Source organism: Callionymus lyra, chromosome 7, assembly GCF_982586985.1.
Source record: "Callionymus lyra chromosome 7, fCalLyr1.hap1.1, whole genome shotgun sequence".
In the NCBI taxonomy this organism is placed as follows: Eukaryota; Metazoa; Chordata; class Actinopteri; order Syngnathiformes; family Callionymidae; genus Callionymus; species Callionymus lyra.
The window spans coordinates 17,997,141-18,069,229 of record NC_141824.1 but is presented as its reverse complement, the minus strand read 5'-3'; positions in this window follow the sequence as shown (position 1 = coordinate 18,069,229).

Below are 72,089 nucleotides of genomic sequence, written 5' to 3'. Positions count from 1 at the left end.
AGATAGATGGATAGATAGATAGATAGATAGATAGATAGATGGATGGATAATTTTCACTTTAATTTCATTGTAACGCTTCTATTTTCAAGGGGTGGTAAGTTAAGTTAACCACTGTCTTACTAACCCAAAATGGCTGCAAAAAATGAATCAAACAATTATGGTTTCGGTTAACGTTCCTGCTTGAGACCTTGGCTCCTGCAAGTTCTGGAGTGATGTCAGCATTATTGCCTCCGCTGCTGCCAGACTGAGATAAGAGAGATGTGTCGAGAGAGTTTTTCTATTTTCCGATGCTGACCATCACGATAACCAGGAGGACTTCAAACGCTTCAACCATACGTTTCATTTCTTGAGCAAACGTTTGATGTAGCAAAGAACAGAAGGAACTATTTTTTTGCCGTCTTGAGTGGTAAATAACTGCTCTGGTTGTCGGTCGTGTCTGATGATGGTCCGTTGTCCGGAGTGTTTGCACCGTCCTCAGATCAAGCCTCTCTCCTTAGCAGCGCATTAACAGACATTGTGTTGGACGTCAGTCAAGGCCTTTCAAAGATGCGCTCGGGCTTTTCATCTCCGGGGGCTCTCGAGGTCACGGATGCTTCTGAAAACATCACTCCAAACTTCTACCTTTCTGCGTAAAACCTCGATTTCAGGTGACGTCCTGAAAAGACCTCAGACGGAGGTTCTACTCTTAGCCTCTCCCGGATGACTGACCTCGTCGCTTTATCTTAAAAGATATAGATTTGAGGAGCAACGAAGACGAGGAAGTTTGGAATCTTAGGAACTTCTAAACTGCTCATGAGGCTAAATATTTTCCAGCTGTACGTGGGTGAGTCTCACCAGACTTCCGAGGGCCCGTCGGTTGAGCCGGGGGTCCCCCTTTAAAAAAGCTTCTGGTTGCAGTAAATCAAGACACTCAGCATCGCCGACGATCAAAAAGATGTGCTGCAGGTAGATTCTCTCCGCGGTACTCATTCAGCGCTTTCTTAATCCCGCACTGGTGGTTTTATCCGGTGATTAGCGCGGCACGTAAAAACAGCCGACTGGAGTCGCTGTAAATTGGCTGTCGTGTCTGAGCCGTTGTCTTATCTCCGACTTACTGTAAAGCCGCGCACGAGTCAGTGTCGTCACACCAAGGGTGAGAAAGTGGGTGAAGAAAAGTTCATGCTTGGTTTCCAAAACTGAAGAAATGCGAACGAACAAGGTGGTTTCAAACTATCACACATGGAGCCTGATAGTTCAAAAACTGTCAAAGTCAGGGGCCAATTAAAATGATCGAGGAAACATTTGACTTTATGGAGAATAAAAGTTCAAACTGAATTTACTCTCTTGGATATTTTAAAGTTTGTATAAAACTCTCTTTTCATTGGAATATTTACATTAATAATAATCTTAAGCCCCGCCCACTGAAAATCCTTTTTTTTGGAGATCTTGTTTATCATAACCACACCCACTCTGCTGTGATTGGTCAAGCATAGATTATTGTCACCACGCATCATCAATCCTGGAAGGCTCTAGCTCGAAAGGTACTCGTTGTATAAACAAAGCAGGGCGTGATTAAAGCTGGCCGGAGGAGGAGTGAAGACATTATTACGTCATAATGGACTCCGCTCTCGTAACCTCTCGTTCGCCAAGATTGCTGACGGGGGATAACTTTATAAAGTAATAAGTTTAGGAGAGGAAGACTTCAACATTTGAAACATGTGAGTGAGTCAGGAGTGTTTTCACATTAGTTGACCTTAAATACAACAGTATACGTTTAAATTGGGCACAACATATTAAACAAACAATAATTATTTAGTCAAATAGGTCGACAATTCATGTGTATATAAAGCATAGAAAAAACTGAAAAACAGTTTGTCTTTCAGAATAATTTACTTGCTAAACCAGGTTTTTACCTTATGTTTTAAGCAAGATATATTTAATTAATCATAATTCTGAGCTGTGTCTGATCCCACAATAAGACTCTCCACTAACTTTAGACCACTCAGACCGATTTTTTTTACCTACTTGGTAAGAATATACTTGGGATACAATTGGACGTTGTTTCATAACAATGTCGGTTGCGACATGTGAGCAACACATAAGAACTCTTTTGGGCCTTGAACCCACAACCTATGGTCGCCTTTATATTTCTATATTATATTTTCTTTATAAGTCCAACATGCGGGTCCATCGTGCCACAGAGCCAAGATGAAGCATCAAATTCCAAATATTTCTGGTATCACAGGTTGAGTTGCAGCTCTCCTAGACCCCGCACTCCTGTGTGGCTGATGATGTCACTGATGGGTCCTAGAGATCCGTCTCCTGTGAAGTCTGTGTCTCTGATGATGAATCCTGGGCTGCCTCTGCTACCGCTACATTAGCATCTGATCAAAGTTTGCTCTCTTTCATCCTCTCGTCCTCAAAGTTAGCGGCTGGTGATCATGGATTCAGGATATTTATAGTTTCACAAACTCATTTGCAAGTTTGGTGTCTCTGTAGATCTGAACGGCCGCCTGATGCGCCTCAAATCCACGTCACACACACTCTGTCTGGTTTCATCACGTCTTTAATTGAGTCAAGATTGTTAACTGTGCGTGTGTGTCTCTGTGTGTGTGTGTGTTCACATGTGTGTATGTCTGTGTGTGCACACTTGTGTGTGTCTGTGTGTGCACAAGTGTGCGTCTGTGTGTACATGTGTTTGTGTGTGTGTGCATTTTGCGTGTATCTTTGTGTGCACTAGTGTGTTTCTGTGTGTGTGCAGGCATGTGTATGCATGTGTGTTTGTGTGTGTGCATTTTGTGTGTATATTTGTGTACACTAGTGTGGTTCTGTGTGCATCTGTGTGTGTGTGTGTGTGTGTGTGTGTAGGCTTGTTTGTGTGTCTCTTTATCTCTCTGTCCACACATGTTTATCGGTGTACTCGTTTGTGTCCCTGTATCTGAGTGTGTCTGTGTGTGTGCACGTGTGTGTGTGTGTTTTAGCGCTTGTGTGTGTCACTGAATCTAAGTGTTTGGCCACATGTGTGTGTGTGTGTGTTTGTGTGAAGGCTTGTTTGTGTGTCTCTTTATCTCTGTGTCCGCACATGTATATCTTTTCACTGGTATGTGTCCCTGTATCTGAGTGTGTCTGTGTGTGTGTGCATGTGTGTATGTGTTTAATCGCTTGTGTGTGTCACTGAATCCAAGTGTTTGGCCACATGTGTGTCTATCTGTATGCACACATGTGTGTGTATCTGGTCACTTGCATATGTTGAAGTAAAGTAAAGATGTGGGTATTTGTTTGTGAATAATGTCAATTTGTGAGTCAGTCATACCAACAAATTGTGTTATAGTAATTGCGTTTATTACTGTGTGCATTAAAGATAGCATTAGCATGAGATTATTTGTGTATTTTTTTTAGATTTCTTCTATTTTCATGTCCATTAGTCTTTCGTGTGAGTCCTTGTGTTTTCCATCCATGGTTTGGCTCGTAAACTTGACTTAACGTAAGAACAACGCGACACATGTGTTAAACCTGAGGAACATGAGCCCCGGGTCGTGGACCTAAGTCAGCGCCGGAGCTCAACAATGCAGCTCACAGGCGCCGAGACGAGCCGGACTAACGCACCCGTCACGGTAATGGTTACTGACAGGACATGCAGCTGCTAATGATCTTCTCTTAATCACGCTTAATCACGCAATAATGATTCTGAGGTGAGAGATGAAGCGCTCGCTCCCGCTTTGCCCGTGAAGAAGTCGGGGTTTCACTCGACTGGTCAGGGCGTCAACAAAGCCGGTATAAAAGGGGGGGAGGATGGGGCAAGTTTCCTCTCTCAACTGTGGACCCACTTTTACAAGACGGTTGAGGGGATAAAACATAACAGCAACACTACAAATCTTTAGTTCTCAAGATTTTATTACATTTTTATTTTCCCGTCTTGTTAAAAACAAGTAAAATGGGCCCAAGCTTACATGAAAAGTTCTCACTATTGAGAATCATAAAGCATTGTCCCAATTTATATAAAATATTTTATTAATGTCTGGCATTTTAATGTGTCCAGCTTTATTACTTTTACTGGTGAATGTCACTCTGAGCATCATTTGTTCCAAACTGAAATGTGGCCAATATTTCACTTAATTTGAATGTTATTCTTATCTTGTTAATAAGCTATTGTTCAACTCAAAGTTGACATAAAACGAGTTGCTTCTGACCTCTCAGTGGTTCCCCCGATAGACGAAAAGTAAAGTAATCAGCTTTATTATTTACAATTATTATACATGTTTTAAGGTTGTAAAAACTCCTAACCACACAATTTTATACACTTTTCTCAGACGTGCATTACATTTTCTCACAGTTCTCTCTTATTTAAAAACACTCTCAGAAGTACAATTTTAGTAAATAAAACCAAAGATCCAAACCGGTTTTCAAGCACAAACATTTTAAATAAATGTAATTTTAATAATCAATCTATGATGTTTTTAACACAAGACATTATTACCAGTAACTCACGCGTATTTCCTCTAACCGTGCTTTGTTCTGTAACATCTTTTTCCTCTGAAGGCCTTTGTGCAGCTGTTTCTTTACGAGTGCAGAACATAGTTATAGTTAGTTGTTGGCGCTGTTTTAGCTGCTGAACATTTATGTAAATCTATCCGAACGCATTCTGTACTCCCTTAGCCAATCAGGAGGCCGAACACAATGCACAATGTTCTGGTTAACATAAGACATGATATTAATGTTTATCCACTTAAGTGTGTCCAGGTTTTTATTATTTTTAACATTACATTAAGTCACTTAGGACGTTTTCCTTTTCATGGGTATTATTTTCTTTAATTAGTGACATATATCGTGTTATACTGGATTAAATTTCTTGCGATATATGGAATATCGTATATCGGGAAAATGTCATACCGTGGGCCAAACGTTTTTTTTTATTTTCACTGTGATTTTTTTTCATGTTGCACGAATTCAAAGCAAATTCCTTATCGGTGGAACCCTGCATTGATAAAGGCAATACAAAGAATTCTGATCCTGAAAATTCGCCACAGCATCGAATAATAAGTTACATGTATCGTCCCATTCCTAAGTCCTAAGTGACCTATTCAAAGTCATTACTAACCCATGAGTCACTACATTAGAGTCAGAAACAGAAGGAAATCAATTGTGAAAAGTGACACTCACTCCATTCATTATCACAATTATCATGGAACTGGAATGACTCGAAATCAAAGTAGATATTTTAAGTCAATCATTTTTAAAGACAGGAAGTGATGTTTAAGGGTCAGTCTTAAGAGGAGTCGGACAGAAAAGGACTGAACGAGTCACAGCAGAGGACGTCCATAGGACTCATAGATGCTTAGAAGGGTGGACTGATGGGATCGTCCATAAATCAGTGTGTATCTTTAGCGTAGTACTTACTTACTTACTCTAGTGAGACTAAAGATTCAAGTGTGTTTCCTCCCACACCAGAAAAATCTTAAAGTCGGAAGAAAAAGTGTTTTTCGAGCCTCAAAAGGGGGTTCACAGATCCAAGACTGTGCATTCCAAGCCCGCCGTCTTTGACGAATGCTTCGGAGGCGTTTGGCGATGTCCACTCTCCGCGGTATCGCGAGCTCGCCAGCGAACCGTGGCCTTTACTAATTGTAAACTCAATGAAGCATTCTCAACAGATGCCGGTGGAACGGCTCCATTAGGCCTTTCTGTCGGCTGTCACCCGCTCATCACGGCCGGCGAAAGTCAGACCGTCATTATCCAACCACATCTTCCCACCCGCCAATTTAAATCTTATTAAACGCGCATTATAAATGGAGATGGACGGTCGTGGTCCAGTGGAGCCACAAAGAGTTTGAAGGGAGGTCGCCCCGCATTTACGGAGACTTCTAAAAATGAGCATAAAGTATTCATCACTCACAGCTTAGCGCTAATGAGAGTGTTTACCTCAATAAAAAGTGATTAGTAGAGATTTGGAATCCGATAATTACGACGACCTCCTCGGTGCCACGAGGCAGATCTAAGCTTCCAGACTTCATTTTTCTATCCGAGGCACTTGTTTCCGACGGAATACCGAACTTAAAATATTGGACATGTGACAGTTAAAACGGAAAATTGATCGTAGTTTAACGAGTGAGTCATTTGTGAATCCGGAGACACAAAGTGAAGTCGCACTTAATGGATCGTTGAGTACCACTACTCTGGTTGTGTTACAAAATTTAAATAACAAAATGAACGGATAAAACTGGTGAGTCTTGCAGAATGTTAACGTAATTAGACGGGAAGTTGGTGGGACTTACAAACATTCAAGTGTCAGAAGTTGGGACTGTTTCTAATTATCACAAGCTATTGATGAGTCTAGTTAATAGACAGGAAGTAAAGAATGTTAATTGACAGGAAGTAAATAAATGTTAATAGACAGGAAGTGGGAAAAAAAAGTCTTAATGTGTCTGCAATATTTGAGTTGATATAATCCATGGCTGATTTAAATCACAAGACAGGAAGAAGATTGGATTTCGGTCAGTGTATTTTACAGAATGTGTGTCCATTATGCTCACAACCGTAGACAGGAAGTGGATCAGATTCATGGAGTCTCAACCCTAATTCATCTTTGTGTGTCTCAAAAATTTGAGTTGTTATACAGGATGATTTTATTGAATCATCACAACAGAGTTCCTGCATATTAGTTTCTCAAAGACTTGAGTCTCAAGACAGGAAGTAGATTGGATTTAGATCAGTGTGTCCATTATACTTACACCTGTAGACAGGAAGTGGATCAGATTCATGGAGTCTCAACCCTAATGTATTGTTGTGTGTCTCAAAAATTTGAGTTGTTATACAGGATGTTTTATTGAATCATCACAACAGAGTTCCTGCATATTAGTGTATCAAGGACTAGAGTCAAAAGACAGGAAGTAGATTGGATTTACAGAATGTGTGTCCATAAGACTCAAGATTATAGAAGGTAGTTCATCAGAGTCGTGTCATCTCAGCTTTCAGATCAGCGAGTCATTACGATTTTTGACAGAAAGTGTGCATGACTCGGGTGATCAAATATGTCGTAAGACTCACTCCATTATACATACTGTCGACAGGAAGTGGATCAGATTCGTGATCTCTCAACGCTTATTCATTTTTGTGTGTCTCAAAGTTTTCAGTTGCTGTACGGAATCAACTCTTGACTCATCTCTAGTCGCCTTAAAACTCTTCACTGGCTTCCAGTTTCTTTCAGGATCAACTTTAAAATTCTGGTTCTTACTTTCAGATCTATTCATGGTCAGACTCCTCCTTACATCACTGATCTGATCCAGCCTTACACCCCAGCTCGGGCTCTGAGGTCTGTGGATCAGAATCTACTTATGGTTCCACGCACACGGTTCAGGACCAGAGGAGAGAAATCCTTCCAGGCTGTTGCTCCTAAGCTTTGGAACGATCTTCCTCTCTCTCTGTGTTTGATGATCTACTGACTCCTTTAAGAAACACCTTAAGACGTTTCTATTTGTTCAGGCTTTTCCTTGAATTTCTGGAACTCCTGTGTTGTTCTCAGTATTATCTTGATCTTTAAAGTATATATTTTATTGAATATTGTTTTGATTGTTTGAACGCTTTGTGACCCTGGTCTGGAAAAGCGCTATATAAATAAATATTACTTACTTACTTACTTATGACTCGCGTCACTGAGACAGGAAGTGGTGTAGACTTATCGTTATGTGACTCAAGTATACAAACAGGAAGTCGGTCACATCTCGATGAGTCGGCAAGTTTTGAGTTGTGCGAGAGAAAGTTTCAACTCTTCGGAGATGTTACACTTGAATCTCAGCAACGATCCGAACGATCCCGGACTAATGACTCGTTAGGCCGTGACTCATGTACAACTGGTTCCATCTGAACCAGGTAGTAGTGACGAAGTGAGCGTGTGCAGTAAGCAGTTCTGCGGGTCACTTTTTTTTTTTTTGGTTTTGAAGTGCAGCGACATCAAAGCCAGGAAACTGCACACGCCGCATCATGGAGCGGCTTTTGGAACGAGCGTTGCTGAGGTCGACTCCCGGACCACCGACTCTTATCTCGGCACAGCTTTATACATAAATAGGAGGATTAATTATTCACTCCTGAAACGTAGAGAGGAGGAAGCTGCAGCGCGTTGATAAATCTACTGTCGCTGTAACCTGCCTAGCAGTCCTAAAAGTCTGCCGCGGTTTAACCGAGCAAAACAGGAAACGCAGACTTTTCTCCCACTTTTTATGAACTTAATTAAAATAATGAGTCTCAACTGGAAAGTGATGAACGTTTGGACTGTAAATGATTTATTGCTACACATAAATAATAAGCAGCTCGTGCCTCTCCAGTCGAGCAAAACAAATCGAAACTCAGATAATTAACTGATATCTGTGTGAAGCTTCCTGAGAGTCTCTCCTCACGGGCTCCTGTCACAAGCTCCTGTGGATCCCAGGAACAAACTTCAAATCTGTCCTGAAGTGGAGAAGAAAATGACAAGAAACAGCTCACGATATAACTTTGCTATTTACTGAACACACATTTACAACTTGCTAAAAAGGCGTACAAGTCATTATACACTCTGACCACGTTGACCATTTTTTACCGTCATCGTGTCATACTTGATGACTCGGTTTGTTTAGCAAATTGAAAATGTATTTGTCAGATCGTTTTTTTTTTCTTTTTTAACAATTTCTATTTAAAAAAAAAAAAATGTATAGCAACTTAAAATGTGCATCATATATTGTTACATTTTAAGTGTCATGTAAGTGTTTGGAGCCACATTTCACGTTTTTTTTTTTCTTTTTTAGCAAACTGAAAGCATCCATTGTTGTTTTCTTCAGAAAATTGTTAATATGTATCGTAAGTTGGAAGTTTTTAAGAAAATGGTGAGTGTATCACTGCTTTTTATTTTATTTTTTGCAAATTGTAAATTTATATTACAAATGGTTTGGTTTTGCTTTCAGTAAATTGTAAATGTAAGGTAAGGTAAGGTAAGGTAAAACTTTATTGATCCCCCAGGAGGTCTCCTTCGGGAAATTGTTTTTTTTCCAATAGCCAGCAATTTTTGATAAACAATAAAAAATAATAAATAAAAAATATCACACATTTTTTTTTCTCAGAAAAATGTTAATTTGTATCACACTTTGTTATTTCAGTATATTGTGAATGTGTATCACAAAATATAATTTTTTCAGTAAATTGCAAATGTGTATAACAAATATTTTTTCTCAATAAATTGTAAACGTGTATCACATTTAAATTTTTTTTTATATATTATATATATATATATATATTAAATTATATATGTGTATCACATTTTTCTTTGAGTAAATTGTGAATCTGTGTCACAAATTGTTTTCTTTGATAAATTGTAAACGTGTATTACGACTGTTTTTTTCAGTAAATTGTAAATTTGTATCACAATTTTTTTCAGAAAATTGTAAATGTTTATCACAAGTTGTCTCTTCAGTAAATTGTAAATGTGTGTCATAAATTGTTTATTCAGTAAATTGCAAATGTGTATCACAATTATTTTTCAGTAAATTGTAAATGTTTATTACAAATTGTTTTTTGTTTTTTTTAATAAATTGTAAATGTGAATTACAAATGTTTATTTTAGTAAATTGTAAATGTGGATCACAAACAATATTTTTTTCAGTAATACAACAGTTGTTTTTTTACAAAATGTCCTTTCCAGTAAATGTGTATCACATTTTTTTGTAGTAAATTGTAAATGTGTATCACAAATATTCATTTTCAGTAAATTGTAAATGTGTGATTTATAGTAAATTGTCAATATAAATCTCTTTTCTTTTTTTTTTACAGTAAATTGTAAAAATGTATCACCACAATGTTTTTTTATATTTTTATTTGAAAATGTGTATCATGGATTGTTTCTTCAGCAAACAGTGAATCTGTATCACAGATTGAGTGTGTATTGTTTGTATGGATCTATAGTAAAAAAGATTGAAGTGCATTCATTCAGAGAGCAACCTGAGAACGTGGCTTCACAGGATTACAATCAGACATTAAAAGTAAAGGCACGATTGTGACAAGGTACTTGGAACAGTTCCCTTGAGTGTGTAACGACAACAGCTGCTCCTCAGGGATATTACGTGAGAATAGTTCTGAATATTCATCACGCTCTGACGCACACACACACAAACACACAATGCCCCTCTGATGAAAGGAAGCTCATTATTTTCCTGTTGCGTTGCAGCTCTTTGCAGAAATAACCACCAAACCATCAGCAGAATCATCAGTCCTCAGCTCAAATAATCGTCCTCATGGCAACGTTTCATTTCCTTTCCCCCAGTTTTCCCAGAGAGCTCTTTGACTGCATTAATGCACCAAAAACCATCTCCTGTGATGCCACAGCCTCCGTTCTTTAAGTGCCCTTGAAATAAGTCTTGAAATAGAAGATTAAACTCGACCATATTGTGAAAAGTGAACTGAACCATATTTGACCTGCATTATGGGATGTGGACCCGTGTTCTGTAAATAGTGGCAAATATTGTGATCATCAATTTGCTCTCAAGTGCAAATAAAAGATCAGAAAAGATTAAAGTGCAGTGAGTTATAAAAATGTGTCCATTTAAGTCCGGCCGTAGAAACTGGAAGAGTTTTAAGGATCGGAGAAATGTGAGTTCTTCTACTAGAGCGAGTCAGAATTCTCGCTGCAGTACTTGATTTTCTTGAACTCCTGTGTTGTTCTTGTGTTATCTTGACCTGTTAAGTATATATTATATTAAGTATTGTTTTGATTGTTTAAGCGCTTTGTGACCCTGGTCTGGAAAAGCGCTCTATAAATATAAATTACTTACTTACTTACTTACAGGAACCAAATTTCACTCTAGTCAACTGCAAGCTCGAATAGACAAAAGGTGAAATGAACAACAATTTGACACTAAAGATGTGACAAGAGTGTGACAATAGTCTTTTATTCAGTGCGACACATCCCGAGCTGAGGATGCCAAGTGTATAACTCAGTGATTCCCAACCACTGTGACGATTCATCAGGTTTGCCGCGGAATAATTCACAACAATTAATTTGTTCTGTGGATGTGCAATACAAGAGTGATTTAACATAGTTGGGGATTTTTTTTCTTCCAGTAAATGTATAACAAAATGTCTTTTCCAGTAAATGTGTATCACAATTTTTTATAGTAAATGTGTATCACAAATAGTAATTTTTCAGTAAATTGTAAATGTGTGTCAAAAATATATTTTTTAATAGTACATTTTATAGTAAATTATAAATATAATTCACCTGTTTTTTACTATAAGATTTATGTTTACGTGTTCTGATTTTTGACACCAACTGAAATTGGCAGCTATTGATACCGTCTTCATAAGTGGGACGTTTAAAATACGGTAATTGTCAGATGTACAATGGTGCAATTCTCTGAGTGCACTGGTTTATAGTACACATGAAGACAGTGCACTTACTTGGGCAGTGTGTAAATTATTCGATAGTACTGTCTTAAATCAAACACTGCCGCTACACACTTACCAGAAATGACTCGACAGCTTCTTCTTCTACTACTTTTTAACGCTGATCGCAACCAGAAGTTGGAACTCTATCGCTGGCGCTTTTCTCCATTCGAAACAAGTTATTAAGGTGTGTTTCATTGTGTTATTATTGTTATTACTGTTGTTTTATGGTAAAATGAGTATTTTCTCGAGACATTTACGCCGTTATCTTCTCCGAAGACGTAGCTTCAGTTTAGCGACGGTTGAGGGTGGAAAGTGTCCATAGATCCACACTCAATTTTATGGCCATTTGAGTGCTCATTGCGCACTACATTTCTGCACACTGCTCATTGGGACCCACTTGTGCCCTTAAAATATTAATTTTAAGGGCAGAAGTGCGCAATTTGGGACACACCCTTGAGCTTCCATTTTTTTTCTTCTACATCATTTTAATTCGGTCATTTATGCTTGAAAAGTATTTTTTCTGGGGCGCACGGTAGCGGGGTGGTTAGCACGATCGCCTCACTACAAAAGTTGCAGGTTCACTTCCAGGTCAGGAGTTTGTTCTCCCTGTGTTGCGCGGGTTTACTCCGGCACAATTGCCGTAGATATGAGTGTGTGTGTTAGTCGTTGTGTGTTTTAGTGTGCCCAGCGACAGACTGGCGTCCCGTCCAGGGTGTCCCCCGCCATCTGCCTGAAGACACTGGGAAAGGCTACAGCCGAACAAGGAGCACAGAAAATGAATGAAAGTATTTGTGAGTATATTATGACAAAGTGAAATTTCAGTTAATGCTGCACCATTTTCAGATTAGACGGTCACTAGTCCATCCCAGATATTTAAGTCGTGCAACTTGGACTAGTCTCTTTTCCGTCAACAAAGGCAGAGAAAATGAACCTAAAGTAACAAGGTTTTAGACTGAGGGAGGAAACCAGAGTGAATTCGACTCAAGCACGGAAGAAAATCCACACAAAAAGAAAATGATTTTACTCCAAAAATTTCTTAAAATTGGATTTTTCTCAACAATCTTTTACCTGCGACCTCGCACTACTCCACCGTACTGGCTTCGACAAAACCCGATTAGAAACTCAAGATTTGGTCCCACCCCCAAGTTCAGAGGACAAACTCAAGTAAGAGGTTTGAAATCACAAATCTGAACCCCCAGCGGTGTATTTTTTTTTTTCTTCTTCTTTGATCAACTAAAAGTTGTTTTTCTGCTGACACACTTCAACAAACTCTTCCGTCGTTTCCCGTGTGGTTGAAGAACATCTGAAGTGATGTTTCATGAATATTTTCAGGTCCAGCAGCTAAGATAAGAAGCTTTACAAGCAGAATCTTCACATAAACATCTGCTCCTCGCGAGGTCGTCGCTCCGCACCCGACGGTTCCTCGCGTCAACTGCTGCTTTTTTTTCTTTTTTTTTTATCAAATACCGACATCGATCTAATGTTTCTCGACATTTTATTTTGAATCTGTTTTACTTTGCCGTCTGTGCCAAGTGGACCTCGACGCTCCAGCCTGGCGGGTTGATTCGAAGTAATTTGGTTCCACCTGGGGAGACGCGCTCGGGAGCTGAATCAATATTAATCGAGTGTCGACGGGTGAAGCATGTCTTCGGCCGGAGGATGATATTTTTAGGGAGGTTGAAGTGCTCCGATCACGCCGGTCGTGGTCGCGGGCGTCGTAATTGATGACGGTAAAGAGGCTTTCTCTTCCTATCTCTCTCCTGACCAACAGCCTCGCAGATGTCGCTCCATCACTCTGGGAATTCACTTCTTTTTATCGTCTCGAGGCTCTTATTGATAACGCGAGATGGATCGAGCGGACGGGAGGCACGTCGCCGGGTCCTCCAGGCTCATTTTAGACCTCAGATGATAGAATATTGATCTCATGTGACAGCTTGATTAAAAGTTACTGAGGACTTGAATATGTTACGGCGAACAAGGACACTTTTTCAGGCTGACAGATTTAAAATTGCAGATTCTGAAACTTTGCTCGGTCATTCCACGAGTCACAACCACTTCCTGTCCTGACACAAATGGACTTAATCAGACTCGTGGGATTCATTGAATTAACGCAGAAGTTTCTCTGCGATGAAGACGGCTGATAAAACCATCATCAGCTTATTTTTGCCAACGGCTACAATGCTAGTTTCTAATAAGTCTGTAGCTAACCAGCTGCTACTCTGTGTCACTTTCACTTCCCTTCACGTACTTTGATGCTGTTTAATGAATTTCAATAAAGTTTTCTTTATTAGAAACCAAGGTATTGTTTTTGATTGTTAAATCTTAGTGACCCTGGTCTAGAAATGCTTTAAAAATAACTATTACTTACTTACTTACTAAGCCAACACTGATGCTGGCATTAAGTAAGTAAGTAAGTTATTAAATTAAATTAAATTACTATTTGTAAAGCGCCTCTCTCAGTCCAGGGTCACAAAGCGCTTTAACAATTGAAAAAGATACACTTAACACTTTACACTTAAAAGGCCAAGACAACATAGAAACAAACACAGAAGTTGTAGAAAATTTAAAAAAAAAGCACAAATAAAAAGTTCTTCAAATATTTCTTAAAACTGGATCAGATCACTGATGTAAGGAGGAGCCTGACCATGAATAGCTCTGAAAGTAAAAATAGGAGTAGTTGTAGTAGTAGGTAAAATTGATCTTGAAGGAAACTGGCGGTCTGTGAAGAGTTTCAAGGGGAAATGTGAGTTCTTCTACTAGAGCGGGTCAGAATTCTCACTGCATAGTTATGTATAATCTGCAGGCGAGACAGATCCTTCTTGTTTAGACATGAAAATAAATTGTTACAATAGTCCAGACGAGAAGACACAAACACATGGATTATAAGCTCCAGATCGTTGTGAGACACCATTTTAGAGATTTTTCTCATTGGTGGACACAGTTTCTGGTCAGTTTTCTGCAGTGTTGAACTAGAGACATGTCTTTGTCAAATACAACACCCAGGTTTCTCAGGCTCAGTTTGACAGACTGACCTAAGTCACCCAATTACTTACTCAACCCCGGAACCTTATCATCATGCGCACTAAAAAATTAACCAGCTGTAATTCATACCACTAGGTGGTAATAAACTATATCTGTACGACTTGACTGTATTTATTGGGAGGCAGGTTTATGGAAAAACAGGTTAACCCCTTCATGACCACATTTTAAAACTGCTTTATTTTAAGTTGATGTCTGTACATTTTAAATTTTAAAGTTTTAAAGCTTTTATTATACATATCTCCTTTTTTTGTCTCGATAGCCCTATACAACAGATCACATACTATAATGGGGCCCCTGTTCTAGATGGAAGTCCATGTGAACTTTTTTAGCATCATCTGATGGATAAACATGTTGCAAAAAGTGTCATTTCTCCCATGTGTAATTTCACATATTCCAACAGCACACATCACCCGACCAAATTCCCATTTAGCGTGCGCTAACATGTTGTCAGAGCTGGAAGCCGTTGATTGATGGGTTGATCGATCGTCGGCTCGCCCGGGATGTGGACAGGTGAGGCTAAAAAACCTTCCCTGCGGATCAGCTCCCATCATTTATTCAGCAGCGCCGGATCGGGGGGCCGCCGCCACAGAAATGTGTCCGATAAACACAATTAATGAAGCCATCTCCGCAAGATTAGGCGGACACGCCGGTACATTCCCTCAATCTGGAAACCTGGCGAATGGTATCGCGCTGGAAGAGCGCTGGGAGGGTAAACACTTTTCCTCTCGCCCGGGAGGTGAAAACGGTTTCGCAGCGTTTGTTTCAAGATGACTCATTCAGCACATAAAGTGGTGCAGGACAGTTGAAATTGCTCGTTGAGACTGCAATCACAGAGACGTGTGCGCGAGGTGAGCTGCAGTCGCCTGTTCACACTGTTGCCGGGAGATAAGAACAATATCCTTTTTTTTTCTCACCCACAATAGCTGGCAAGTTTTGTTTTTGCTGCAAGATTTGTCCGTTCCTCTTGTGTCTGAAGTAAATTTCCCTTGGCAGGATTCACAAACCTGATGTGTGGTTGCCGAACAAAACTCTGCTGGAGTTTGTTTTCACAGACTTGTGTGCGTGTGTGTGTGTGTGTGTGTTTGTGTGTGTGAGAGACGAGCGAATAAAGGGAAGTCAGTGAAAAAATAAATCAGAGCTGACATTGTCGGGAAACAAAGAAAAACTTCTGTGAGTGTTTGCGAAGATGTTTGAACACACAGACTGGTACACTTAAATGTGACCAACAAGACTTGTGACTCATGGGTTTGATGTCTCAAAAAGAAATACCCAGAATGACTAATTAAACTAGATCTATATGATGGGTCACAGCTCAGGTTTTAGGTAAACATTTTTAAATATGAAATATAAGTCAAGACTCAAGGATTTGTTCAACATTTGAGTTAAGTCAGGGTTTCATTTATTTGGACTCATTGACTGCAAATCATTTATTAGGAATCAAAAAAAGTGAGTAAAATCCAGGTTTTATTTATTTTGCCTTGTACTTTGTTGTCAGTCAGTTGGTCTTTTAGTATAAATCCTTAACTTTGCAACAAATCATTGAGTAATTCATTTTGACTCATTGTCTACGAGTTGAATCAGTGATTCATTTCTCTTAACTCATTAGAAAATGAACAAGTCAGTGAATCATTATTGGTATTTGTATTACTGTATAATCTAATAACATTGAATCACGTGAATCATCAATTGTGCTGTAGAATTTGTAAATTATTTTATTGTCCAGTGACTCTTGGGTTAATGTACTGATGGCGGAGCGCATGGATGCTGCGATAGTTTTGGGAGACAACATTTGAGGTAGTTTGGATTGTTATGACTGACAAGTGAGATGGAAATACTTGGTCAGCACGGACTCCTATTGGAGACTAGCCTAGACGCTGCAACAGTCAAAAGAAGCCAACGAGAGCTGGATCGATGCTGGGCTAAAAGAGTGTAGAGACTATTGTGAGTTTGCTTTAACCAAGCCGAACTGGTACCCAGCCGTACAACCAAGAGGAAGGTAAATCGTTCCGGGTGTACAGAGATGAAGCTAGCTCTAGTAAGAGCTGCGTACTTCATGTACTTCAAATAAAGACTGGTGGGTAAATGTCACATTGGCCTATAAACACTGCACTCAGTAGCTCCTTATTGTGATTGTAATGTCAGCCTTTTTACCTGCTGAGGGAATTGACCAAGGTGATTGTAGTAGCTGTTTACATAGCCATCAGCGTTTAGCGCAAATGCTAATCATAAGGCTAACGTGACACTTAGAGAGCAGCGGACTTTCAAACAAACACCAAGATACCTCTGTTGTGGTTAAACCATTGGTGACCTTTAAAACTAAAGGGAGTAAAGTGCTGGATTTGGTGTGCAAAGAATCTCCGCTGTCCTGCCTCAGCGGCTCATACCATATTTCTGTTATGCTGTGCTCTCTGAGAGACCCCTGTTGAAGAGCCGCAGACAAGCAAATAAACAAGTCGTGATCTGTCCAGAGGGTTCAACCCCAGCCCTGCAGAGCCGTTTCTCCGAAGACTGACAGGGAGGTTTTTAAATAGAAGTCTCCCAGGGTGGTCAGACTGATGCATGCTGAGGCGGTAAGTAGGTACGCTGCGAAAGTGCAAGAGGATGTCAGTTTATGGCAGACCTTCGCTGCAAATGGCAACTATAAACGATTGACGGTAAGGGAGGTCTGCTTACCGTCGAGAGCTCGAGATGCAGCCTTCATGGCAGGAGACAGGACAGCTTTACATTTATAAAAGTGATCGAAACATACTAAGGCAGTGAAACTTCAGGAACACTTCTGTGACTAACTGATATCTTACCATAAGCTTGGGCAGGCCGTTGTCCAAAGATGTTTTAAAGTTCCACCATTGTTTCTTTGGCTATCCAATCAGCTTTAACCTGTCTGAATGACTGCCGACCATTGCACTGAAGGCCTTTGCGATGAGGTTTTTTGATGCCTCCTTCCAGCGCTAAACCCCCTCTAATGCCCTAACCGTAACTTTTTCTCCTCCTTACATCAGTGATCTGATCCAGCCTTACACCCCAGCTCGGGCTCTGAGGTCTGTGGATCAGAATCTACTGATGGTTCCACGCCAGGACCAGAGGAGAGAAATCCTTCCAGGCTGTTGCTCCTAAACTTTGGAACGATCTTCCTCTCTCTTTGCGCTTGATGGATCTACTGATTCCTTTAAGAAACATCTTAAGACGTTTTTATTTCTTCAGGCTTTTCCTCGATTTTCTGGAACTCCTGTTGTGTTATCAGTTTTATCTTGACCTTTAAAGTTTATACTTTATTGAATATTGTTTTGATTGTTTAAGCGCTTTGTGACCCTGGTCTGGAAAAGCGCTATTTAAAGAAAAATTACCTACTTACTTACATAAGAGATCCAGCATCCCCTACCTTGCACTCAATAAACACATGTTTGTTTCATTTCGTTGTCCTCCGCTTATCTGGGTTCGGGTCGCGAGCTTAAGAAAGGAGGCACCGGACTTTCCTCGCCCCAGCTACATCGTCCAGCTCTTCTTTGGGGAACCCCAAGGTGTTCCAAGACCAGCTTGGAGACATCCTGAGGTCTGCCCCGTGGTCTCCTACCGGTGGTACATGCCCTGAACATCACACAAGGGAGGGGTCCTGGAGGCATCCTGATCAGGTACCAAAGCCACCTCGACTCACCACGGTTCTACTTCGAAGCCTCTCGCCGGTGGCCTTGCTTCTCACCCTATATCAAAGGGAGAGCCCAGCCAAGTGTGGTCCGTGACGTACTGCATGTCAAAGAGGGTCATCAGAGTTTTTCAAGAACTCTTCGAGAGCCGCTTCAATATTGAAGGGAACTCGTAATCGTCGGGGACTCATCACAGCCGCTCCATAAACTCCGAAAACTGTTGCCACCAGGGAAAGGTTTCCGGAGCATTAAACGTGGAACCACCAGACTGAGCTATAGCTTCATCCCACAAGCTGTCAGAATGTTGAACTGCTGACCCGGAAGAAAAGCGCAAATTCTGAACTTTTTGAAAAGTATTCTTAACTCCCTGTATTACAGTTTTTTATCTGAGTAGTGAATCAACATGCATAAGGTCACATGTTATTCACCTAATAACCAAGGCTGCTGTTATATAAAGTCAAATTGTTTATTGATTTATGATTGTTTTATTACATTAATTCTCTTTATGTTCAAATTTACCAACTGCAATCTTTTACAGCAAAAAACAACAATTATTGATTATAATTTATATGTTTTTAAATAATTTAAAATGTGATAAAAGGACAATAAAATAATTCTTGCTTAATCATAAACTGTGTTAAGTATATTGAGTTATATATATATTATATATTTTTCACCTAAATGTCGAGTAAAAACACTACATTCTAAAATTCCTAATCCATGGATCCCGTTCTTTACATGGGCGATATTACCGAGATTCTAAAAATCGTATTTGTCAGTATGAAAAATATCGAGTTAAGGATAAACACTGTGCTGCGTTCAAGGACCCACTTTAACTGTAGTATATAATTGAAGCTTCACCAAATGAGACACGTGCTAAAATAATTTCACCCTTTTGTTTCTCGTCGACAGCTGCTCAACGGCTCCACAGAACAGACGGATGAATCACCGTCGAGTCGTCTCTCACCTGTTTTTCTTCAGCGGGAGTCGTTCGCACGATCCATCTCCACGTCTTCGTCGCGACTCCTATTGTTGTGCCGTATATATAGTCGGCTCTGTGACCTTTCACTGCGTCGTATCTTCAAGGTTGCGCGACTCGTGAGGAGGAGACGAGTTTGTGAGTTACTGTACGTGACAATAACTTTGGAAACTATGATTAAATAATGATGAGTGACTGATGTTTTCACGAACTGCACACTAGTAATGACTCATGGTTACTGGACGGATCCTAATACGCAAACCAGAACTACCAAGTTAGTCGGTTAATTATTGATGGATGGATGGATGGATGGATGGATGGATGGATGGATGGATGGATGGATGGATGGATGGATGGATGGATGGATGGATGGATGGATGGATGGATGGATGGATGGACGGATAGATGGATGGACGGATAGATGGCTGGATGGATGGAGGGATGGATGGATGGATGGAGGGAGGGAGGGAGGGAGGGAGGGAGGGAGGGAGGGAGGGAGGGAGGGATGGATGGACGGACGGACGGACGGAGGGAGGGAGGGAGGGAGGGAGGGAGGGATGGATGGATGGATGGATGGATGGATGGATGGATGGATGGATGGATGGATGGATGGATGGATGGACGGACGGACGGACGGACGGACGGAGGGATGGATGGATGGATGGATGGATGGATGGATGGATGGATGGATGGATGGAGGGAGGGAAGGATGGATGGATGGATGGATGGATGGATGGATGGATGGATGGATGGATGGATGGATGGATGGATGGATGGATGGATGGATGGATGGATGGATGGACGGATGGATGGATGGATAGATTTACTTTATTAATCTCTCTGAGTTCAAATACAACCACTTTTAAAGAGTTAATACTTGATGTGAAGTGACTCACCAGTGACTCGATGAATTCCGTCGTCTATATCTTAATTGAAATGATTGAATCCGTGAAGTAACCCATGAGTCACAGATGTGTGTATCTACTTTTGCACCGACTCGCTGTCGTTGAGATCTCTGTAAGCACAAAAGATAAACATTTATTAATTATTTATTTAGTTGTTTCCAATGAGTTCATGTATATTCAAGAATAGCCGTGTGATACGATAAAGGGGCAATGACACGATATATTGCGATACTGTAGTAACAAGGATATATTTGCAGTATTGTCAAGTACTTGACTCTGGTTGTTGCAGAATTTACAGACAACATGACTCTTAAAACAATTTTTTGTTTGTTTTGAAAACCAAAATATGTCCAAATTTCAGCTTTAAAACCTGCTTGAATCGACTGTATCCTCTCGTCCTCAGGCATCGCCGGGATATCACAGGACTTCATTGTGGCGGCGGGAAGTTTAATTGCAACACTATAATGAACAAACTGTGTGAATATTTTAATGTTAAATGAAAAATAATAACAATAATAATAATCAATATGTTTATTATATTATTTTAAATATACTTTATGGTTCAGTAAACCATCAAAGAAAGTATATTAAAATAAGATATAAAAGCCAAACAAACAAAAAAAAGTTTTTTTAAATAAGAAATCAATACAGTGCTGTCGATAAGGTGGAAAAAATAAAGCGATATAATATCGATGTATGGAAGTTTTTAATACACTAGTCATGACTCAAAAATGTACTCTGGACCTGCAGAACTCAACAGGAAGTGAGGAAGAATTGATCAATTAATTAAGATTACTTAAGAAAGTCAGTCACTTTAAAAAAAAACATGACTCAAGAAACAAACATATCTTTAAATTAACCTCTGAGAAACCAAACGGTGAGTCAAACAAATGAACTGACGGATCAATTCTCTGGTTCATTTGTGTCCTTGAGCTCCGCAGGACGTGACAGGATCTCGTGACTCTTCATTGAGGCGTTTCAAAGTAACGAGTCTTCATATCTTCCTGCACACGAGCTCACGGCTCGTATTAATTACAGACTCGCTGCTAATTGTTAATCTCGGGGACGTCCCGAGGTAAGGAAGCCGCCACAGTGATCGGTGTAATTAAATTGTGATTTGATTCCATGGCAAACGTGGAACAGACTGGATCCAGGAGCCACTGCTGAGGGGGAGGATGAATGGATGAGGCGACTGCCGTTTGCCAGGAAGTGCTGGAGTCACACGTGTCACTGGCTGATACCAGAGCTGCTGCTGCTGCTGCTGCTGCTGCTGCTCGTGACAGAACTTCAGCCTCCGACGCTCTGACTCCTTCAAAAGGATTCTTTAATAGTGTTTGATGTTTTCATTCTCACGAGCAAGAAAACAAAGATAGAAGGAAAAAGATTGGACATGAATCTGTACAGTTACTTATGCAATAAACAATGAGTCACTGATTATTTACTTGAATATGTACATTAACTCATTAAACCATGAGTCAATTGTTAGCTCACCACAAGGATTGTATTTTCTACTGACGAACACTCACACACAGCCACAAACACACACAATAAAAAAAAGCACAGACTCACACACAACCATACATCAACAATTACAAAGTCACACGCAGACACACACACAAACAATAACAAACTCACTCACATAGAGACACACACACCAACAATAATAAACATACTCATTTAGAAACACACACACCAACAATAACAAACACACTCATTTAGAAACACACACACCAACAATAACAAACTCACTCACATAGAGACACACACGCCAACAATAACAAACACACTCATATAGAGAGACACACACAACAACAATAACAAACAAACTCATGTAGAGACACACACACCAACAATAACAAACACACTCATTTAGAGACACACACGCCAACAATAACAAACACACTTATTTAGAAACACACACACCAACAATAATAAACATACTCATTTAGAAACACACACACCAACAATAACAAACACACTCATTTAGAAACACACACACCAACAATAATAAACATACTCATTTAGAAACACACACACCAACAATAACAAACACACTCATTTAGAAACACACACACCAACAATAACAAACTCACTCACATAGAGACACACACGCCAACAATAACAAACACACTCATATAGAGAGACACACACAACAACAATAACAAACAAACTCATGTAGAGACACACACACCAACAATAACAAACACACTCATTTAGAGACACACACGCCAACAATAACAAACACACTTATTTAGAAACACACACACCAACAATAATAAACACACTCATTTAGAAACACACACACCAACAATAATAAACATACTCATTTAGAAACACACACACCAACAATAACAAACACACTCATTTAGAAACACACACACCAACAATAACAAACTCACTCACATAGAGACACACACGCCAACAATAACAAACACACTCATATAGAGAGACACACACAACAACAATAACAAACAAACTCATGTAGAGACACACACACCAACAATAACAAACACACTCATATAGAGACACACACACCAACAATAACAAACACACTCATTTAGAGACACACACGCCAACAATAACAAACACACTCATATAGAGACACACACACACCAACAATAACAAACAAACTCATTTAGAAACACACACACCAACAATAACAAACACACTCATTTAGAAACACACACACCAACAATAATAAACATACTCATTTAGAAACACACACACCAACAATAACAAACACACTCATTTAGAAACACACACACCAACAATAACAAACTCACTCACATAGAGACACACACGCCAACAATAACAAACACACTCATATAGAGAGACACACACAACAACAATAACAAACAAACTCATGTAGAGACACACACACCAACAATAACAAACACACTCATATAGAGACACACACACCAACAATAACAAACACACTCATTTAGAGACACACACGCCAACAATAACAAACACACTCATATAGAGACACACACACACCAACAATAACAAACAAACTCGTTTAGAGACACACACACCAACAATAACAAACACACTCATTTAGAGACACACACGCCAACAATAACAAACACACTCATATAGAGACACACACACACCAACAATAACAAACAAACTCATATAGAGACACACACGCCAACAATAACAAACACACTCATTTAGAGACACACACGCCAACAATAACAAACACACTCATATAGAGACACACACACGCAAACAATAACAAACATACTCATGTAGAGACACACACCAACAATAACAAACATACTCATTTAGAGACACACACACCAACAGTAACAAACACACTCATATAGAGACACAAACAAACAATAATGAACACACTCACAAAGAGACACAAACACCAACAATAACAAACACCCTCATTTAGAAACACACACACCAACAATAACAAACACTATTGTTTACAGTCATATAAACCAACAATAACAATCACACTCATATAGAAACACACACACCAACATTAACAAACACACTCATATAGAGAGACACACACAACAACAATAACAAACACACTCATATAGAAACACACACACCAACAATAACAAACACACTTACAAAGAGACACAAACTATAACAAACACACTTGTATAGACACACACACACAAACTATAACAAACACACTAACATAGAGACACACACACCAACTAATACAAACACACTCACATAGAGACACACACACCAACAATAACAAACACACTTGTATAGAGACCCACACACAAACTATAACAAACACACTCATATAGAGACACACACACCAACAAATACAAAGTCACTCACATAGAGACACACACACAAACTATAACAAACACACTCATATGGAGACACACACACCAACAATAACAAACACACTCACAAAGAGACACATAAATCAACAATAACAAATACACTCACACACAGACACACACATCAACAATAACACTGGAATTTGCACAATCTTTCCAAACAGGAAGTAGCCTTGTGTCTTTGAATAAGCCTCTCAAGCCTCTCCTGGATCAAGTTGTATTCGTTGCTAAAATAACTATTTCTAGTGATAGTTTGTCGAACCTTGTCAGCCACTGCGGGAGAAAACTGGTAGTTCGAGGCTCTCGCAGGACAAACCTGTTTCTCCGGCTCGAACCCTGATCGCCGCCGACAGATTTGTTCTGACTGAAGTGGCGAATAAACCGATTTCTCTCCTCTTCAGTCAGAAAGTCAGCACTTTGTTGAGCCAAGACTTCATCTTCAGCGCCGGCATCTCTGAAGACAGCAAATCATTCGACAGCCCAATTCCATGAGTCACTCTGAGATTACAGTGGCGGACGTGAGCGGAGGCGCGAGAATCTTTGCTAGTTTGAGGCGGTGGAGACTTTTGTGGCACGTTGTGTACAACACTTTTTCAGAAGTGAAGTGTTGACAACATCGATATTCGTTCGTCTGTGTCTAACTCTTTTTTTTAATCTGTGTTTCTTGTTCTATGTCGAGTTTCTATTCGTCTCAATCTGTGTGTGGATTTCATGTTGTTGAATGTTTTTTGTTTGTCTTTAGTTTTGTATGTTTTTGAGTGTTTATTTGTGTTCTTGTTGGTCTGTGTGCTTGCATGGGTGTGTCTTTCTGTCTGTATTTTTGTGTGATTTTCTGTGTTTTGTTTGTCCATGGTTTAGTATGAGTGTGGGTTTGTGTTTATTGGTGTTTTTATTGGTTTCTGTTTATGTATGTGTATATTTGTGTGTGTGTGTGTGTGTTGATTATGTTTTTGTGTGTATGAGTCTGTACGTTTTGTTTCTCTCTAGTTGAGTATTTGTGTGGGTTTATGTGTGTGTGTTTACTTGTGTTATTTTGTTCTGTGTTGTCATACATGTGTGAATATGTATGTTAATGTGTGTGTTGATTCTTTTATGGAAGGGCTTTTGTTTGTGTGTGATTCTGTATGTTTTGTTTCTCTAGTTGTGTATGTCTTTGTAATTGTTTGTGTGTTTATTTGTCTTTTCTTTCGTATGTGTGCGTGCATGTGTTTTATTCCTCCGTGCACGTATTTAAATGTCACGGTTTGTGCGTCTTTGTTTCAGAATGTGATCTGTGTAATCTGTGTAATTTTTTGCAATTATATGTGCGTTTTTTCCTATTGTTTGTTATTGTTGATGTGTGTTTCTCTATATGAGTGCGTTTGTTATTGTTGGTGTGTGTGTCTCTATGTGAGTGAGTTTGTAATTATTGTTGTGTGTGTCTATATGAGTGTGTTTGTTATTGTTGGTTTGTTTGTCTCTATATGAGTGTGTTTGTTATTGTCGGTGTGTGTGTCTCTATGTGAGTGTTTGTTATTGTTGGTGTGTGTGTCTCTATGTGAGTGTGTTTGTTATTGTTGGTGTGTGTGTCTCTATGTGAGTGTGTTTGTTATTATTGTTGTGTGTGTCTATATGAGTGCGTTTGTTATTGTTGGTGTGTGTGTCTCTATGTGAGTGTGTTTGTTATTATTGTTGTGTGTGTCTATATGAGTGCGTTTGTTATTGTTGGTGTGTGTGTCTCTATGTGAGTGCGTTTGTTATTATTGTTGTGTGTGTCTATATGAGTGCGTTTGTTATTGTTGGTGTGTGTGTCTCTATGTGAGTGTGTTTGTTATTATTGTTGTGTGTGTCAATATGAGTGCGTTTGTTATTGTTGTTGTGTGTGTCTCTATGTGAGTGTGTTTGTTATTATTGTTGTGTGTGTCTATATGAGTGCGTTTGTTATTGTTGGTGTGTGTGTCTCTATGTGAGTGCGTTTGTTATTATTGTTGTGTGTGTCTATATGAGTGTGTTCGTTATTGTTGGTGTGTGTGTCTCTATGTGAGTGTGTTTGTTATTGTTGGTGTGTGTGTCTCTATGTGAGTGTGTTTGTTATTGTTGGTGTGTGTGTCTCTATGTGAGTGTGTTTGTTATTATTGTTGTGTGTGTCTATATGAGTGCGTTTGTTATTGTTGGTGTGTGTGTCTCTATGTGAGTGTGTTTGTTATTATTGTTGTGTGTGTCTATATGAGTGCGTTTGTTATTGTTGGTGTGTGTGTCTCTATGTGAGTGCGTTTGTTATTATTGTTGTGTGTGTCTATATGAGTGCGTTTGTTATTGTTGGTGTGTGTGTCTCTATGTGAGTGCGTTTGTTATTATTGTTGTGTGTGTCTATATGAGTGCGTTTGTTATTGTTGTTGTGTGTGTGCCTCTATTTTGTTTGCATGCATAAATGCGTCTTTTGTTTGACGGTGTCTTTGAATACTTCTTGATTTCTCTCTATTTGTGTGTGTGCGTATGTTTGTGTATCCATGGGTGTGTGTATTTATTTGTGTGGGTTTGTCTCGGTTAATTTGCATGCATGTGTAAGTCGGCCTTTTTCTGTGTCTAATAATGTGTTTTTTAATAGACGTTTATTTTTCTCTATTTGTGTGTTTTTTGTGGTGTGTGTTGCGAACAAGAGAGTGCAGGCTGGGTGGACACAGACGAGGTCAAGAGTTGAAGAGGTCAGTGACTATGAAGACGTGAAATGAATCTTCATCACTTCCTCTTCAGCAGAATCGTGAGCCGTGACTCACTCTTCGCATCCCGGAGACAAACCAGTAATTTTGCTCGTGAAGAGTTTGTTCAACGACTCTCCGGACCTCGTGGTCGCCGCGGTGATGAGAGGAAGACGTGTTAATCACCGGGAGAGTAAAACACATTCATAAACAAACTCATTAAACCTGCGTCTCCATTAATCCTGACACAGTGGAAGCTGCAAAGTTTGATAATTATTACCTTTGACTCCAGCATCATTTAATTAACCCGACAATTTTAATTATTTACGACACAGTAATGGAGACATGAGTCATACTAGCGTAATGGAGGCTCTGACTCTCGTCCAGGACTCACTCTGGAGCGAAGAGCCACGAAGAGCTGGACTCATTGTTGGTGTGTGTGTGTGAGTATGTTTGTTATTGTTGGTGTGTGTGTGTGATTATGTTTGTTATTGTTGGTGTGTGTGTGTATGTTTGTTATTGTTGGTGTGTGTGAGTATGTTTGTTATTGTTGGTGTGTGTGTGTGATTATGTTTGTTATTGTTGGTGTGTGTGTGTATGTTTGTTATTGTTGGTGTGTGTGAGTATGTTTGTTATTGTTGGTGTGTGTGTGTGATTATGTTTGTTATTGTTGGTGTGTGTGTGTATGTTTGTTATTGTTGGTGTGTGTGTGTGATTATGTTTGTTATTGTTGGTGTGTGTGTGTGATTATGTTTGTTATTGTTGGTGTGTGTGTGTATGTTTGTTATTGTTGGTGTGTGTGTGTATGTTTGTTATTGTTGGTGTGTGTGTGATTATGTTTGTTATTGTTGGTGTGTGTGTGTATGTTTGTTATTGTTGGTGTGTGTGTGTATGTTTGTTATTGTTGGTGTGTGTGTGTATGTTTGTTGTTGTTGGTGTGTGTGTGTGAGTATGTTTGTTATTGTTGGTGTGTGTGTGTGATTATGTTTGTTATTGTTGGTGTGTGTGTGTATGTTTGTTATTGTTGGTGTGTGTGTGTGAGTATGTTTGTTATTGTTGGTGTGTGTGTGTGTATGTTTGTTATTGTTGGTGTGTGTGTGTGATTATGTTTGTTATTTTTGTTGTGTGTGATTATGTTTGTTATTGTTGGTGTGTGTGTGTGATTATGTTTGTTATTGTTGGTGTGTGTGTGTGATTATGTTTGTTATTGTTGGTGTGTGTGTGAGAGTATGTTTGTTATTGTTGGTGTGTGTGTGTATGTTTGTTATTGTTGGTGTGTGTGTGTGATTATGTTTGTTATTGTTGGTGTGTGTGTGTGTATGTTTGTTATTGTTGGTGTGTGTGAGTATGTTTGTTATTGTTGGTGTGTGTGTGTATGTTTGTTATTGTTGGTGTGTGTGTGTGATTATGTTTGTTATTGTTGGTGTGTGTGTGTGTATGTTTGTTATTGTTGGTGTGTGTGTGTGATTATGTTTGTTATTGTTGGTGTGTGTGTGTATGTTTGTTATTGTTGGTGTGTGTGTGTATGTTTGTTATTGTTGGTGTGTGTGTATGTTTGTTATTGTTGGTGTGTGTGTGTACGTTTGTTATTGTTGGTGTGTGTGTGTATGTTTGTTATTGTTGGTGTGTGTGTGTGATTATGTTTGTTATTGTTGGTGTGTGTGAGTATGTTTGTTATTGTTGGTGTGTGTGAGTATGTTTGTTATTGTTGGTGTGTGTGTGTGTATGTTTGTTATTGTTGGTGTGTGTGTATGTTTGTTATTGTTGGTGTGTGTGATTATGTTTGTTATTGTTGGAGTGTGTATGTATGTTCGTTATTGTTTGTGTGTGTTTACGATTACGTTTATTATTGTTGGTGTGTGTGTGTATGTTTGTTATTGTTGGTATGTGTGATTATGTTTGTTATTGTTGGTGTGTGTGTGTATGTTCGTTATTGTTTGTGTGTGTTTACGATTACGTTTATTATTGTTGGTGTGTGTGTGTATGTTTGTTATTGTTTGTGTGTGTGTGCGAGTATGTTTGTCATTGTTGGTGTGTGTGTGTGAGTATGTATGTTATTTTTGGTGTCTTTGTGGGGGTATGTTTGTTCTGCTTCATTGGTGCTCCGCCCTCCAACGGCTTCGCTATGGGTTTACCCCGAGGCACCGCCTCGTCTCTGAGAAAGCTTAATGAACTCGCCACCCAGCAGGGGGCAGTACCTTCCTATAAAGGCGGGCAGCACCCGCCGCACTTTCTCCTTTTTCAACTCAGCGAGAAAGCTCCTGACAGTGGAATGTAATGATGGCGAATGAATATTGAAGTGAACCATGTGTGCACGAAGACTCCCTGAAGAGGAGACACACATGTCTGCTTCGTTTTGCCTAGAGGCCCAAATCACACGGGATGATTATGTGGCCTTCCGAGCGCTTCCCACGGCTTTTGACAGTGTTGGGAAGCGTTCGAGGCTTGTCGACCCACGCCGCCTCAGATCATGATTATGATCAACACAGGACTGCCGTGTTGTTTAAAATAACAACACGGCAGTCCTGTGAGCTGCACTCGACAAGCTCACGTTCCAACGTGTTGGGCCCTGATGAGTCGAGCTGAGTCGTCCATCGGTCATGAACAGATGTCGACGAGGAGGACGACTGGCTCGCTGCATGGAGTCGACCATGGGGTATGCGAGAGCGATCAGGTGAGTATCTCTTGCAGGTCTCATGGCCCTCCTGCAGCACTGGACGGGTTCACTTGAGAGGTATTAGTGTGCATGTGTTTCCGCCTGTGAGTGTGACGTATTCACAGGCGTCATTAGAGACTTTCGCCGCTAATGCTAAGCTAACATGCTCCGCCGTTCATAGACGGCGAGAGTTTCCTCTCAGAACACAGTTCGGAGGAGGTTTTTAAACCCCTTCGTCCGGGTCATACCGAGACTGTAATAACGGAGTCTGTCCACACGAATGAAGGGCAGACTCAACCATGTGCTTTGTTTCCAGATAAGCAAATGTCCACGAGACCGGCTTGATCAGCTGTGTTTACTTCACTTCCGTGTTGACATGCGCTGACGGGGTTTGACCGCCGATGAGCGTTGTCAAAAAAATCCCGGCGCCATGGATGACGTCACGTTTGGCGGAGAAACGTCATGGATGACGTCACGTTGGCGGAGAAACGTCATGGATGACGTCACGTTTGGCGGAGAAACGCCATGGAACGGACGCACCATTGAGAGGAATGGCCCGGCAGGAGGCGGCGCAGCTCCGCCATCACCTGCATGGGCGTGATGACGAGGCGCGACGAGGATACGCGGAGAAGATCCCGTTCGTCGGCCTGATAAGCAAATGTCCACGAGACCGGCTTGATCAGCTGTGTTTACTTCCGTGTTGACATGCGCTGACGGGGTTTGACCGCCGATGAGCGTTGTCAAGAAAATCCCGGCGCCATGGATGACGTCACGTTTGGCGGAGAAACGTCATGGATGACGTCACGTTTGGCGTGATGACGATGCGCGACGGGGATACGCGGAGACGGAGATCCCGTTCGTCGGCATCATCATCTGGTGCTGGGGGGAAGCGTCACCAGAGACCAGCCACCCCAGCAGCACCAACAACATCGGCAACAGCGGCGGCGTGCGACGAGTGAGCGTCGCCAAGATCCGCAGCGCGAGCCGGGGAGCCAGCAGCCGCAGCAGAGTCGACGGCCGAGGGCTCCTCCCCCTCCCTATTCATTCAAGGGAATGTGTCGGGAATAAAACAAGAGAACGTATGACGTTTCTGTGGTTCGTTCTGAGAGAGATGTTGGTAGCGTGCATGTGTTTCCGCCTGTGAGTGTGACGTATTCACAGGCGTCATTAGAAACTTTCGCCGCTAATGCTAAGCTAACATGCTCCGCCGGTCATAGACGGCGTGATTTTCCTCTCATAACACAGTCCGAAGGAGGTTTTAAACCCCTTCGTCCGGGTCATACCGAGACTGCAATAACGGAGTCTGTCCACACGAATGAGGGGCAGACTCCAACCACATGTGTTTTGTTTACAGACGAGCAGAGGTCCGCGAGACCGGCTGAATCAGCTGTGTTTACTTCCGCGTCGACCAGCGCTCGTGCCCGACAGAGCGTGACAGCTGATGAGGTGAGTGGAACTTGTCCGGACATGTCTATGTTAACCGGAGGTTGTTCCTTTCCCCACAGCGCTGTCTACAAACACTGGCACCGTGGAGGACGTCACGTTTGGCGGCGGAGAAGCGCCATGGAACTGACGCAACCTGGTGTTTTTACGCGCGAGTTTTTTCGCCGTTCTGAGACCAGGCGAGGGCGAGGAACTTCCGTCCCGTCTGGTCGATCAACTGGAGAGGTGCGTGGCGGTCGGATCTCACGAGTGACGAACAGATCGGGACCGCCAGCGGGGCTGGAGAATGTACGGGACCGGGTGAGTGATGCGGTGCCGACGCGCGCGCGACCTAACTCACTTCAGCTCCGGGTTAATTCTCCAGCGCTTTCCTCCACATCGCGGGTTTTGTCAGCTCCGGTGACACTAAGAAGTGCTCAGGGAGTTGGGAAGACTTCCGGGGGGGGAAGGAAACACGCACGACGCGCATCTGAGGTGTCTCACGCGCACTTGCGCGCTTCTCCCACAGAGCCGGCTTTTATGTATGAGAGTGGGGGTTCTAGTGAATCCAACTCGAGTACATGCTCTGTGGATTCAAGAGATAGAGACGCGGCTTGTGTGATGCCCTTTCGTCTACGGCCCGTCCATGGGGGGCGGGCCGGAGGACTACCCAAGGTTCGTCAGGGCTGCGGTTCTGACAGAACATTATTCGGCTTGGAGTCGCCTGGTTTTACTTCTAGGACCCACTTGGCTGGGGGGAGTAATCAGGCGGGGCTATGCGCTACAGTTTGCCCGTCAACCCCCGCGTTTTTCAGGGATTCTCTGGACGCGTATGGTGGAGCAGGAGAAACTATCCTGTCTGAGAAACGAGGTGTCTACTCTGCTGCAGAAGGAGGTCGTAGAACTGGTCCCTGCAGCCGAGATGATGTCAGGGTTTTACTCCCGGTACTTCCTCGTGGCGAAGAAGACCGGGGGTTGGAGGCCCATTCTGGACCTCAGCTATTTGAACAAGTTCATAGCTACCCGCCCGTTTCGCATGTTGACGGTCAAGAAACTGCTTTCAGGTGTATGTCCAGGAGATTGGATGACATCTATCAACCTGACCGACGCGTACTTTCACATACCGATAGTCAAGAGACATCGAAAGTACTTGCGTTTCGCCCTCGAGGGTCGGGTGTTTCAGTACACTCGACTTCCGTTCGGCTACTCTCTGGCACCCAGGACCTTCACCAAGTGTGTGGAAGCGGCAGTGGAGCCTTTGAGAGTGAGTGGGGTAAGGATCTTGACCTATCTGGACGACTGGTTGATCCTTGCCAGGTCAGAGGCAGAAAGTTACGCTCACACACAGAAGGTGTTGAGCCATATTGCCACCCTGGGGTTCACAGTGAACCTCAGCAAGAGCGCTCTGACTCCAGCTCAACAGTTAGTTTACCTGGGGGTACTGTTGAACTCGGAGGAAGGATACGCGCGCCTCCCGGACGTGCGTATCCAGCCCATTCTCCGACTGACAACACAGTTGCTGGAAGCTCGGTGTCACGTGACAACAGCAGGCACTGTTATGTCCCTCCTGGGGCTCATGGCGGCAGCCCACACGGTTGTTCGGCTGGGCTTGCTGCACATGAGGGAGCTTCAGAGATGGTTTGGTCGTCTCAAGCTAGACCTCAAGCGGGAAAGAGGTTGGAAAGTGCGCCTTCCCGCTCGGGTTTTGCAGGACATCCAGTTCTGGAACTCTCACGCCAACCTCAGGCGGAGAGTTCCATTGGGTTGCGTCCTTCGTTACACTCAAGTGTTCACAGACGCTTCCCTGACAGGTTGGGGAGGCACCTCGGGTCAGGCCTATGCCAGTGGGGTCTGGAGCAGTCCGGTGCTCAGACACATAAACTGGCTAGAGCTGAAGGCAATTCACAATGTCCTGCTTCACCTCTCTCCCCAACTGTCACAGTCCAACGTCCTAGTATTTTCAGACAGCTCCACCGCCGTGGCGTACGTAAATCGCCAAGGTGGAGTCAGATCCCCAGCCCTTCTGTGTGTGGCAAGGAAGATTTGGCTGTGGGCGGACTGTCACCTGCTTTCGCTCAGAGCCCAGCACGTCCCGGGCGAGCTGAATGCAGTAGCGGACAGACTGTCGAGGGGGGCCGTCCAGGACGAATGGGGTCTGTCCGAGGCAGTGGCAAGCGAGATCTGGTCTCGATTCGGTCACCCGGTTGCAGACCTCTTCGCCAGCAAGGAGAACTTCAAATGCCCTCTTTGGTTCTCCCTCAGGGCTTCGGACCGCCCCCCACTAGGCGTGGACGCTTTAGCCCATTCGAGGTGGCCGGTCGGTCTGCTGTTCGCCTTCCCTCCTCCGCGGCTCCTTCTCCCCCTGATTCGGAGGACGAGGCGGGGGGGGCTGAGGTTAATTCTAGTGGCACCAGACTCCCCGGGGGCGCTCTGGTTCCCAGAGCTGGTGCGCATGGCGGTCGGGGCCCCGTGGGCCATCCCTTGGGGCCCCGCTGCCCTGTGTCAGGCGGGGGGGGACACTGACAGCGCCCCCGGTGCTGGGCCGGCCTCTCAAGGTGTGGCTCCTGCACGGGACGAGCTGATCGGGACCCTGGACCCGGACGTTCTCCACACGCTGGAGAACGCCCGGGCCCCATCAACACGTAGGCTTATGCCTCAAAGTGGGGGATATTCTCCCGCTGGTGTTCAGACAGGTCCTTGGACCCCAGCTCTTGTTTGGTCTCCGCTATCCTGTCTTTCCTGCAACATTTGCTGGATAACGGGCGGACTGTGGCGACACTGAGAGTGTTCGCATCAGCCATAGCGACGAGGCATGTCGGTTTTGAGGGTGCTTCGGTTCGCGCCCACCCTTTGGTGGCGCGTTTCCTGCGGGGTGCCTGCAGGCTTCGACCTCCTGCAAGGCCTTCCAGCCCTCAGTGGGATCTCCAGTTGGTACTGGACTCTCTCACAGGGCCGACCTTCGAGCCTCTTGACCAAGTCCCATTGGATATCTTGTCTTTCAAGGTATCGCTCCTTCTGGCACTAACAACCACGAAGAGAGCAAGTGAGCTTTGTGCCCTCTCCATTAGCCCTGAGTGTCTTTCCTTTGGCGTCGAGGAGTCTTCGGTGTCTTTGCGTCCTAACCCAGCGTTCCGCCCGAAGATTCTGAGTTCCTTGTTCCGGGCGATGACCTTCACGCTGCGGGCCTTTCACCCGCCGCCTCACTCGGACCCGGGTCAGGAGCGTCTCCACCTGTTGTGTCCAGTGAGGGCGTTGGCCTGTTACTTGCGGCGGGTGGCCGAGTTTAGGCGCTCTGATGCCCTTTTTGTCTGCCACGGTAGATGCCGGCGGGGAGAGGCTCTCTCCCCCCAGAGGTTCTCTCATTGGGTGAGATCGGCCATTATCCGTGCCTACCGAGCAGCGGGTGGATCCGCTCCTAGCGGTCTGAGGGCACATTCCACCCGTGGCGTGGCAGCCTCAGTGGCTCTTTTGCGGGGTGTGGCAGCAGAGGATATCTGCTCTGCTGCCTCTTGGGCGTCCACGTCTACCTTCGCTAAGGCCTATCTCCTCGACGTAATGGCGGGATCAGTAGCTCATACTGTCTTGAGCGCTGTTGTGCCCCCCTCAGGGCCCACGGCTCAAGTGGGATTGGACCCTGGGCCGGCGGGGCCCTAGTGATGCTGCTCCAGGAGCGGCGTCCAGCTGGGGGTACATTTATCCCGTCAGGCTTCGCCTTTTGGGTAAACCCATAGCGAAGCCGTTGGAGGGCGGAGCACCAATGAAGCAGAACCCCTGAGTTATCTATTATAACCTCAGGTTCTGCGAGTTGGTGCGAAGCCCTCCAACCTCGTCGCCCAGCGGCCGCCCTTCTCGCTGAGTTTTCAGTTGGAGAAAGTGCGGCGGGTGCTGCCCGCCTTTATAGGAAGGTACTGCCCCCTGCTGGGTGGCGAGTTCATTAAGCTTTCTCAGAGACGAGGCGGTGCCTCGGGGTAAACCCATAGCGAAGCCGTTGGAGGGCTTCGCACCAACTCGCAGAACCTGAGGTTATAATAGATAACTCAGGGGTTATTGTTGGTGTGTGTGTTTGTTATTGTTGGTGTATGTGAGTATGTTTGTTATTGTTGGTGTGTGTGTGTGTGAGTATGTTTGTTCTGCTTCATTGGTGCTCCGCCCTCCAACGGCTTCGCTATGGGTTTACCCCGAGGCACCGCCTCGTCTCTGAGAAAGCTTAATGAACTCGCCACCCAGCAGGGGGCAGTACCTTCCTATAAAGGCGGGCAGCACCCGCCGCACTTTCTCCATTTTCAACTCAGCGAGAAAGCTCCTGGTTACAGCATGGCGGACGTAAGCATGAGCGTGGACGTAGACGTGTCTGTGTGTTTAACGTGTGACACCCCCCTGGGGAGGGGGGACACACATGTGCTCTGCTTCGTTTGTCTAGGCCCAGATCACGCGGTTGCGGATTGTGGGGCCTGCCGTATGCTTCCCGAGGAGGTCCGGAAGAGACGGGGAGCATACGAGGCCCGTCGGCGCACGCCGCGTCCTCCAGCCAGGTCGTGGGCCGACTACGACGAGGAGGACGACCGGCGGTGTTATGAGGCGGATCCGAGCACCCTGTTCGGTTCCGAGCCGGGGGACGTCGAAGCGGTCGGGGGAGCCGGGCCGGCTCCTCGCTACCCGCTTGACGCCCTGCCGCGCATATTCACCGCCGCGGCGAACCGCATGGAGGTCGAGCTCCCCCCCGTGCCTCCACTCGCGCCACCACCGTTTACATGCGGAGTGAAGGTCGGGCGGAACGAAGCGCGCAGGCCTGCTGTTCCGGGGGTTATTTGTCCTAAGCTGGACGAAATCTGGGGCTACGCGCGGCGAGGGTCTGCCTCTCCCATGGCTTCAGGGCCTCCCGTAGGATCCTACGGACCCTATTGCCGTGTGGACGGGGTGGACTGGCGGCGCGGTGTCCCGGAACCCTCGGATGCGGTACGTGCCGCCCTCGACCCGGGGGCTCGACTGTGGCCAGGCCGCCCTGTAGCTCTGCCTAGAGCTGAAGACAGGTTGACGGCAATGTTGTTCAACCGATCCTACAAGGGGGGGACGCAGGTGGTCTCCCTCGCGAACAACATGGCTCTCCTGTGCGGTGCGCTCGACAGGCTCACCGTGGACCGAGACGACCTTGGACCTTCGGAGTTGGAGGAAGTCAAGGACTCGGTGGCTGCGCTCCTCCGGATGTCGCAGGCGTACGCGATCCTGGGAGGAGGTCTACGCGACGCTGGACAGCTGGGCCACCGGCACCTGTGGCTAGACCTGGCCACAGCGCTGCCGGAGAGAGACCGGAGGCTCCTCCTGGACGGACCAATTACGGAGGATTCGCTGTTCGGTCCGGAGCTCCGGAACGTCGTGGCCCGGCAGGAGGCAGCGCAGCAGGAGTCGGCGCAGCTCCGCCATCACCTGCATGGGCGTGAGGACGAGGCGCGACGGGGGTCCGGCGCTCGGAGACGGAGAGCCCGTTCGTCGGCCCCATCAGCTGGTGCGGGGGGGAAGCGTCACCAGAGCCAGCCGCCCCAGCAGCACCAGCAGCAACGGCAACAGCCGCGGCAGGCGACGAGCGAGCGTCGCCGGGTTCCGCAGCAGGAGCCGAGGAGCCAGCAGCGGAGCCAGCAGCCGCAGCGGAGCCAGCGGAGGAGGGACCCGCAGCGGCGAGGACGCAGGGGCGTCGAGGCTTCGTCTCGGGGGAGCCCTCCTCCCCCTTACTCTTTCAAAGGGCTTTACGTAAATAAAAACAAAAGAACGTATGACGTTTCTGTGGTTCGTTATGAGAGAGAGGTTGGTAGCGTGCATGTGTTTCCGCCTGTGAGTGTGACGTATTCACAGGCGTCATTAGAAACTTTCGCCGCTAATGCTAAGCTAACATGCTCCGCCGGTCATAGACGGCGTGATTTTCCTCTAATAACACAGTCCGAAGGAGGTTTTAAACCCCTTCGTCCGGGTCATACCGAGACTGCAATAACGGAGTCTGTCCACACGAATGAGGGGCAGACTCCAACCACATGTGTTTTGTTTACAGACGAGCAGAGGTCCGCGAGACCGGCTGAATCAGCTGTGTTTACTTCCGCGTCGACCAGCGCTCGTGCCCGACAGAGCGTGACAGCTGATGAGGTGAGTGGAACTTGTCCGGACATGTCTATGTTAACCGGAGGTTGTTCCTTCCCCCACAGCGCTGTCTACAAACACTGGCACCGTGGAGGACGTCACGTTTGGCGGCGGAGAAGCGCCATGGAACTGACGCAACCTGGTGTTTTTACGCGCGAGTTTTTTCGCCGTTCTGAGACCAGGCGAGGGCGAGGAACTTCCGTCCCGTCTGGTCGATCAACTGGAGAGGTGCGTGGCGGTCGGATCTCACGAGTGACGAACAGGTCGGGACCGCCAGCGGGGCTGGAGAATGTACGGGACCGGGTGAGTGATGCGGTGCCGACGCGCGCGCGACCTAACTCACTTCAGCTCCGGGTTAATTCTCCAGCGCTTTCCTCCACATCGCGGGTTTTGTCAGCTCCGGTGACACTAAGAAGTGCTCAGGGAGTTGGGAAGACTTCCGGGGGGGGAAGGAAACACGCACGACGCGCATCTGAGGTGTCTCACGCGCACTTGCGCGCTTCTCCCACAGAGCCGGCTTTTATGTATGAGAGTGGGGGTTCTAGTGAATCCAACTCGAGTACATGCTCTGTGGATTCAAGAGATAGAGACGCGGCTTGTGTGATGCCCTTTCGTCTACGGCCCGTCCATGGGGGGCGGGCCGGAGGACTACCCAAGGTTCGCCAGGGCTGCGGTTCTGACAGAACATTATTCGGCTTGGAGTCGCCTGGTTTTACTTCTAGGACCCACTTGGCTGGGGGGAGTAATCAGGCGGGGCTATGCGCTACAGTTTGCCCGTCAACCCCCGCGTTTTTCAGGGATTCTCTGGACGCGTATGGTGGAGCAGGAGAAACTATCCTGTCTGAGAAACGAGGTGTCTACTCTGCTGCAGAAGGAGGTCGTAGAACTGGTCCCTGCAGCCGAGATGATGTCAGGGTTTTACTCCCGGTACTTCCTCGTGGCGAAGAAGACCGGGGGTTGGAGGCCCATTCTGGACCTCAGCTATTTGAACAAGTTCATAGCTACCCGCCCGTTTCGCATGTTGACGGTCAAGAAACTGCTTTCAGGTGTATGTCCAGGAGATTGGATGACATCTATCGACCTGACCGACGCGTACTTTCACATACCGATAGTCAAGAGACATCGAAAGTACTTGCGTTTCGCCCTCGAGGGTCGGGTGTTTCAGTACACTCGACTTCCGTTCGGCTACTCTCTGGCACCCAGGACCTTCACCAAGTGTGTGGAAGCGGCAGTGGAGCCTTTGAGAGTGAGTGGGGTAAGGATCTTGACCTATCTGGACGACTGGTTGATCCTTGCCAGGTCAGAGGCAGAAAGTTACGCTCACACACAGAAGGTGTTGAGCCATATTGCCACCCTGGGGTTCACAGTGAACCTCAGCAAGAGCGCTCTGACTCCAGTTCAACAGTTAGTTTACCTGGGGGTACTGTTGAACTCGGAGGAAGGATACGCGCGCCTCCCGGACGTGCGTATCCAGCCCATTCTCCGACTGACAACACAGTTGCTGGAAGCTCGGTGTCACGTGACAACAGCAGGCACTGTTATGTCCCTCCTGGGGCTCATGGCGGCAGCCCACACGGTTGTTCGGCTGGGCTTGCTGCACATGAGGGAGCTTCAGAGATGGTTTGGTCGTCTCAAGCTAGACCTCAAGCGGGAAAGAGGTCGGAAAGTGCGCCTTCCCGCTCGGGTTTTGCAGGACATCCAGTTCTGGAACTCTCACGCCAACCTCAGGCGGAGAGTTCCATTGGGTTGCGTCCTTCGTTACACTCAAGTGTTCACAGACGCTTCCCTGACAGGTTGGGGAGGCACCTCGGGTCAGGCCTATGCCAGTGGGGTCTGGAGCAGTCCGGTGCTCAGACACATAAACTGGCTAGAGCTGAAGGCGATTCACAATGTCCTGCTTCACCTCTCTCCCCAACTGTCACAGTCCAACGTCCTAGTTTTTTCAGACAGCTCCACCGCCGTGGCGTACGTAAATCGCCAAGGTGGAGTCAGATCCCCAGCCCTTCTGTGTGTGGCAAGGAAGATTTGGCTGTGGGCGGACTGTCACCTGCTTTCGCTCAGAGCCCAGCACGTCCCGGGCGAGCTGAATGCAGTAGCGGACAGACTGTCGAGGGGGGCCGTCCAGGACGAATGGGGTCTGTCCGAGGCAGTGGCAAGCGAGATCTGGTCTCGATTCGGTCACCCGGTTGCAGACCTCTTCGCCAGCAAGGAGAACTTCAAATGCCCTCTTTGGTTCTCCCTCAGGGCTTCGGACCGCCCCCCACTAGGCGTGGACGCTTTAGCCCATTCGAGGTGGCCGGTCGGTCTGCTGTTCGCCTTCCCTCCTCCGCGGCTCCTTCTCCCCCTGATTCGGAGGACGAGGCGGGGGGGGCTGAGGTTAATTCTAGTGGCACCAGACTCCCCGGGGGCGCTCTGGTTCCCAGAGCTGGTGCGCATGGCGGTCGGGGCCCCGTGGGCCATCCCTTGGGGCCCCGCTGCCCTGTGTCAGGCGGGGGGGACACTGACGGCGCCCCCGGTGCTGGGCCGGCCTCTCAAGGTGTGGCTCCTGCACGGGACGAGCTGATCGGGACCCTGGACCCGGACGTTCTCCACACGCTGGAGAACGCCCGGGCCCCTTCAACACGTAGGCTTTATGCCTCAAAGTGGGGGATATTCTCCCGCTGGTGTTCAGACAGGTCCTTGGACCCCAGCTCTTGTTTGGTCTCCGCTATCCTGTCTTTCCTGCAACATTTGCTGGATAACGGGCGGACTGTGGCGACACTGAGAGTGTTCGCATCAGCCATAGCGACGAGGCACGTCGGTTTTGAGGGTGCTTCGGTTCGCGCCCACCCTTTGGTGGCGCGTTTCCTGCGGGGTGCCTGCAGGCTTCGACCTCCTGCAAGGCCTTCCAGCCCTCAGTGGGATCTCCAGTTGGTACTGGACTCTCTCACAGGGCCGACCTTCGAGCCTCTTGACCAAGTCCCATTGGATATCTTGTCTTTCAAGGTATCGCTCCTTCTGGCACTAACAACCACGAAGAGAGCAAGTGAGCTTTGTGCCCTCTCCATTAGCCCTGAGTGTCTTTCCTTTGGCGTCGAGGAGTCTTCGGTGTCTTTGCGTCCTAACCCAGCGTTCCGCCCGAAGATTCTGAGTTCCTTGTTCCGGGCGACGACCTTCACGCTGCGGGCCTTTCACCCGCCGCCTCACTCGGACCCGGGTCAGGAGCGTCTCCACCTGTTGTGTCCAGTGAGGGCGTTGGCCTGTTACTTGCGGCGGGTGGCCGAGTTTAGGCGCTCTGATGCCCTTTTTGTCTGCCACGGTAGATGCCGGCGGGGAGAGGCGCTCTCCCCCCAGAGGTTCTCTCATTGGGTGAGATCGGCCATTATCCGTGCCTACCGAGCAGCGGGTGGATCCGCTCCTAGCGGTCTGAGGGCACATTCCACCCGTGGCGTGGCAGCCTCAGTGGCTCTTTTGCGGGGTGTGGCAGCAGAGGATATCTGCTCTGCTGCCTCTTGGGCGTCCACGTCTACCTTCGCTAAGGCCTATCTCCTCGACGTAACGGCGGGATCAGTAGCTCATACTGTCTTGAGCGCTGTTGTGCCCCCCTCAGGGCCCACGGCTCAAGTGGGTTTGGGCCCTGGGCCGGCGGGGCCCTAGTGATGCTGCTCCAGGAGCAGGCGTCCAGCTGGGGGTACATTTATCCCGTCAGGCTTCGCCTTTTGGGTAAACCCATAGCGAAGCCGTTGGAGGGCGGAGCACCAATGAAGCAGAACCCCTGAGTTATCTATTATAACCTCAGGTTCTGCGAGTTGGTGCGAAGCCCTCCAACCTCGTCGCCCAGCGGCCGCCCTTCTCGCTGAGTTTTCAGTTGGAGAAAGTGCGGCGGGTGCTGCCCGCCTTTATAGGAAGGTACTGCCCCCTGCTGGGTGGCGAGTTCATTAAGCTTTCTCAGAGACGAGGCGGTGCCTCGGGGTAAACCCATAGCGAAGCCGTTGGAGGGCTTCGCACCAACTCGCAGAACCTGAGGTTATAATAGATAACTCAGGGGTTATTGTTGGTGTGTGTGTTTGTTATTGTTGGTGTGTGTGAGTATGTTTGTTATTGTTGGTGTGTGTGAGTATGTTTCTTATTGTTGGTGTGTGTGTGTATGTTTGTTATTGTTTGTGTGTGTGTGCGAGTATGTTTGTCATTGTTGGTGTGTGTGTGTAAGTATGTACGTTATTTTTGGTGTCTTTGTGGGGGTATGTTTGTTATTGTTGGTGTGTGTGAGTATGTTTGTTATTGTTGGTGTGTGTGTTTGTTATTGTTGGTGTATGTGAGTATGTTTGTTATTGTTGGTGTGTGTGTGTGTGAGTATGTTTGTCATTGTTGGTGTGTGTGTGTGAGTATATTTGTTATTGTTGGTGTGTGTGAGTATGTTTGTTATTGTTGGTGTGTATATGAGTATGTTTGTTATTGTTGGTGTATGTGTGTGTGTTTGTTATTGTTGGTGTGTGTGTGAGTATGTTTGTTATTGTTGGTGTATGTGTGAATATGTTTGTTATTGTTGGTGTGTGTGTGTGTGTGAATGTTTGTTATTGTTGGTGTGTGTGTGTGAGTGTGTTTGTTATTGTTGTTGGTGTGTATTTCTTTATGTGAATGTGTATGTTTTTAGCAACTCTCTGCTACTTCCTGTTTGGAAAAATTATACAAATTCAATTTTAGGGAAAATTGCTGCTACTTCCCTGTTTTGGGCAACACACAAAACAATCATACTTCCTGTTCACACAGCGCTACTTCCTGTTTAGACATCATTCTGCTTTATCCAGTTCATGTAACATAATATGGTGATTCAGACAAAAACCCCTAAATTAAAGAATTAAAATACTTTTGTGGGTCATTAGAACGTTTAAGTTGTGAAACACTTTTTTTCTTCAAAAATGATTAATGTTGGTTGTTTTTTTTTACAGTTCAATCATGTTCCTGTTTGAGCCAGATCACATTCACGAAGGTTATCTTTGAAAAAATATAAAACTATTATCAGAATCTAAATGTAAAGTTAAAAGGTATTTTAACGATGATTGTAGTGTTTCTGGAACAGATGAAGTGTCAATTACAAAGAATTTCGGTTCCGATCCGTTCAGAACCGTCAGCAATCACAAACAGTGGTACAGCCTTATCGGAAAAAAACAAGTTTCAGTTTGATTGAATTTCAGAAAAAATAAGAAATGAGACTCAGATCCAGTCAAAGATTTGTAGCGTGAGGCGGAGGACGTGCCGAGCTCAGCGAGTGATGAGTTTAAGACCTTTCATTTGAGGATAAATATGATCCATCCTTCAGGAAAATGAGTCTGTCCTCGCAGACTGACAGAGTGACACTAATAAATCTAAAGAGAATGTTAGACAGCGACTCTGCTCCAGGCAGGTGTTGACGGCAAACTCAAGCAAGACGTAGGCGGCTTCACCTTCGGCTGCCCAGGGCAGGGTTGTGGGTTTGAACCCTCTTGAGGCAGTTTATGCTTTTTATATTCAACTGTACGATGTACATGAATAACAAACATAGACACAGAAGATGAGTCATCCAAAAGACAGTAGAACGTTTGCTCCTCTAAGACAAGATGGTTGAGGTTGTTCTTCACAAGATAACTTGTGGTGGTTTCTTGAGAAAACGTACAATGAGCAGAATGAGACTTGTGTGTCTGCTTTGTCCCTCAGAAACAAGAACTCCCTTTTCCTTGAGTGACTCCACTCGTCTTCCTTCAAAACGTTTGAGTCTTTGAGTTAATACCACTTCCTGTGTTTGAATCATTCAGGCATTGGAACGACGGTACAATGTTACGACGCAACGATGCTATGAAGCTACAATGCTATGACGCTACAATGCTATGATGCTATGATGCTAAGACGCCAAGACGCCACGATGCTACGTCACTACGATGCTTCAACGCTACGACTCTGCGATGCTACAACACTGCGATGCTATGACACTATGATGCTACGATGCTACGACGCTACAATGCTAGATCATTACAATGCTACGACGCTACGACGCAACAATGTTACGACGCTACGATGTTACGACACTACGATACTATGACACTATGATGCTACGATGCTACGACGTTACGACGCTACAATGCTAAGACACTACAATGCTACGATGCTACGATGTTACGATGTTAAGATGCTAGGACACTACGATGCTACGATGCTACAATGATACTATGCTACAATGCTATGATGCTACAACGCTAAGATGCTACAACACTAAGACACTACGATGCTAAGACACTATGATGTTATAACACTACGATGCTAAGACACTATGACACTACGATGCTAAGACACTATGATGTTACGACACTACAATGCTACGACACTACGATGCAAAAGTAACTTTTTTAATATTTTTCAGAACAATTTCTTATCTTGAGGCTTCAATACAATACAGAAGTTACAGACGAGCACCATGGAGGTATTTTGAGGTCTTTAAGTTTGACTTTTTCGATCGAAATCAACTGAGCTCCAGTCGCTACGTTAAAATATTAATACCTATTATTAAATATCGAAAAGGATTGAGCGAGCCTGAATTTGAACCTGTATCACTCAGGAGATTAAATGAGATTCTCTGCCTCAGGGCGCCCTCTGGTGGGAACATGCGTCACCACACATCCAAAAGGTAAAAATGAATACCCAAACTTAAGTTAGTAAGTAAGTAAGACATTTGTATTTAAACTAAGATAAAATGAGGTAAAATTGTAAGTCGTAGAGTCATGAATCTAACAAATGTTTTTCAGCCGTAATGGCGGCGTCACGCTGAGACTTTTCCTTCACATCCCTATCAAGATCAACGTGATTCTCTTAACTATTCTTCTTGTCTAGTTTGTGACGCAACTCAGGGAAACATCAGCTCCATTGAGACGAAGACAGTGAGGGATCAGATCATTTCGATAAGTCAGGCCAGTAAATTCAGCAACCCAAGTTTTGAAAAGGTAGCCTAGAGAAGAAGAAGAAGCCTGATAGTGTTTACATCGATACCAGAAGGATGAGTCTGTTGAGTCCAAGAAGATGAGCTGCAGAGCAACAAGCCGAGGTTCTCAACTTGGTTTGAGGCTAAAATTTGGAATCCTCAAATAAAAATTGTCCAGATACAAAACGCATCTATTGAAAAAGAGAAATAGGACCATAAGCATACAGGAGTCGGTCTATGAATCCATGGGTCGGACCCCTATGATCTCCAGCCATAGTTGGTGCCCAATCCCAACCACCCTTCTGTTATACTAGCCTCATGAAGCAGTGTCGTGTTGTTTAGAGGTCAGTAGGTGGCGCCCTCAGTTTAAAAGTGATGTGATGTTTCATCAGAACAAAACAAAGGCAAATAGTGCAGAGACCGCCATCTAGTGGAAAATATTGATACTGCTTCATGAAGCTTCATCAGAACATCAGTAGTCAGAATTGAACTGTATTGGTCTCTTACTGTCAGTATGGGACCAAATACCAGTCCGTAAAGCATTTGATAACAGACTTAGCAGAAAGAAAACAAACTACTATAGATTCTTTTATTGATTATTTCTGCTTATTGCGATGACCAAAGTTGGTCAAAAGGGTCTTAAGTAGTGATGGTTTGATGTTTTATTATTTTTCAGTGTCCACTAGATAGCGGTCTCTGCACTATTTTCCTTTGTTTTCAACAACTTTTCTAATTAAACATCATTTTTAAACTGATGGCGCCACCTACTGACCTCTAAATAACATGACACTGCTTCATGGAGCTTCATCATTCCATCACAGGTCTAAAGTTAGTGGAGGGTCACAAGTACCACTCCCTCAGGCATTTGATTCCGGACCACACAGAAAGCATGGTATGGTATCAATTCTGTTATTGATTATTTCTGTCTGAGGTGATCTACTTTGAAGAAGGGAAGGGGAAAAAATGAAACTGTTTTATGAAGCTTCATCAAACCATCACTACTTTGTCCAACCTCACGTCCTACAGGAGGTGCTACGGGTCATGTCAGGAGGAGACCTGTCGTCAGACCCAGGACCCATTGGTGAAATATTGTCTCTCAGAAGAGCTGGAAGATGTTTCAGGTTGGAGGGAAGTCGACGGATAAGTGGTCAAAGATGGAATATAAACAAATGTAGAAAATGTTAAAAGTGGTTAATTAGTTTAGTTAAAAATATGTTTAAGTCACATTTTTAAGGTAAGGTAAGGTAAAACTTTATTGATCCCTCAGGAGGTCTCCTTCGGGAAATTGTTTTTTTTCCAATAGCCACAGAAAATACAGCATTTTTTCATAAAAAATAAATCATAATAATATAAGACTAACATAGAACAACAGAACATTCAGATACTTTTACTCCTGCCCCCGAACTCATAATTGTACAATTTAGTAGCCCGAGGAATGAATGAGTCCCTGAGTCTATTTGTTTTGCATTGTTGCACTGTTTTTACTGTGAACAACATGAATATATCCATTCATGATTCAACTAAATATCTAAATGTATCGTCAAACTCTGTAATATACATTTCAGCAAAATGAAAATACAAGAACTGATGAAAAAAAAGAGCCGGTAAGACGTTCCCTTGTGTTGATCAATGGCCTCCCTGGTGATTCCTCCAAGGACGGCGCAAACAAACACGTCAGATTTTAAAAAAACACGAGCGGCGTACAGACGACAGCGACCGTGTCACTTTTGCTGTAAAGTGTGATTCAGTCTCAGATTCACGGCCTCCTCTGAGCACCGGAGTGAATGCAAACGACAGAGATACGCCCGGTCCTGCAACATCCATCAGGACGCTGTCACGCTCGCCGTTATCACGGAGGCAAGAACTCGCCGTCGTCTCTGTATGCATAGCGAGGGGGAATCCATCCATTTTGAGAAACGGAATCGCGTCGACATGTCTCCCATCTTGCCTGCCGGCGCTCCCCCGAGATCACTTTAACCCCCTGCTGACCGGTACAAGAGGACGCCGCAGGTCTCCGAAAGGAACGTACGACCGAAGCGGGCGTATTTGGTTGGTGAAGGAGCCGTAGGTGACCTGGGTTCTCTGACATGATCCTCTTTGACTCCACAGGAGACCCGGGTTTTTTTCTCGGTGCCGGTTGTCGAAAGTAGAAAAGATTTAATGAAGGTAATTACCAGGAAATGTACAAAGCAGCCATGTGGCGGTCGAAGCTGCAAGTCCGTTGTTGTGTTTGTCCTTCTCAAGGTAACGCAGAGTAATGACTTATGAAGCATAAAAGAGCCTAAAAAAAACTGTTGAAAAAACAGTATTTAATTCAATTTCAATCAGTAAATTCACAGTTGCTCTGTTGGATACACTTGATATTTCCTTTTGTATCAGGAGAGAGCACCTGTTTTTAACCATATATTATTTTGACTACATTTGTGTTAAGTTCATAACTCAATGTTTAAAGAACACAGCACAGCAAGCAACAGTATAGATGGAGACGTCGTTATGAACAGTTATTAAGGTCGTATAATATTTCAAGGTCAACTCATGTGAAAACCCAACTCTACTGACTCACTCACATGTTTTAAATGTTAAAGTCTTTCTCTCCAAGATGCAGTAAGTCCCTCATCATGACCATGTTTTGAACTTATAAAGTAATAAGTAAATAAATAAGTTTACTTTATAAAAAGTTCTCCCCCGTCTGAAATCTCGGCGAACGAGAGGTTACGAGAGCGGAGTCCATTATGAAGTAATAATGGCTTCACTCCTCCTCCAGCCAGCTGTAATCACACCCTGCTTTGTTTATACAACGAGTCCCTTGGAGATGGAGACTTCTGCGATTGACCAAACCTCGATGTTTGACCAATCACAGCAGAGTGGGAGGGGTTATGGTAAACAAGATTTCATCTCCAGAAAAATAAAGCGTTTTCAGTGGGTGGGGCTTAAGTACATTTTCTAATGTAAATATTTTGATGAAAAGAGAGTTTTTTACAAACATACTGATGAGTACAGTAGAGGTCCAAGATCTATTTAAGACACTCTTAAATCAACATGTAAGTCACTCAACCAAAATAAAAATGTACTTGTATAATATTGTATATATTGTGATATTGTGTGGGTTGCAGACCCCCCGATCTATTGGATTGAAGGCAACGAATATAAGCTAAAGGGAAATAAATAAACAAAACAGAAAGTGAAAAATAATGATAACTCTAAAACAAAAGTTCAGAGTATCACTTAAATTAGAAAAATACATTTTTCTCCACCAAAACATTTTAAGAAAGATCAAACATGGACAGTTGGAAACGACAACTGATTTTTTTTCTGATTCTACCTTTTAAAATATGGACAATGGAGTCAAACCCAGTCAATAGTCAGAGCAATTTTCAACTAGTTTGCAAGTTGTTAGTAAGTAAGTAAGTCATTTTTATTTGTACAGCGCTTTTCCAGACCAGGGTCACAAAGCGCTTAAACAATCAAAACAATATTCAATAAAGTATAGACTTTAAAGGTCAAGATAAAACTGATAACACAACAGGAGTTCCAGAAAATCAAGGAAAAGCCTGAACAAATAAAAACGTCTTAAGATGTTTCTTAAAGGAGTCAGTAGATCCATCAAGTGCAAAGAGAGAGGAAGATCGGATCAGATCAGTGATGTAAGGAGGAGCCTGACCATGAATAGATCTGAAAGTAAGAACCAGAATTTTAAAGTTGATCCTGAAAGAAACTGGAAGCCAGTGAAGAGTTTTGAGGATCAGAGAAATGTGAGTTCTTCTACTAGAGCGTAGGATTCATTGAACACTTGAGTCACAAACCTGTGTGTGATTCCACCAGTTTGAGACTTTGACCAGCTCGACTCACTCAGACTCACTCAGGATTGAGTCAATTCCAAGTATGATTATCTTACCTTTGAGGTATGACTCAATGAGTCACTACATGAATGAGTCATCGTCAAGAGTCTCTTCATTCAGTAGTTTGAAGGTTTGCAAGCGTGTGTGTGTGTGTGTGTGTGTGTGTGTGAGTGTGTGAGTGTGTGTGTGTGTGTGTGTGTGTGTGTGTGTGTGTGTGTGTGTGTGTGTGTGTGTGTGTGTGTTCACTCTGACACAGTCCAAATCAACTAGTCCATGATGAGACAATGAAAAAAAGTCTGAATTGTGTCAGAAAAAGCAACACTTCTCATCTGCTCCTGCAATATCTGATTAGATCCAATTCCGGGAGGCGACTGGTGCAGAAGATTACTTTGGTCCAGTAAACGTCCGTCTCCGAAAAAAAGTCTCGCTCGACTTTGCTCAAGGACGGCGGGAACCACATGGGACACGGATTTCACACTCCGGAGTAATGGACGATGACGGGTCTGTGAGCGACAGCGTCAACCCGCCGCCCCAAATTCTCAGGTGGACAATGATTCTCGCAGTTATCCGGGTGACTGGAAACGCCGCCGTCCTCGCCGCCCGCCAATAATCGCCTCCATCTGGGGCGCCGTTGTTTTCATGCAGATTTTCGGATTGTCAATCTGTGGATGTCACGTGTTGTCGTTCACGTCGGGACGAGAGTGATGTGCTGCCATGATGGGAGTCGAACCAGCATCTCAGACGTGAAGGTGATACACTTGAGGGTTTGGGTTTAAACATATAGAGCCAAAGAAGGGGAAATAAAATAAAATATTAAAATGAAAAAAATTGTTTTGAATAAAAGGTAAAATATGTAAAATACAATACATTAATAAACATGTTTTGAAAGTTTTCTAACCTGAATTTTCTTCTTTTTTTTAAGTTAAAATATCTAATTAGACAAATGTTCTAATAATGAAAAGTAATTACAGCAATTTCCCAAAGAAAATTGGTTGTCTGTCTTTGTGTTCCCTGCGACAGACTGGCGTCCTGTCCAGGGTGTCCCCTGCCTCTCGTCCAATGAAACTGGGACAGGCTTCAGTCTCCCCGCGACCCCGATAAGGGATGAAGTGATAGAAAATAAATGAATTAATTAAGTTTATTTTTCTTTATTTGACAGAAGAGTTATGAATTTGTATTTATTTCCTTTTTCTTTTCTTTTTTTTTTACAAAAAATTAGACAAATGTTTTAAATATGAAAAATAATCTGGAAAATTATATAGATAAACTATATATTGATAAATTAACTTGGAAGAAGAGTTTTGCATCTAAAAAAAAGTTATGAAACTGAGAAAAAAATGTTTTTAAAAATCCCTAATTACAATGATTTCATTTCTTTAAATTTAAATGTGATATTTATAATATATAATCTGGAAAATGCTCTAGATAAACTAAATATAAACGATTTGTTTTTTGTTTCTATTTGAAAGATGTTTTTTTTTATCTAAATAAAACATCCTAATCAGAAGAAAAATGTATATATTTCCCCAAAGTTCAAAAATTTAATCAGACAAATATTTTAAATATGACAAATTATCTGTAAGAATATAGATAAACTCAATAAAAATAAAATTAGGTCCGTTTTTATATTTAAAAGAAAAGTTTGAATTAATCTGAAAAAAGGTTTTAAAAAATAATCAAGAAAAACCAAATGAGAAAAATGTTATATTTAAAACTAAAACCAAATTTAAGTGTTTCTTAAATAGATCGTGGACTCTATCATCAGTATGTGTCTGTTTGTACAAAACTCTTTTCATTTAAAAGTTTACATTAGAAAATGATCTTAAGCCCCGCCCACTGAAAACATTTCTCTCATTTCTCGCATATAGTCTCACTTATAAACTTCAACGTGTCCTGAGATTAATCTGTCATTATTTGACACTTTAAGTTAAATTCAATTTAATCCTCACACTTTTCTTCAGCTCGCACTTCATAAGTTCATATTTTCTTTTTCAACAACGTTTGGATGAGATCGTCCTCCAGGAAAAGAGAGGAGAGTCGAGTGGAGAATTGTTTCAGAGAAAAACAAAACAACAACTCAGACATGGAGAGAAAAAAACATCCCTGGTGTTGAAAATCCTGCAAAACAAGTGAAGCAGAAGAAAAACTTCAGAGTGTTTTCTGACCAGAGAATGATCCCCAGTGATGCAACATAACCCTTGACTTATGATCATAATCTCAGGTTCTACGAATTGGTGCGAAGCCGCTTCACTTTTGGTTAACCCCCCAAACTCAATGAACTCGCCACCCAGCTGTGTGCTGTCCACTTCCTATAAATGCAGGAAATACCCGCCGCACTTCCTCCAACTGAAAACTCAGCGAGAAAGGCGGCTTCTGGGCGATGAGGTTAGAAGGCTTTGCACCAAATTGAAGAACCTGAGATAATGATCATACATCAGGGGTTCTACTTCATTTGGTGCTCGCCCACTCACTGCTTGGCTATTGGTTTAAACCCAAGGCGAAGCCCGACGGGATAAATGTACCCCCAGCTGGACCTCTGCTGCAGCTGGTCCTCTGGTGCAACACCCCGCAAAAGAGCCACTGATGCTGCCACACCACGGGTGGATTGTAGCAGATCCACCCGTTGCTTGGTAGGCCCTGATTATGGCCGATCAAGTAGCATGCATTTATTTAAACGTTTTTTTTTGTTTTTTTTACACACAATTTAATGAAGTTGTATATATATGTATATATATATACAGTATATATATATATATATATATATATATATATATATATATATATATATATATTTATATATTCTTTTATACATAAAATACATATTTTTTATTATATAAGGTTTTTGAATGTATTCATTTTTCTTAATTAGGATTTTTTTTGGTGTTCGTATCTTATTATCGGCAATTCATTTGTGTTTAATTATTTCATCCCCAAAAAGTTGCTTAAGTTGAAATCTTTTATCTATTTTTTTGATTGAAGTAAGTTTTTTTTTTATTTAAAATATATATATTTAAAAAATATATATATATTTTTGATAAAACAACTTTTTTTAATTAAAACATGTTTTCAGTTTAAAACAAACCTCCATGTTGTATTGCAATAATAATAATAATTATTATTATTATTATTATTATTATTATTAATATATTATTAATAATTAATTAATTATATACATTTTATAAATATTATTATAATAATAATAATAATAAAATGAAGGGAAAAGGCTTCTTTGGGCGAAAATAAATTAATCGTGAGCATCGAGATAAAATTTTCCTTAAATATAAAATAAAAAAAATTAATTTCTGTAAAAAAAAAGTGAATAAAATATCAGAAAAAAGTTGTATAATTCAAATAAACTGATAAATGAGTTTTGAATAATGGATACAAATATTAATAAATAAATTAGAAGTAAAATACACCTCAAATGTAGATAAAAAGGCTGTGAAAACTAAATAATTAATAAATAAACTAAATATAAAACAACCAAAAAAGGACCTGGTCACACAATAAGACAGAAATGGTTAAACATAGTGATGGTCTAACGAAGCTTCATGAAGCAGTGACGCCATGTGATGTTTCATTAGAATATAGTGCAGAGATCGCCATCTAGTGGACTCTGAAAATAATGACACTGCTTCATGAAGCTTCATCAGTGGTTGAAAGTAAATCAGTTTGTCTCGAGTGAATCCAAGCTGATCTTAAAAAAAACATTTAAAAAAAAGTTTTCCATCAGGAAAAGTTTATAAAGTTAGAAATAGCAACAGTTTTGGCAAAGGTTCTGGTCCGGTTCGTTTACTCTTCCACTCACCGAGAAAATCCACAACTAGAGAGAAGGAGTCGTCGCTGACGTCACGGTCACATTAATGAACTCTTCATTTGAACTGTGCTCTGATTAAACCGACGCCTCCGGTCCGACTCTCTCCGGGTGGAAACAGAAGAATTTTGAAATCTTCTCCCGCTCGTTGTGTGAGGCCGGTAATTAAAAAGCCTTGAAATTAAACACCGCAGATAGAAGAACGTATGAATCGGCACATTAGCGGAGCAGCCGCCGAATTCCCTTCAATTACACTTATCAAAACATTCCAGTTCTGCTAATCTTGCTGCGCAGCTCCGGCTAATTAAATCCAGCTCGGGCCAATCTTGGGCCGATCAGCTTGACGGGATTAGAACCGACCACTTGCCTCTTCTTTGTGACGCTGATAGCTAGATCTGCTGTAAAAAAAAAAACGCCGTCTGAAGACGAGCCATTTTTGGACCGCCGTGCTTCATCATGTCCCAAACCTAGCACACAAACAAACACAAATAGCAACTGTGGAGTTAAACCAGCCCGGATTGGAGATACAATCCTCCCAACTGGTCCTGGATCAGGCCCGTAATCTCCCTCCAGATTGAGGAATCCATGCCAAGATGACCGGCTCCCGACACAAACCTATATTCAGTCTGTCAGACTTCAGAGCGGCAAGACTCTTCGAATGTGTGGCGTCCATTTTTAACACTCGAGAAAAAGTGTGTATTTTAAAAGGATGTAAATGTTTCAAAGTAATTGTAACTTAAAGTAAGTACAGTAACTAACTTTGACTGAACAACATAAAAAAAGTCCTACACAATTATCACAAAGCATTGATTTAAAGTCCTCTTTATTTTTACTATAACTTTCTTTATGTAAGTAATGATCCTGATTCTGAACTATATGTTTTTTTTTATCGGCAAGAATCTTATATATATATTGTGATACTGTAGCTACAAGGATATATTTGTAGTATTGTCCAGTACTTGACTCTGGTGTTGCAGAATTTTGATGAAGTCGTAACTGATTTCATTTTTTTTTTTAAACCAAAATATGTCCAAACATCAACTTTAAAAGCTGCTGGAGTCGACTGTATCCTCTCGTTCTCAGTCATAGCCAGGATTCGCAAGACTTCCTAGTTTCTGTCTGATATGGTTTTAAAGATGCTGTGAATATTTGCATGTGAATTGTTAATAAAAAAAACATTTTTTTAGATTATACACACTTTGTTAATATTAAATAAATAATAAAAACAATTTTACAATAAAATAATAAAGACATAAAGTAAAATATGATTTAACCCCTCCCCCCCAAACATAAACAAGTCCTACACAAAAGCATTAATTAAAAAGTATCTTTTTATATATTTTTTTATCAGCGATATGATATGTATCACAATACAGGGGCAATGATACAATATATAGTGATACTGTAGGGACAAGTATATATTTGTAGTATTGTCTTGTACTTGACTCTGGTGTTGCAAAATTTACAGACAACTTGACTCTTGATGAAGTTACTTTTTAAACCAAAATATGTCCAAAAATCAGGTTTAAAAGCTGCAGGGGTCGACTGTATCCTCTGGTCCTCAGTCATCGACGGGATATTATTTTAAAGATGCTGTGAATATCTGCATGTTCATTTCAAACAAGAAATAAGATATAAACCAATAAATAATAATTTATAATAATACGAAGAAAAAAAACTTAGAGATAGGTTAGATTTTTAGTTTTTTGTAAATCTACTCAGTGCTGTTGAATATCAATACAGTATAATCGGGGGAAGAAAGTCAAGATAAATCGATAAATCGTATTTTTTCATACCGCCTACTAAACTATTTTCAAAATAAAAGTTGAATGTCTTTTATAAAAAAATAATACTTTACATTCCACCCCGTAACTATTACAAAGACACGGTTTCTTTAGGTGACATCCCAGATGACATTGCTCAAACACTTGCAGGAGCCAAGGTCTTGAGCGGGTGAGTTACAACACAAATAGATTATTGATAATATATAATTTGCAGTAAAATGGGGGAATGGTCCTCTGTTGAAATAGAACGTAATTACAGGTAGAAGAGGTCAAGTATCTTGTGGTCTTGTTCACGAGTGAGGGATAGATGTAGCATCACACGGCTAAGCTAGTGGATGAAATTAACTACCCCGTAACACTTTTAATAAGATGAAGATTAGCACTTGAATTCGGTAAATCTCTACGTTTTGTAGAAGTTGCGGTAAGGAAGTGACTGAAAGGGTCATTGGGGTGAAAGGTCAAGCCCAGAAGGAACTCCGACATCTTGTGAAGGAGAGCCACGCACACACGGATGACCCGATGACGAACCGTGATGTGTCAATTAAAACCGCAGCGAATCAAGTCTGAGTCCTTTTTTTTTTTTGACGTTCCATTGAATATTAATTATGCTAATGAACTGAACTAAATTGCAATTTAGAATCTAATTTGTCGTAAGATGACATTTGAAGTTCAAGCAGCCTGAAGATCCAGTCACCCTGAACCACATGCTAATGGAATTTCTGCCATCTTTCGTCTCGCTTCCAATCCATGGACTTTTCTGTCCAATTAGGTTTTTGACCAAACAACCCCGGCGCTGGTTCCGAGAGTCAACGGATCGAAGGCGGCGACAAAGACAAAAGTTAAAGTTGTGGTTCATTGAACTCATTATTGTATCTTTGAAAAATATCTCTTGACTATCACTAGTTGTGGTTCCGTGACGAACGTCCACGGCGTCGCAAACAGAAAACTTATAATTTGTGTTGCATCGATGAATTTGTCTGAAAAATCCATATTTTACTTTGAAAAAAAGGAGGTAATACGAGCCTTTGACTCTGAACACATCCAGAGGTTTATATTGCTCAACACTGTGAAAAAAAGCCTAAAAAAACCCCATAGATTAGTTAAACTCAATCTCTATATGGGATCTTTTTGCAGAGAAATCAGTCCAGGGTTCCTGCTGATTCAGCATTCTGGTGTAAATTGAGTTTTTATGGACTTAATGTTCCTATTTTTTGTTTTATTTTATTGCTTTAGAATAGTATAGTTTTGGGTGCACTATCCTAAATGATGAGCTCCAGTCATTATATACATTTAATTTTATTGAGGTATCAAATCATATCATAAATACTTGTGGTATTTTAATATTTAAGTTTCATTCATAATTTATTTTAAATCAATTGTTGAATTTTTTTCTGCCGATTTTATTTCTTATATTTGATCGCATTTCAATTGATTTCATAAAGTATTCATACCATACCATGGCTCTTACAATACTGGCAATAAGCACAGATCAAAAAGTCTAAACGTAAACTGTTCAATTATGGTTTGAGAAAGTAAAAGGAGTATATTTGAACCATTGACCATAAGAAGATGAAAAACTCTGAAACAAGTTTAACATTTCCTGAAACACATTTACAAACTCTGAAATAAGTTCAACATTTCCTGAAACACATTTACAAACTCTGAAACAAGTTTAACATCTCTTGAAACACATTTACAAACTCTAAAACAAGTTTAACATCTCTTGAAACACATTTACAAACTCTAAAACAAGTTTAACATCTCTTGAAACACATTTACGAACGCTGAAACAAGTTTAACATCTCTTGAAACAGATTTACAAACTCTGAAACAAGTTTAACATCTCTTGAAACACATTTACAAACTCTGAAACAAGTTTAACATCTCTTGAAACACATTTACAAACTCTGAAACAAGTTTAACATCTCTTGAAACACATTTACAAACTCTAAAACAAGTTTAACATCTCTTGAAACACATTTACAAACTCTAAAACAAGTTTAACATCTCTTGAAACACATTTACAAACTCTAAAACAAGTTTAACATCTCTTGAAACACATTTACGAACGCTGAAACAAGTTTAACATCTCTTGAAACAGATTTACAAACTCTGAAACAAGTTTAACATCTCTTGAACACATTTGCAAACTTTGAAACAAGTTTAACATCTCTTGAATCACATTTACAAACTCTGAAACAAGTTTAACATCTCTTGAAACAGATTTACAAACTCTGAAACAAGTTTAACATCTCTTGAAACACATTTGCAAACTTTGAAACAAGTTTAACATCTCTTGAAACACATTTACAAACTCTGAAACAAGTTTAACATTTCCTGAAACACATTTACAAACTCTGAAACAAGTTTACCATTTCTTGAAACACATTTACAAACTCTAAAACAAGTTTAACATCTCTTGAAACACATTTACAAACTTTGAAACAAGTTTAACATCTCTTGAATCACATTTACAAACTCTGAAACAAGTTTAACATCTCTTGAAACACATTTACAAACTCTGAAACAAGTTTAACATTTCCTGAAACACATTTACAAACTCTGAAACAAGTTTAACATTTCCTGAAACACATTTACAAACTCTAAAACAAGTTTAACATCTCTTGAAACACATTTACAAACTCTGAAGCAAGTTTAACATTTCTTGAAACACATTTACAAACTCTGAAACAAGTTTAACATTTCCTGAAACACATTTACAAACTCTGAAACAAGTTTAACATTTCCTGAAACACATTTACAAACTCTGAAACAAGTTTAACATCTCTTGAAACACATTTACAAACTCTGAAACAAGTTTAACATTTCCTGAAACACATTTACAAACTCTGAAACAAGTTTAACATTTCCTGAAACACATTTACAAACTCTAAAACAAGTTTAACATCTCTTGAAACACATTTACAAACTCTGAAACAAGTTTAACATCTCTTGAAACACATTTACAAACTCTGAAACAAGTTTAAAATTTCCTGAAACACATTTAAAAACTCTGAAACAAGTTTACCATTTCTTGAAACACATTTACAAACTCTGAAACAAATCTACAATTTCTTATAACACATTAAAATACTATTAAAAAGTAACGTTTTTCGAAACATATTTAAAACTTTTTTTTTTTTTTTTTTTAATTGCAATTTCCTGAAATGCATTTACAAACTCCGAGGCAAATTATATTTTCCTGAAACACATTTACAATCAATGAAAAAATACTATTTTCTAAAATAAAATTTTAAATTTCCTGAAACACATTTAAAAACTCTGGAACAAATGTACAATTTCCTATTAAACATCAACAAACTATTAAAAAGTACAATTTTGTGAAACACATTTAAAAACTATTGAGCAAATTTAAAATGTCCTGAAATACATTTACAAGCTAAGAAACAACTTTACAATTTCCTGAATAAAATATAAAAACTATGTAACAAAAGCACAATTTTTTAAAACATATTTACAAGCTCTGAAACAAATTTGAAATTCCTTAAACTCATTTAAAAACCATTAAAAATGTACAATTTTATGAAACACATTTACAAACTCTTGAAACAAATGTACAATTTCCTATAACACATTAACATGCTTTTAATAAGTAACGATTTTTAAAACACATTTAAAAACTCTGAACAACTAAATAAGGAATAAAAACTATGAAAAAAAAGTAAAACATATTCAAAAACTCTGAAACAAATGTGAAAATGAGAAACAACTCATTAACAAATCCTTTATCAATGTATACTTTTCTGGAACACATTTACAAACTCTTTAAACAAGAGTACAGTTTTAGAATGGTGTACATTTTTATATTGAGTTTTAAGAGTTTGTAAATCTGCATCAGAGTTGTATACATTTGTATGAGAAAATTATCATTTTGTTCAAAAGTTTGTAAATGTGCCACTGAACTAGTTCCAATCATGTGGCCTCAGAAGAGTCTTATCCTCCTGCAGACCTCCATGATCATCTTGCCACTTTAAAGTAAGCAACAAAGAAAACTCTGGTCCACTCTGGATACAAACTCGCACATCCCTCAAAACAACGAGCACGAGAGAAAGAACATTAATCACCAGAACACTCTCGCTCTAATAACAAAGGCGAGGATGGGATGGAGAGGTGACGCATAAATCTAAATTCAAGCTTTTCAAAAAGAGAATTAAAGCAGACGACGCTCGGAGACACGTGGAGTTAAATGAGGCGGAAAATGACGGCGTTGGTGCAGGAGACCTTCAGTTAAAAGCATAAATCACTCAGCAGCTGTTAATTCAACATTTAGCCCGAACCAAGTGTCAACTTCCCTGAAAACACCTCCGTAACTTTTCCACGTTCCAACATTGATTTAATCCATCAGAAGTCGTCCTTGAAGGCTCGAAATCTTTCCTTTTCTAAAGAGAAACCGTTAAAAGAATTAACTGCTTCTTGTTTGTTTGCATAAATATATGTTTTTTTTGGGAGCACGAGTCTCTGAACAGCGAGTCAGCAGGGAGCCAGACCAGCGCTCGTGCATATTTGAATGCTAATTCATAAACACCGCGGTGGAACGGAATTAACGAAGTCGACTATAAAGCGGTCGGTGTGACGGGGAGCGAGTCTGCAGACTTGTCGAAGCCTCAACATCTACTTAATTCAAGTTCAGTGGGAAAATATTCCTCCATTAATCCGCACTGAATATTCAGAATTGCTAATGAAACGTTGGTCGTCAACTCGTGCGACCTTGAACAATGTGTATTCATGCGTTGTAATAATTGCTTTAATAAAAAAATAAAATTAAAAAAAGTAAAGAGTCTCTCCGGAAACATCTGCTGTAGTCAATTCACTGACTCGGACTTCAGCAAATGGTCGGCCGTGTTCGGTGTCGACCCCTGAACAATATATGTAATTTAGACCAGTTCAATATCTGGTTTTCGGCCACAGTTTTAATTGTGGGTTCGTGACGACTCGGTTGAAAACAGAGCAGATGTTTCAGGCCATTATCGTGAATGGACTTGTTTTTTATTCATTTTGTTGAACATCATTTTTGGCGACACTCATGAGTGTCAACAAAATGATTTTCACACCCTCTCTCAAGTTGAGCTATAGAAGTTGGCCGATGAGATGGGGGGTCTTAAGTTAGTGGAGAGTCAAAATGGCTTGTTTAGAATTAGTGGTGGTCTTGTGAAGCTTCATGAAGCAGTGTCATGTTGCTTTAAAATGATGTTTTATTTGAACAGTTGTTCAAAACAACGGAAAATAGTGCAGAGACCGCCATCTAGTGGACTCTGAAAATAATGGCACTGCTTCATGAAGCTTCATCAGACCATCAGTAGTCAGAATTGTACTGATTATACTTGTCTCCAACCGTTGGTATGGCACAGTCCGTAAAGCATTTGATACCGGACTTAACAGAAAGAAAACAATCTTCTTTTATTGATTATTTCTGTCTGAAAAATAAAGTTTCCTGCTTATTGAGATGAGTAAAAGTTGATCAAAAGGGTCTAAAGTAGTGATGGTTTGATGAAGCTTCATGAAGCAGTCGTATTATTTTAAGAGTCCACTAGATGGCGGTCTCTGCACTATTTTACTTTGTTTTGAACAACTGTTCTCATGAAACATCATTTTTAAACGGGCGCCACCTACTGACCTCTAAACAACATGACACTGCTTCATGAAGTTTCATCAAACCATCACAGGTCTAAAGTTAGTGGAGGGTCACAAGTACCACTCCCTCAGGCATTTGATACCGGACCACACAGAAAGCAAATCCATTATATCAATTATTTTATTGATTATTTCCGTCTGAGGTGATTTACTTTGAAGAAGGGCCATATTTTATCTGACGTAAGATAAGCCAGTGACTCTTGACACGTCAGGACACTTGTTTCAGTCAAGTTTAGGAAAGAAGAAATCCTATAAACTATAACAAAAACACATAGTAAAACAAAAACTTAATACGGGACCATCTAGGCTCCTGAATATTAGTATGTTAAGATGTATTTTTATGCACTTAATGTATAATTTTCTCTGCTGTTTCTAACTATAGGTTGGTCCGTTACTATATAGTCAACATTGAACTGGTTTGTGGTGCAAAAAAAAAAGGTTGGGTTCGTCTGATCAGATGCTCTATCACCAAGAAAAACCCTAAATTCATCACTCGCTCCCATATTTTTTTTATTTTTAACCAACCCTGGTTGTCATGGTAACAAGGAGGGAAAGGTCGAGCGTCTTAAAACGCTGCCACTCAACAGATGGACGCCTCACTCAGAGAGAGGCTAAACAGCCTGAGCTCTGGTTTCTTAAACCACCGACGGGAGGACTCACTCCCAACAGAGGAGCTGCAAAGGTGAAACTCATTGACCTGCAGATGATGGGCGGCGACGCCCCCTGAACGCCTCACGTGCCACGGGAACCGGATCACCGGGAGGTCGCGGCCGACAAGGACGGCGAGCCTCCGCCTTTTTTAACCTCCTCTGGATAAAGTTTCTCTCCGCCGTAAACATCCTCATTACTGGACTACATGCCGCTGACCTTTCGAAGGAATGAAAAAAAGCTGATTCTGGAAATGTTTTCTCAGGATCACAGACGCGGCACATTCATGCTGGACCTGCTGATCAATCTATTGACAGTGCGGAGGAGTCGTCGTCTGAAGGGCCGAGCACTGGTTTCCTTGACAATAGAAAATGAATGAAATAATGGATCATTTATCATTTATTTTTAATACAGAGTGACATTAAAATACATTATATATATATACATATATTCTTTTTTTTATTGATGTATCAAAAAGTATTTTTATCTTAAAATTTATCATTTTAAATATATATATATATATATTTTAAGTCCTTCAGAATTATTTTATTCTACTTTTACATGTATATATATTTAAAACCTTATGATAAAAATATATTTCCTTATGTCCTAAATATGTGTTTTTTTTAATCTTATTAGATATTTTTTCCCGATATATTTTCCCCTTTAAATATTTAATACCAAGATATTTCCAGATTTTCATTAGACTTTTAATTTAAAGAAAAGTATATATCTAATAAAATTTGAAAATATATAGATAATTGGGACATAAACAAATGTATTCTTATCCTGAGGTTTGAAGCACAAATATAAAGAACAATAAATCCTAAAAAAAAAAAAGGTCAATAAAAATGCATGATAAAAAGAGCTTTTCAAATGTAAAATTATATTATATTATTCAAAACTACTTCAATGACACTTTTATTAACTGAGATTTGATGTATTAAAAATAATCTATTTAAAAATAAATATTTAACCTTTTTTTCTTTTTTTTCTCATAATTTAAATATATTTGCATATTTTTCAAAATAAAATCTGAAAAAATATATCTAATAATATATTTCAAAAATACATATTTGTGACATAAGGAAATATATTTTTATCTCAAGGTTTTAAGCACAAATATAAGATTAATTCTAAAGAAAAAAAAGGGTCAATAAAACCGCATGATAAAAAAATAGCTTTTCAAATCAAATGTTTCTACTGATGTGTTTCCAGCCTCAGTGTGAAGGCAGCTCCACGTGTGCAGACCTTATACCACAGATACGGGTCAGATCACGGAGGTCTGCACGGGTCACGTCGGGTCAGAAGCGCTGATGGAAATCTCTGGACTGAGCCGTTTCAATGAGTCGCGCTGGGTAATGGAATTCTCAGAAGTGTCTCTGTGATCAGAAGTTCAGCAGAATCAAACCTTTGGAAACGTGTTTCCAGCTGATCTAAGACTGTGGTCATAATGATAACGTTGTCTTTGTCAGACCCGATAATGTTGTGTTGAATCTGTCTTGGGTATCAAATGTTTTATGCATTTTTGTTTATTAATTATTTTGAATTATTTTATGAAAAACGCTTTTTATTATATTATTATTATTCATTTTCCAAACATATACTGTATACATTTAAAATACTGTTTTCATATACTAACTTCTAGTGTTTACCTTATATTACTACTATTAAAATATCAAAACAATTTTACACCGTTTCTAAAATTTTAGATGTTATTTTTCCACTGGCATAATATGGAACATTTATTCCTTTTTTTTGGTTTAGGATTTACTTCATCTTTTTTTTTTTCTTTATATATATGCTTCTCTCGTTTTAAAATATTCTTTTTGAAATGTTTTGTTTTTAATATACTTCAATATTAGTGAATTCATTTGAAAATATAAACATATACAGCATTCAACATATAAACCTTTTTTATATGTTGTAAAAATGATTTTATATGAATAAAAACTACTTTAATTAATTAAGATTTGATGTATTAAAAATAAAAAATAAAATAGAAATACATAAAAATATATTTAAAAAATATATATAATATTTTATAATAAAAATTAAAACCTCAACTCATAATTGAAATGTTTGTTTCCTTATATTCTACTTGTTTATTCTATTCTAAAGACATATTTATCATATTTTTTAAATCATAATTAAACTGTATTTCACTGGTTTTTGGTGGCGACAGCAGTCCAAGCTCAATATTAAAGAAGGTTAAATTTACATTATGTTTACATTCTAGTTCCATTCAGTCCAATATAAATTGAATTTAATCTCGTCACTTTCAAGATTCATGGTTTACCGTCATGGAGTCAACATGTGAACGAGCTCATCATCATACAGAACATGCGTGTGTTTGTTTCTCGGCGTCTAACGAGCCGTTTAATAATCTCCATCACCGTAATTGACTTAACTGCGCGGACTCCGAATAATGGCTCTCTTTACGAGAGTGTGTGTAATGAAGTTAAGCAGCATATTTACCAGCCCGGCCGGCTCCTCGCCGCGCACGCCGACGCTCGCTCGGGCGAAGACGCAGCACATTAGCGCCGATGCTAATGGCCGTCGTGACACTTGCATTGTCGCTTTAATAAAAAAAAAAAGGGTTGCCGTGGATTTGAACGGTTTATCTGAGCAACAATGTTACGAGCGGGTTTAACAAGCGACTAACTCATTCTGACCGCTGACATTTGAAGCTCCGTGTTTATTATTCTGTCACATTTAAAGTGTGTTTAATGTCGAAGCTGCAAACTGAAGACTCTTTAAGGCAGTGGTCCCCCAACCTTTTCCAACTCAGGGACACTTCTAAGTCTCAAAAACCTTTCCGACCCCATAAATACGTCCTTGTCACATGTATAATACTCGAAGGAAAAACAATATAATGAAAATAATATTTGAAAATGTTTAATATCCTTTTAAACTCAACGAGTCCTAACATTCATATGTGTATTTTTATTTTTATATAATAACATCCACCCTCCCAAAAAAAAAATTATATCATTTTGGAAACGATTTTGCGGCCCACTTGCAATACCTTCAGGGCCCACTAGGGGCCATTGCACTAAGGACAGAAGTAACTCACAGGATTCAAAATGACTCAGGTGGAATTTGTATAACTTGAAGTGACTCGTGAGTTTCCTTTAAGAATTTTAAGAGCGACGAGAGTTCGATAAAGTTTTATTTCCCAAGCACACCAACAAATCTGGACCGTAAAGATGACAGGAAATGCCTGGAACTCTTCACTGAAAGCTACAGCTCCGAGTGCTGTGACTCAAGTAGCTTCAACTCAAGTCGTTCTTCATCCTTAATGAGTCACTTTGACTCCGAAATAAAGTCCAATAATTGTCTGAGAACATCAAGAGTTGAGCGGGTTTAACTTACCATACTTTCCGAACTATAAGGCGCACTTAAAAGCCTTTTCATTTTCACAAAATGACAGTGCGCCTTTTTATACGGAGCGCCTTATATATGAACATTACCTTTAGGGTGACTTGTTTACAAACACTTTCATGACTCTGCGCCGACACGCCGTTCGCGGGATTACATCACTGCATCATCCCGGGGTGGGAATTACGACGCACTTCACATCATGGCGGACGTCTATGGAGTGATATTACTGCCACCGGTTTGAGCGAGTGTGTCTCGGTTGTTGTTCACTCAAAATCACTCTGCTGTGCGCTCAACAAGTCATACACATGCGCTCTAGCTGTCATACAACATTTGTCTGCTCACAACGCCAGTCTCAGGCGCTGCTACTTGAAGCCTTTTAAACATCATTTGAACATCGTTATCACGGGAGTGAACAGAGTTGTCAAAACGCTTAATAAAGATTGACTTTATCTGACTGTTTGATCTCATGCATAAAGCAACCCCAGTCAAACGTTGACTGTATCTTTTGTTCTGTGCGCCTTATAATCCGGTGCGTCCTATTTATGAAAACAGTTCTAAAATAGGCCATTCATTGAAGGTGCGCCTTATAGTCCAGTGCGCCTTATAGTGCGGAAGATACGGTACATCTGGACTTTAAAATGACAGGAAGTGTGTTTGACTCATGAAAACATACCTCCTGGTGTTCTCTCAAACATGTTACATGTGAGCCTGGTCTACTTGTGTCTCGGAGTAGGAGAACAGAGTACCACATGAACTTTAATTCAACAGTAATAATAATTCCACTCGTCCACACTCTTAGCTCCACTCGTCTTTTCAAACTTGCCGAGGGGGAAATCGAGCGAGTTGCCGAAGCAGCAAACAGAGAATATTGACGAGAAAAATGGCCTTTGCGAGTAACGCAAGGAAAAAAAAACAAAACGATAATGGTCTTTTTTAGAGTTGGAGTCGGAGCATAATGGGTCGCCACGGTGACGAGGTGAGCAGAGATGGAAACTTGGATCGTTTCTTCTCGGAGTCGCACGTCGCTGCAGCAGCAAACAAGTCGATGGTGGTCGTTAGCGCTGCTGCAGCAGGGATGGGGATCAGCTACTCCGATTCTACGGTTGTCTGGCAAGATGGAAGCTCCTGATAAAGAGGGAGGAGCTTGTGTATTTAATGGATCTTGTTCACGAGTGAGGGGAAGGACATGGACGGAGGGATCAGTGCAGCGTCACTAGTTGTCATGGGAGCTGAGCCAGAACGCTCTTCGCCGACTCACTACTTAAACCAAGTCTTTTATTCATCCTTGGCTTCAAGGCTGATTTTATTTTGTTTTATTTTTTATTAATTATGAAGACAGTAGAAAACTGACTCCATCTAGTGGCTAAACTTAAAGCGATAGTTCACGCAAAATTCAAATTTCAATCATTTTCTAGTCACCCTCATGTCGACTAAGAGTTGGGTTTATTTTCAAAATAATCTGTTCCTTTTTATACACAAAAATTTCGTCCAAAAAGACACAAATAACTGATAAATTCTGTTGCAAACCAATTTAAAAATAGTATAATTCCTGTTGTCGAGCCTTCAATACAAGATGGACGTTACAGACGAGGATCATGGAGGTATTTGGATGTTTTAAAGTTATAAAGTTATAAAGTTGAATTTCCCCTCGCGGGACTAATAAGGGATTCTAAAAAAAAAAAAAAAAAAAAAGATGACAAAAACTTGCTTTGTTAAAAATTAACAAACATTTTTTATGTAAGTAAGTAAGTAAGTAATTTTTATTTGTATAGCGCTTTTCCAGACCAGGGTCACAAAGCGCTTAAACAATCAAAACAATACTCAAAAAAGTATTTTCTTTAAAGATCAAGATAATACTGAGAACAACACAGGAGTTCCAGAAAATCATGGAAAAGCCTGAACAAATAGAAACGTCTTAAGATGTTTCTTAAAGGAGTCAGTAGATCCATCAAACACAAAGAGGGAGCAAGATTGTTCCAACTCTAAAAAGGAAAAGATTACTCTAAAAATAATCCCAACTCTTAGTCGACATGAAGGTGAGTAGAAACTGAGTGAAGTTTGAATTTTGGGTGATTTATCACTTTAATGATTGTTATGAAATAAAAAGGGGGTTGATTTTGGTGATCATGAGTCAATAAAGCATTTGTCATTTGTAAACACAAAATCACTGATAAATACATTGCAGATTTCTAGATTACAGAAAAAAGCTCAGTCATCCAGGAGAGACTTGAGTAGAACAGAGTATGGATTTTCTGCTTCATGTCAGTTGAATAAGCATCAGTAGGTGGCGCTATCAGTTTGAAAATGATGTTTCATTAGAACAGTTGTTCAAAGCAAAGGAAAATAGTGCAGAGACCGCCATCTAGTGGACTCTGAAGATAATGACACTGCTTCATGAAGCTTCATCAGACCATCACTACTGGCAAACTTTAACACAGTTTTTAGGTTTTTACCCCTAGTGTCGACACACGCTGGCATAGGTCCTGTCTTGGACGGCATGAGTGACTGACGGCAAGAAGTGGAAGATATAAGGAAACTCATCCGTCTCTCAGACCTACAGTTGAAGAAAACGCTTTCTGGCGTTTTTATCGCTTTCATGTTGAAACGAAGTCAAAGATAAAGTGGTTTTGTCCGGCGTCCGTCTCACACCCTCCAGGTGTGTCTGCGCCTTTCATTTCCAGATAACAGCGCTTTAATAGATTTGGAATTAAAAGCCGCTTGTTTATGGTTTTACCTTCAGAAGCCGCACAACAAACAAACGCATCAATCACGACCACAAACGCGACCAGTGACACGGACTTCAACGGGATTTTTTCCGTGGGTGACGGACGCGTCGCCAGGGTCTCCGAGGACGAGTGTGCGTATCCAGGAGACAAAGTGAAAGAACATGATAAAAATAAACGACCTGCAAATAAAACACGCAAATTGATTCGACTCAATCAAGTGTTTTTTTTCCATTTCCTGCTCACAAATGAGAGGCAGAGAAAGCCAGCACCGGGAGGATTGTTATTTAATTTGGATTCTCATCCATCTCTATATTTCCCCGCGACGCCACTGAGAGCGTTTTCCCTTCGGCGAACGTGCTGGTGCTTAGTAATAAATCATGAGGGACAACAGCGAACCCCACCGCCCCCCGACTCGCCTGACACCATTCTACCCCATTGATATTCTCACTGTCACTGAGCCGCCGACGGTGAAGTCGGAGAAAACCCACTAAAGATCTATTGGATAATTGTTCGTTTGCAAAGAGAGTTAGTTCGTTCCAAAGTTCCTCAGACCCAAATGAAAATACTCTATTTTTAATTTATTATTGTTACCAAATGTGTTATAAAAGTGCATGTAAACAAAGAAAAAACCGTGCAGCAAATAAAAAGGTAAAGTCAAAACTTAAGCAACTCAACAAAGCTGCAGGGTTGAGTTCACTGAGAGGGACTGAGACCAAGGAATGTAGTTTGTTTGTCGCGTTAGAAAGTGAGTCTGAAAGTGAATTTAGTTGAATCGAAGGCGAGTTGTTCAGTGTTGTTTTTTAGATGCTTCTGAGTCAAAAACCTTCATAAAGAAAAATTTGTTTTGGTCCCAGTAAGACTGAGATCGATACAGACCAGAACATCCCGGTTCAAGAACCCTTCCATCCGTCAACTGTCCAGATCATGAACATTTTTAAAATTATATTTATTTTTATTATTTTTTCATTATTTATTTATAAGCCATTTTATGGTAATCTGACCCAATTTATTTAAATGTAATGTGTTTTATTTTAATAATACCTTTTTGGTACATTCGTATTATTTTATTTTTATATTCAGTCATGTCAAAAAATTCCAGTGTTTTGTTTACAACAGTAGCAATAAACATTTTTTGATTCTGATTCAAGTCCTGCCACAGCAGATAAAAACTAGTGATGGTCTTATGAAGCTTCATGAAGCAGTGTCATTATTTTCAGAGTCCACTAGATGGCGGTCTCTGCACTATTTTCCTTTGTTTTGAACAGTTGTTCAATGAAACATCACATCATTTTTAAACTGATGGCGCCACCTAATGACCTCTAAACAACATGACACTGCTTCATGAAGCATCAACCTATCAGTACTAAAAACCCCTGGAGTTTTTAACGAGTTACGAAGAATTCAATTATTAAAACTGTTTTCAAATTTTCCCTAACTAGGATATATTGAAAAAACGGTACAAAGTTTCTACTGATATATGAAGGGTGAAGAACATTGTCTCACTTATGAAACTCAACAATCCATAAACGTTCAAAACCAACCTTTGCCATCCGGGGGTTATAGCAGTGATGGTTTGATGAAGCTTCATGAAACAGTGTCATGTTGTTTAGAGGTCAGTAGGTGGCGCCATCAGTTTAAAAATGATGTGATGTTTCATTAGAACAGTTCTTCAAAAGAAATGTTTATTTAATGATCTTTTTTATTGCCCATATTTCATCACCGTTTGCACCATTGTAAGGTGGTCATAATGTTTTGGCTGATGCACTAGAATCACCCAAAGATTTCATATTTGACGCTTCAACGGTTGCTACGTTTGTTTTGCTCCTCAGAGCCGGAGAGACTGCGACGGGGTCACCGAGCCACAGATGAGCCGAGAACCGAGGGCTCGTCGAGTCTTAACAATTCAGCGTTTGTCTTAATTGTATCTCATTGTCTGGTGTATTTACACGCAGCCTCGTAACCACAAACATTTTTTAATCACACCGCGCTCGCCTTTTGTCTCCCGCTAACAACGAAAACACTTCATTCCCCTCTCGGCTGCGCTTTAATTCTCCTCCACGATGAATTCATAAAGTCGTTGTGTGCGGCGGACGGAGAGCGAGCGACGCAACCGAGCGCGACAAAATAATGAGTTTACTAATCGCGGTGTTCAGTGGAGCTCATGTTGTCGCGAACGCGTTCAAATGAGGGATCCGTGCGGCGTGGATAGAGGGGTCCACCTCCGTGGCGCCGCACCCCCACATCGCGATCGGAGGTGTCCGAGCGATCCCTGGATGTAGCAACGTAGCATCTCACTGAAGAGTGTCTACGACAACAGTCGGAAACAATTTACTTAAGTGTAAATAATTCTAATGATATAATGTTAATTTACGAAAGTGTTTTGGTGTTTTCTTTCTCTTCAACAACTTCTACTCTTTAAAATTTCATATATATTCTTATTTTAAAGCTTAGAATGTAGTGCTAAATCAATCAAATTAATTACAGATGAATCGCGATTAAAAGGTTGTTTATCCCTCCATCATTCTTTATCTACTCTAATGGTTTCCTCTGCTAGACACATGTGATTAAAGTCAGTGCTTTCAGAAAAATGAGTGGTCGAATTTAACATTTCGAAGGTTGAAACTTTAATTAAAATCATGTTTTTGAATAATTGAATTTATTTTATTTTATTTATTCATTTTGATGTTGAATGTGTTTTTATATTGTTTATTAAGTTTTGAATTCAATATCTTTAATATTGAAATATATGGGTTTTTTATTTTAAGAATTTAATTAAAAAATCTAATGTCTTACATTCCAAATCCGAAAATTTTAAAATTCAATGACTAATTTGTCGCTTTTTAAATTGTAATATTAAATAATTTGTATAATAGTAACAACAGGCAATATTGAATTTAAAAGGCTATAAATTAAAAAATATATATATAATGTAGACAAAATTACTTTTTAAATATTGGAATTTAAATATCAAACTATACATCTAAAAACATGCTTTTGTTTTGAAACAACGTTCTACCTTTCAAAGTACAAACTATTGAATTCAATTATGAATAAAAAGGTAAAAAAAACTAAACAAAAACAAAATTAGTGAAATGGTCCTTTCAAACATCCAGTATTGTGATACATAGACCTACGCTCTGGATCCGCCCCATGACACCCACACCCTGGTTGGACACCTCCATCACACGTTTCCTCTCAGACAAAACCGTCACCTCTTGTTTTTCCGGCACATGTTCATCGCACGAGCGCTCGGAAATCTGCACAGAAACATTTAAGACAGAAAATAGAATCCACATGACATTTGTTCTCAGCTGCTGCCGGATGTGACAGTAGAGGGAAGTCTGACAGTCTGTCAATCACATCAAGCGGCACAAGCAACAACAACAACAGGCTCTCAGGGGTGTAAACAACAACAAGCGAAGGTACTTCCTGTCAGGATGATGCTGTGTTCACACGACCACACGAGGAAGGTTTGAGGACATTTGAGATTCGTCAGTGACCTTGTCGTTTAAAGTTTGTCTTTTTTTTGTTGGGCAAAATAAGTGACAATAAATAAATCAGAAATTGATCCAAAATGAAAACTGTAATCAAGCAAAACAAAGCAAAGTTAAGTAGTAATCGGTTGATGAAGCTTCATGAAACAGTGTCATGTAGTTTAGAGGTCAGTAGGTGGCGCCATCAGTTTAAAAATGATGACCCTGTTATGTTATCAGTTTTGTATTGACCTTTAAAGTATATACTTTATTGAATATTGTTTTGATTGTTTAAGCGCTTTGTGACCCTGGTCTGGAAAAGCGCTATACAAATAAAAATGACTTACTTACTTACAAATTGATACAGTGCTTTAAATATTGATACAGTATTGGGGATTTTATTTGTCTTATCAATATTTCCTAAGCCTTATTGATGACTCTTAGTCCATCAGTTAAGATTGTTTCTGATACTGATGGTCTGATGAAGCTTCATGAAACAGTGTCATGTTGTTTAGAGGTCAGTAGGTGGCGCCATCAGTTTAAAAATGATGTTTCATTAGAACAGTTGTTCAAAACAAAGGAAAATAGTGCAGAGACCGCCATCTAGTGGACTCTGAAAACAATGACACTGCTTCACGAAGGAGTTCAGGAAACAAACTATCATTTAAGTAGAAAATAAGTCGTTTTTCCAATTTGTCAAATAAGTGTGTGAAAAGATGACTTTTAAAATGTCTTAGGTGACTTTTAACAACATTTCACATGATTTTTCACACGACATATGACGTATATGAAGTGTTCACGTGAACATTTTTGACATCCTCTTTCTAAAAAAGCCTGGACAGGTGACTCTTTTTGTACTGAACGCTGTTTAGTTTCTGAGTGCACAGTCAGAGCCGTACAACCCAGGGGTTCATAAATGGACCAATTACACTTCCCACTGGACGTCGACGCACTTTCAACCGCCGTGTCAAGCCGACCGTCTCCGGCTGGTCCATTATCCCTCCTCGCGCCCAGCGCGACGACGGCGGCGGCGCGGCCGGATAAAGACGTCGGCTTCACGGCTACGCCGAGTTCATCTCGGTTCACGGTAGAAGAGATGTCAACCGTGGTCGTGTCAACTGTGTTTTTTTCAGAGGCTTTTCTGTTTGTATTCTCCAGGACTGGAGAGATTATGTAGAACCCACAGCAACACAAATTATGATTGACAATATCCTCATGTCCTGTTTCCATAGCAACCTCTCAGTCTTAACAATGCGAGTATACATGGTCATGGTTCTGTTTCTGGGTACACCGACTAAGGGTCTTAAGGATCAGTTGAAATTCTTGGAGTATTATGGGAAACAATAGTGTACTACACTCCTGGATGGATAATTCTAGAGAGTTTGGCGATTTTCTTCGGAAGGTCGTACAACTTTCTGACATTTATTCTAGGATTCCTTGTATGAATTTGTTGCCCCTGATTTTGAGTCAAGACCACATTGGTATTCTCTTGTTTCTCTTGGTTCACTCAGGACAGCTACACTCGGGGGAAGTTATCAATTTCATTCCGCAAAAACTGAAAAATTTTATTTTTGGAGAAGGTTTATTTACTTGACTGAAAAAAATCCCCCTGGGATGGTCTTCTCAGTATTTTTTTCATCCGTCCAAACTAATGTTCGCCTCTGTTTTCGAAGTCCTGTCGTGCTGTTTTGAGTGTTGTCAAATTTTCCCAACCACAGGTAATTCACATTAATCATTGTTTCGTGTTTCAAAGTACTGGTTGGTTTTTATCCGTCTTCCGGAAGCCGCAAAAAGACATGATTGGTTTAATCAGATAAAGAGACAGGAAGAACGATTATATTTGTTATGTTAATTAACAACTTACGCCGGAGTATAAAGCTCTGACCGAAACAGTTTTTACGTCAGAGTGAAAACGGGACATGCGATGAGAAGGTTCTGTATTAAACTCTCCTTGCAAGTAAAATTGTTGTGGCTTTAAATCAGTTCTAATCTCTGAATCTCTGTTCACAGTCTCAAGTCAGTTTCCTAACGTCACACCCAACTATTGATATGAGGGCTGAGCCGCTATTGCTAGTTAAGCTAAATTAGCTAAATTAGTTAATATTATTAGTATTAGTAGTAATATTAGTTTCACTCATTCTTGATAGACTTGTTTTTTTGGAGTACAAGCATTTCAAGAACCACTGGATAAGCTTACTTCAGAGATTATCTGGTCCATTACAACAGATTCCCTCCAGACAGTTATAATAAATACACCACATGTTTAAAGAATAAAACTCAACTAATTGACTTTATATGACTCAAATAAAAACAATTATTTATTTATTTTTTAATAACAATATATGAACATAACTTCACCATCTGGGTCATTAGAAAGTTCCTTGTTATGGTTCTGATTCAAGTCTTTAATGCCTGGAGTAGATACAATTATTGGAATTGTATATGTTGATTTAAACTATACTATAAGGTACTGCATTAAAAAAAAAACGTTTTTATTGACTAAAACTGGAAGGAAAACACTCAACTAACTCCACTCTGTCCACATGTGTGCTGTAAATTAAGTTGTGGGATTTAATTATGGTAATTAACAATAATTATTATTATTAATTTCATTCATTGTACTATATACACAGTGGTTCCTCGTTTATTGCGACGGTTATGGTCTGGAAACCCCCGCGCAGAAACAAAATGAGCAAAATAGTGACTGTTTAATTATTTTACTAAGCAGCAAATATTGAGTCATTATAATCATTCTTTGCCAGGAGCTTCATGCTGAACGTTTATTGGACATGAGGCTGGAATTAAATTGAATTTTTGGAATGAAACATAAAATTGCCAAAACTCCTCACTGTCAAGTAACAACTACCCTGTAATAGCGAGAACAATCAGGAATCTTTTTTTAAATGCTGTGGTTTATTCTTATGTTTAGTTGTGTTGGTATCCGGGAAAAAGGAAAAGAGTATCAGTTGTTTTGTTGAACAGTGCGAGACGAGAACAGAAACACTAGAGACCTTCTCATGGATTTCTCAGTAGTGACGATCTTATGAAGCTTCATGAAGCAGTGTCATGTTGTTTAGAGGTCAGTAGGTGGCGCCATCAGTTTAAAAATGATGTTTCATTAGATCAGTTGTTCAAAACAAAGGAAAATAGTGCAGAGACCGCCATCTAGTGGAAATAGTGTGAAAATAATCA